Raw genomic sequence first — 72,089 nt, 5'->3', positions numbered from 1 at the left:
AAATTATTTTCAATAAAATGCTCAAGTCAAATAATTAGAAATAATATACTTAATTTCTTAATTTTCCAAAATAGCAGTATTAATATTTAAAATATTACTTATCCAATCTAAATCATATAAAATCCTTATTATTTTATAACTATCAACTTTATAATTCAAATATAGAAAATAATCCAATAATTGTAAAATTGGATAATAATCATAACTCGTCTCAAATTCAATAAATCAAAACTTGCTTTAATTTTCTTTAATGGAGAAATTTCCGAAATTAAAGCTACAGAGATACTAAATTTGAAATTAGCTAATGATAGCCATTTTTCAAAGGTTTTGGGTCTTACATCCAGCCCTCTTTTACCACCTTTAATTAAGTTAGACTTCAGATTTTATTTAAGGAATTACCAAAGCAAATATTCAATTACATTTTACCATAAACCGCTTTCACCAATCTTTGCGTTTTTACCGAATTTGGCTAGGTAAACTCTTGTTCTTTCTCCTTTTCTTTTTCTTTTCAAAAGAAAAAGTAACCATTATGAATCATTACTCTCCTCTATGTATAGAGAACTTCTCTTGAAGCACCCATGGAGCACGCCTAGGGAGTTAAGGAGTTTCGAGCTCACAGTGGCTAAACTCTAACGTTTTGCGATACTTTAGGCCCAAAAATGAAACTCACCACCACCAGCTGTGTTTCTGCCCTTGTATCCATGTTTTCTAGTGTGAGAAAGGTTTATTAACTGAATTACATAAGAGGTAAGGGTTAGGATTAGTTAGAGTATGGTTGTGCTTGTTTTTGGTGCTTATATGAGCTGTTTTATGGTTAATTTATGCTTGTTTTAAATTTCTGGAAATTTTGTGAGTTACTACTATTTTGGCTTGATAAATATGTGTAAAATACTGTTATATTGCCTCTGGATTTTGTGTGAAAACATCCGGAAACATGGAAGCGCCTGGGGTTTAAGTTTCAAGTTTTAAACGTCACAAAAAGTGAAGAAAAACATAAAAGCTGCACCTCTTAAATTTCAGTCACTAAGAGCACGAAAATCATGATAGAAAAGAGTTAAAAAGTAGTCACAAAAATAGTTTTAATCCTATAGAACAAAGGAGGAAAGGTAAAAAGGGTGTTATGGTCATTTTTGGGTAAAAACAGAGTCAAAAATATAATTTAAATAAAAAATAAGTAAAATTCTGAATTTAGTGTTATTAAGGGTAAAATATTAATTATATAAATTAGTTGGATCAAGATTATAATTATAAAAAAATTTCAGGCCTAAATAAAAGCTTTAGTAAAAGTTAGAAGTAAAACGGTAAAAAGTAGTAACTAGAATAAGTAAATAAAATTAATAAAGGATAAATTTGGTTTTAGGTCCCTTAGGGTGAAAATTTACATTTAATAAAATTATTAGGAATAATTTTAATCATAGGCAACTAATAGGATTAATCTGGTAAAATTTTGATGCAAAATAAGGTTAAATAGTAGAAACTAGAGTACTTAGGGGCATATTAGTAATTTCAGGTATAAAGTCAAATTAAAAATAAATAATTAACTTAATCAAGGGAAAAAGGTATATTAGAAAAAAATATGAAGATACAATGGTAAAATAATAACATTAGGGATGAAAGCATCATTAAAAACCTAATAAAAACGGTAAAAAGAAAAGTTAAATGAAAGGGCAAAATGGTAAAATGTGACAAGGCTGAGACATTTTAAGAAAGATTCGGGTACAAGTTTTTATAAAAGAAGGGAGGAGAAGTCCCTTAGAAAGAAATTTTGTTGAGATGTGCCGCAGAAGAAGAAACTGTAAACCCCAAGGTGCTAAGAAGTACTTGGCAGAGCGGACTTCCATCCCGCCTGGCCAAAGACTATATGAACGTGGGGACGCCCGCCATATGGACTGCTACTCACTGGGAGCACCTTGTATTTTTGGGCCATTCTTTATTAGTGCTGCGATTGTAGTTCGGGCACTAGTGCGCGACCGACCCAGTGGAGTAGCCATATCCGGACTTGGGCCGGGTAACGTCGGGCTGCAGGTAGCCAACCGACGCATGAGCTCATGACCTGCATAGGACCAGACATGCATCATACTTGGTTGCTGCATTTCCTTGCTTGTGTTTTCTTACTTGTGTATGTGACTGTTATACTGTAATTATATCTGTTTGTATCATTAATTACTGTGGTAACCCTGTGAACGACTAGACTTAGGCTGCGGATCCCCTTAGGTTTTTCGTATAGTACCCTACTAGGAACCCTAGGTTCTCACCCTCTTTTCCCCATGTCCGTAGATGGGGACCGGCGTGATCTTCTTTGAGTACCCATCGTATGGCAGATACGTGGACCCCATGATGGAGAGCGCGGTATTTTGGGGTAGTCCGCGTACACGCACCTACTATCTTCCCGATCGTCCTTTCTCTCACCCTCTGCTCAGCCAGGAGTTTGACCCTGACATGCCTTATGATACACTGCTATCCGAGCTTTACCCCAACAGAGGCCAGTATCCTTTTTCGCCTTACCCTCTGAATATGGCAGAGCCAATACCGCAGTCTCCGATTATTGACATACCTGAGTATCCACCATGGTTCAACCCCGAAGAGGATCAAATAGTTCCTGACGTACCTATGCCCGATGCTCCACCACCATCCCCTGTAGCTGAGCCAGGATTCCACAGACCAGGGGTTCCTAAAAGCTCTGGTTCTGCACCTACCTTCAACCGAGTTTAGCTCAGAGGCGTGGATTGACCAGATGATGGCGGATCTGTACTCTAGTTCTTTTGAGACCGGGGAAGAGGACTCTACAGAAGATGCGAGCAGCAGTAACATCATCGGCGCGTCAGAGTGATTCCCTCGCTTTAGCATATTGTGATAGCAGTTTTTGGAGATAAAGTAACAGGAACATCAGTAGTAGTAGTAGTAGTAGTAATTGGTACGGAAGTTGTAACATGGGAAAACCACAGAAAACACAACTAGCCTCTATTGATTGAGAGGGTTGAAGACTCCTTTTCTTTTTTTTTTATGCAATTATGAATTCCACGGAACTTTATCGATTCCAATGGAAATCCTAGATATGGAATATTTTGAGCTCACAGTATTGGAGCGAAAGGGTATTTTGCCTAGTAGAGGCTTTCTTAGCGAAAAAGTATATTCATGGATGGGGAAAGAAAGAGTCTTCACCTCCAATTCTTAATTAAGACTAAAGATACAACTGTGGTAGCAGTCTTAATAATAGTGGTCATTGCCCTCGCTGTTGAATAGTCTTTTTAGAGGGCTAGGTCTTTTATTTATTTAATAATGTAGAACGGATCCCAGTCTAGGGTGGCTCTTGTGAGCCGGGGCCTGTAAGCATTACAGATGGAGTATGTACATAATATAGTAGTAATTAAGTATGATTGTGTTTTGTGATGAACTAAGCCTCCGGGCATTTTCATGTATGATATGTGTATGCTATGCTATGCTTTTTTGTTTTTTGTATTAACTACTTAATTTACAATTATTCTGACATGCGCGACTAGCTACACGATTCTCGACTAGCGCTACAGGCTCATATGTATACACCTAATATATGGTCTAAAGTATCTAAAGTCAGCTAAATAGTAGCACCTGGCTGCTAGCCTTGGTCATGACAGGCTAGAAGTTGGGTCGTTACAGAAGCCATCAACATCTTGAGATTCAAGGAAGGGAAAAATGTGTAACCATCCATACATTTCAAGAAAGGGACCTCATATTGTGTATGGAATCAAATGAGGTAAGGGTGTTAAAGAGTTCTGGAACATTCCTGGCATTGAGGTTGTGAACATTGAGAGAATGAATTTGTTGAAATTAACACTTTCTTAGGAGGTTTGTGATATAAACTAGGTCTACTTTTGAGAAAGATCATGTGAATATATGTATGGTGTGAAGCAGGCATCTATATATCTATTCTTTCTATCCATAATATCTTTTTTTTCTTTATTTGCTATAACTGTCAGTCATAGAATACACAAATCTCTTTGGTTTTTTTTTTGGGAGTGAAGAAGAAAATAGTGTTGACAGAAGATTTTGAAATTCAAAATTTGAAAAAAAAAAGGGGGAGGGGGCAATCATTTAAAGGTTGAAGATAACTAGTACGGGTAATTTGAAATTTTTGTTAATTTTTTAAAAAGTCAACTAAAATTTAATGTGTGAAATGTTAATTTTGTTCTTTTGTTGATAATTTTGTCAATGTTCTAAAATTTTGTAGGTAAAAATAATAGTTTTTTTTAACATTCATAATTGCACATTTATCACATCTAAAATTACATAATTATTTTAGCAATAATAATGAATATTAAATAAAATAACTTTAAGTTATTTAAATTAATTTTTTATTTACGCATTATGCTCATCACTTAAAGAAAAGATTTATGTTAATTTTTTTTTTTTTTTGCACTAGACCAAGATGAAAGCTCAATGACTCATTCTTCGGGTTCTATAGAGGCACACAAGATGGGTGACCATTGAGCTCATTCTTCAGGTTCTACAGAGGCACACAAGATGGGTGACCCTCCTAAACAAGCAGATTTTATTTTCATCTTTTATGGAGAATTAAGGCTGGTTCTACTATGGGAAAAGAATAATGTGGTCCTCTAAGGACCTAGGAGGTTTTATAAAATGTAAAAGTTGTAGGGGTTGATTTATAAATATTAAATTAGTTCAAAAGCTGTGTTTTAGAAAAGTGTTTAGAAATAGATTTGTTATTGATTTAGATTACCATTCTAAACACTGGAAACGGGCAAAACGACGTCGTGTGAAGAGCCATATCTGATCGAACAAGAAAAAGAGCAGCTATAGAGAGAAATTGCTTCGATTGAGCTACAAGGAAGGAGTATCTTTGGCCACTTGATCTGACGGACTAGGGTCGAATCTCAGCATACTCATATCAATATCTCTCTGTTGCGCCTTCTATCCACCAGATCCAGTGATTCAGATCCACAAGGTTAGTGCAGTTTTTTGCTGTATGAATGTTTGAGCTAGGAATTGGGGAAGCCTATAACGACAACCACTAATCTTTAATGAGTGCTATATATTTCACCATGCTAATTTTCTTTCTTTCGTTGGAGCAAACAGATGTGTCTGGGTTGTTTTCCACAATTTTAGTAGTTTGTAAAGTCAATTTTGTGTTGAAATGTGATACTGTGTTAAGGTGTTGTGCATTTCTTTGGTTCAGGGAGGCTTACTCTTCCGAAGCAGTACAAGCTGAGATATTTTGAGCATACTTTTTAATATTGGTAAGTGGTAACTAAGAGCTTTGTTACACTCTTCTGCTTCTGTAAGGAAAATTAAGGGAAAAAAATAAAGAAGGGTCTATGCCAAATATTGGCTTGGGAAAAAAAATTTTATTTATTGATATACTTATTATTATTTGCAGGTTTTTTTAAGATGAATTGAATTGTTCAGAATTTAATATTAGGCTAGGATTTGGTGAGATTGAACAAATAAGGAAATAGATGAAATGATTAAACTTGAGTAAAATGGTGTTGTTCAAATTCAAACAATGAAATAGGGAAAATAATTTCAAATTCCTAGCTCCTATGGAATTTGAAACACATAGCCTTGATTCGCTGCTTTTTTGTTCCTGTGGATCTTTTATTTGTGTTTATGCTTTTTTTTGTATGTTCTCACTATTTTCCTTATCTATCCAGTTGTGTGAATTTGATAAGCCCCAATTAAATTTTGTTAAGAATATTTTAAACTTAAGTTCAATTTCTAAGTACTTTCGTTGAGATGAATACTACTTCTCATACTTGAATTTCATACATTTTGTATTACTTTATGATATAATCTATTATCATAAATTCACAATCACGAGTATAAATTCACTTTCATTACTGAGGGGGACTTTTTTGTTACAAATCTTTCGGTTTATTTTACGAAATGGGAGAATAGGAATTGAGGGATGACAAGAAAAAATTGCAAGTAAGTTAATGATGAAAGAGGGAAGAAGAAACGGATTGTGCTTTCTGTTATAAGCGAAAATTCCTCCAGGCGTATATATTTTATTTGCATAAAGAGAATTGGTTAAATACCCTTCTGAGAAACTTTATTCTAACTTAATTTTGTATTTTTGTTTGTCAAAGTTTTGAAAATAATACTTTCAAGGATGTTTCAGGTTCATAATGATGATGAGGTAAGGGCATTTTTCATGCTACTCTCCAACTCAAGCAATTGTTACTTATATTTTATCAATACCCATCTTTCATTGCTCTCTAATTTTTATAAATTCATTTTCAATTCTTCTTTTTATGATGTTGGAATCCCTTCAAAGTTGGCAGCTTTTCCTTTTTGCATTTTGCTCACCAACTGTTTGTAATTTTGTTTTTGTTAGCATGTTCAGATAGTGAAGGAGACATGGGGGGTTCATGTGGGAGAGATGCAATGCAATATACCCGTTACACTTGGGCTCTGGGGATAAAGTGTTGAGGCAACCCATTTGGTTCATAAGAAGTCTTCATGGCACAAACTTATTGTTGCTTCCATTGGTCCCCATGAAAATTTTTTCAATCATGGTAATCTCATACAAAAGTTATAAAAACTCTCAACTATACAAGTTTAGGTTCAAAATCGATCAAATTTACGATTCTACAAATAAAATTTTACAAGTTTGAGTTTTATTATTGAAGTTTAGGTATGAAACATGTATAATTTGGTCCTAGCATCATTAGTAGAATAACTAGCTATAAGTAGAAAAAATTTAATTAGTATTTAGAAGAGTTATGATGGAATATGATGAGAAATGAAATATAAGTTTCACTTTCTTAAATTCTCTTTCAAATGCTTGAAATTTGCATTGGCTTTTTATTTACCCTATTTTAGGTAAAACTTGTGAGTATGCGGTTGGCATTCAACAAAATCATGAGTTTCTAAAGGTGCAAAATTTATGAATGCAGACTACACATATTCTATGCCTTGAATTTCTTCATTTTTTTTTCTTTTTCATATTTCCTTTTGAAATCAATTAAGATAATTGTGACTGCCCTTGCATATGTCATTTTATTGAAAGATTTGCCTTTACAGGTTGTAAGTTTTTAAAGAAGTATGCAAATTCTCCAATAACAAGAAATACATATATGTCTTTAAAGTAATTACTCCCTTCATATATTAGGCTTAAATGTGTAATCTGTAATGATTTGCTTTTATTTCTTTCGTGTTGCTTATGTGAAGGTTGTCAGTTACTTCTTTGATTAGAATACATAGTTTCTTAAGTTTTATTGAACATAAAAATAGTTCATAAAGAACATATATTTTTAGTTATGCACTCATTGTGGATGTTAACATTTCTTTTTATTGGCATTACCATATTTATTGACTTGGGCCTGATTGAGGTACAGTTGGACAGCAAAGAAGCTGTTTGAGCTGCACTAAGTGAACCTGGTAAAGTAAATAGAAAGACACATTTAAGCTTTCTTGTATCCACATTGAATTAGGACACATGCATGAAAAAAAAAGAGAATAAAGAAAAAAAAATAAAATTGTAGCTGTTATATTGTTTTGCCTATGTCATTCTTATAGAAAAAAAAAGGCAAGCAAAGAAAATCCCCTTATGTTCCTTTTATTTCTAATTTTGAATTTGTATCAAAATGAAACTTTTTACCTATTTTATTCTTAGTTGATAAGTGATATTTGTTTTGTAGATAGTGTTAAGTAACATAACCACTTGTTATTTGTGATGATGGCTCCAACGCCTTCCCCATTTCTTCTATAAGAAAAAAATAGAATTGATAAGAAATAAGATTGTTTAGATCAATTTATGATGTCTTGTCTTTGTTTTTTTATCCTTGGGTTTTTCGTTTCTGATTTAATAATATCGAACAACCTAGAAGATAGTTGTTAGCGGTTTGGGATTTGGCGAGTAACAATGGAGGGGACCGAGGAGGTTTCATCTAATTTTCAAGAGAATGTCACTCCAGGGGTAAGCATATCATCGTAATCTTGATGGAATTTTAAGTAAGGGTATTTTTTAGGACAACCTCGTGGCATCAACTATGTATTGCTATGGTAATGGATTATTTCAGGTGAAAGAGGACCCGATAGGTAATGAGACATTTGTTGCAGAAACGGAATCTGTTCCGATTGGTGCTAGTCAGGCAGACGACCAAAGAGATGTCATCGTTCTCGACGGAATAGGTTCATTTGGTGCAATTGATTTTGATGCGTTGTGAGTTGAGGAGATTATGATGATAGAGTTTGTGGATTTGAAAAATGCTTATGACTTCTATAACGAGTTCGGTCGAATTAAGGGATTTTCCTTAAGGCGGTCGAAGGTAGGGCGCTGCAAGAAGGCAGGATCTGAAGGAGACATTATATGGCAAATTTTTGTGTGCTCACGACAAGGTGAACGAGATGCAAAGCATGTTCATAGAATTGATAGGAAGATGGATCCTAGACCAGTAACGCGATGCGGGTGTAATGCGCGAATAAAAGTTCATGTTGACTCAAGGAACGGGCGATGGTACGTTGAGTTCCTCTCCGATGAACATAACCATGACATGTTGTAGGCAAGGTTTAGGGGAATGATGCGGTCTCACCGGGCACTAAAAATGGGGGATTTACACCAGATTAATACGATGAGAAGCTCTAGCCTTCGAGCTCCGACAATATTTTGAGCTTTTGCAAACCAAAGTGGTGGATTCGAGATGGTTGGGTTCGAGGTGAAAGACATCTATAATGCAATTGAGAAGCAAAGAAGAGCTGGAACCAGTGACACGGATAATGCACTAACGTATTTACAAATGTTAAAGAATCATGATCCCTGTATGTTTTGGAAGTATTCGTTGGATGAACAGCGGAGGCTTGATGAGCGGATAATTTATACCCTTTTGGCATTGTTTTTACATAGTTTTTAGTATGATTTAATTATTTTTTATTATATTTTTATTAGTTTTTATTCAAAAATCACGTTTCTGGACTTTACTATGAGTTTGTGTATTTTTCTGTGATTTCAGGTATTTTCTGGCTGAAATTGAGGGACCTGAGCAAAAATCTGATTCAGAGGCTGAAAAAGGACTGCAGATGCTGTTGGATTCTGACCTCCCTGCACTCGAAGTGGATTTTCTGGAGCTACAGAAGCCCAATTGGCACGCTCTCAATTGTGCTGAAAAATAGACATCCTGGGCTTTCTAGAAATATATAATAGTACATACTTTACCTGAGATTTGATAGCCCAAACTAGCGTTCAAAGTCATCCTAAAACATCTTGGCGTAAAACGCCCAAACTGGCACCAGAATTGGAGTTAAACGCCCAAACTGGCACCAAAGCTGGCGTTTAACTCCAAGAACAGCCTATGCACGAAAAAGCTTCATTGCTCAGCCCAAGCACACACCGAGTGGGCCTTGGAAGTGGATTTCTGCACTATCTGCACTTAGTTACTCATTTTCTATAACCCTAGGCTACTAGCTTAGTATAAAAACTACTTTTAGAGATTTATTTTATATCTTTATCTTTTAGTAGTCTTTTGGTAAATCTTAGACTATTGTACACGTTTGGAGGCTAGCCTCATGGCCATGCCTAGACTTTTCACTTATGTATTTTCTACGGTAGAGTTTCTACACCCCATAGATTAAGGTGTGGAGCTCTGCTGTTCTTCATGAATTAATAAAAGTACTATTGTTTTTCTATTCAACTCACGCCTACTTCTTATCTAAGATATTCACTCTTACTTCAACCTGATGAATGTGATGACCCATGACACACATCATCATTCTCACTTATGAATGCGTGCCTGACAACCACTTTCGTTCTATCTGTAATAGCTTGAGTGTGTATCTCTTGGCCTCCTGGTTCACGACGCATGATTGCCTCTCCTGACAACAGAGAATTTCATTGTGTGAGATCAGAGTCTTTGTGGTATAGGCTAGAACCATTGGCAGCATTCCTGAGATTCAGAAAGTCTAAACCTTGTCTGTGGTATTCCGAGTAGGATCTGGGAAGGGATGACTGTGACGAGCTTCAAACCTTCAAATGTAGGGCACAAGTGATAGTGTGCAAAAGGACAATGGTCCTATTCCGACGCTAGCAGGAACCGACAGATGATTAGCCGTGCGGTGACAGCTCATATGGATTTGTTTTCATCCGAGAGGATCATACAGCTTGCCATAGAAGGAGGTAACGCATGGTTGGAAGAAGGCAATAGGAAAGCAGAGGTTCTGAAGCAACAAAGCATCTCCAGACGCTTATATGAAATTCCCACCAATGAATTACATAAGTAACTCTATCTTATTTTATATTGTATTTATATTTTTATTATCAAAACCTCATAACCATTTAAATCTGCCTGACTGAGATTTACAAGGATGACCATAACTTGCTTCAAGCCGACTGTAACACCCTACCATACAGGGTCTTATGCTTAAGTTATAATTCCAAGATGGCAAGGTATTACGACCTCTAGAATTAAAATTTAGTACGTATTGTAGTATGAATGATTGATTATAACTAGGAGCCTTTGTAGAAAAAGGGGTAAACAAAAACCGTAACTTGAAAGCGCAACACTCCGATCGATAACGTAACGAACAGGGATAAGCTAACACGAGATAATATATATACAAAAGAGTGTCAAAAACGGGAATATCAAAACTCAAATCCGGATGCGAAGATAATCGGTCCGAGCATAGCAATATATACATATAATAAAATAAGGAAACCCCAAAGGAAATCCAAAGGAACACAAAAACAGAGAACCTAGTCTCCAAAATCCCCTCTAAGAGGAGTCATCAGAGTTGGTATTATTCAATAGAGATAAAAGTATCTAAGAGAAATCATAAATTCAAAACAGAGTCCTGAGAACAAGGATCTTCACTAATCCAGAAGTCTCCAGCATGCCTCAACAAGAAGCCTCGCGTCCTGCATCTGAAAACTACAAAATCCGCATGGGTGAGAACCAAAGGTCCCCAGCATGGTAACAGTTCCCCATATATAACATGTAATAATAGAGGAAAGCCGAAGGCAATCCTAGGACTTCCTCCAGATAATATCAAAGCTTATAAACAAGCTAAACCATAAGTGGCAACTGACTAAAGATCCTTCAGTCTAACTAATACTTCCCTTTCCAATTCCTTCAGACCTCCCAACCACCAGCAGGAGTACAATGTAGCAAACACAGCTAAATCAAACAAGAGATATACAAATAGGAATAGATAAGGCATTTAGACAATTAGCAAGTAATATGCAGTCAAATAGGCAATCTCAAACAATTCATATAGTATGCATATGATTAATGCCTGTCCCTAGTGGCTGATGATATCATCTGTCGGTTATAGAGCCAACCCGACAAGTCCTGGTAGCTAACCATTGGACTGTCCGTCTGTCGTGTCTCCCCAACTCGAGTTATACTCAACAAATCGTGATCATAATCATGATCCATATCCATCACCCTCACTGGTGAATATTTATGGGGGTGAGCTCATCCGGGGCTTTCACAGTGCCCGGCCACCCTGACGACATAGGGTCAAAAGAGCTTCGAGTCTCAACCTGGAGCACGTGGTGGCTAGTAACTGCTTCCTCCCAGGGAAACCCTCATCTCCGATAGTGGAAGTGCAAACATTCACAATTCATTCAACAACATATATGCATTTATACTTAGCCATAATCATGGCTCCGCCGTAACATGGCAATGATCCAGCCATCCGGCTCACGGTTAAATCCAAAACCAGCCGATTCATTAACAATTACGGCCCTTTGGCCCATGGCATAACAAGCACTTCCACCGCCATCCTCTGCATCTCACATAATCATCTTTGATCCTCATTGATCATTCATTTTTCTCTTGCTTCACTCGCAAGTTACCACATTCACTAGCTCCTTGTCTCATTGCTAGGCATATCATAATGATTTAAGACATAAGTGGTGAGATCGGAGGCTTAGAAGTATGAAATTTGGCCTTTAAAACTCAAAAATCAACTTTGGGATGAAAATAGGGCCACGCATACGCGCACTCCACGCGCACGCGTGGATGGCCACAAAACTCATCGATGTGTAAGCGACATACGCACGGACGCGCGGATTGAAAAATAGCCAAACGACGCGCAAGCATCAGCCATGCGTACGCGTGGGTGCTCTTGCGCCCCAGGCACAAAACTGGCACAACTCTGGCACAACTCTCGGGAAAATAGCTGGGCATTTGGTGCAGCGCATCGATGCGCCCGCGCACACCACGCCCATGCATGGATGGTGCTTTCTTGAATAATGGCGCGTACGCGCCAAGTGCACCTACGCGCGGAGGGTCATTCTGCTAAAACTTTTCTAAGTTAAAAGCTGCAGAATTCACAGATTCAACCCCCAATCTTCCGACGGACATAACTTTCTCATTTTAAATCGTTTTCTGCCCATTCTTCCAGTGGCGTGGACATTCCGGATCCAATTTCATTTCTAAACAAGTTTGGTACAAAATGGGAATCCGTATTCCAAGTTATGTCCCGTCAAAACATGCCCGAAAACCATGTTTTCATACAAAACCACAAGGTGTCATTTTCAAAACAAACCATTTTCAACTCTTTTCAAAATCAACCAAAACATGCCAATTTCGCCTTTTTCGAAATCAATCAAAATGTACCAAAATCAACATCAAGCCATCCTCAACTCACACATTGACACTTTACCAAAATTCCGCAAACCACCGTCCAACCATTTTAACACTTCTCAATCAAATGGCTACAGGGCAAACACAATATCATATCACACATCCTTCCTCATCCCAATTTCCGATAATACCATTTCCAAATCAAACATCATTATACATAATCATCATCATACTCACCATCAACATGGTACCACCCACCAATTCAACCTCAATCATTCATCAAGCATATATCACAACATGTAGTTTCTCATATATCACACAATCAAGGCATCAATATTCATAATCACATATATGATCACATCATATATCTCAACCATTCAACAACATCATCAATTCAATGCCTATTTTAGGGCCTCTAGCCTAAGTATTTCCTACCACATTACATATTAGATACGAGAAACCGAAACCATACCTTAGCCGATTTCCCAAGCTCAATCGGAGCACTTCCAAACCACTTGTCCACAAGTCCTCTAGGTCTCAACACCTCCAAGAACAGATTTTTACCACCAAAAATCCCTTTTCAAGCTTTCCAAGGTCTCAATCAAGCCCCAATATTCACATATACACAACCTAAGCCACAATCATCATACCCATACACAACATCTCAATATCCAAACATTATAGAACAATAAATTACACTAGGGTTGAGAATCTTACCACACCCAAGGTCCAAGGAGACAAGATTAACCTTCTCCTTCAAGAGAGTTGGGTCCTATAACATCAAAGAGCCCAAAATCTCAACATTTTTGCTCATGAAACTCGAAATCAAGGCTGGAAATTCGAAGAGAAAACGTAGCTTACCTCAAAATTGATTGTATGGGTTTTGTGGAGCTCTTCGCGATGAACGCGTGGCCGCAAACGGTGCGGCGATCGGAGCTCTAGATCAAAAGTTATGGTGGTTTGAATATCAAGTGAGAGATAGAAGTTTGAGAGAGTGTTCTTCCCCTCCCTTACTCCATTTCAGCGTGTGTGTGTAACAAATGAGGAGAGAGAGTGCTGAAAACTAGGGTTTTGGCTTAGTTTAGTTGGGCCAAGGGCTCACTTTGGGTCCGGTTGGCCCAGTTTGGTCCGTTCGGTCCAATCTTGGTCCGATTTCTATAAAATTGGTACCGAAATTCTCGTCTCAATCTCCTCTATCATATTAAGCCGTAAAAATCACATTTTTGGATTTCTAGAATAAATTCTCATTTATGGGTTAATTAGCTGTTAATTAACCGGGTTTCACACCGACAATCTCCATGGGATCGACCCTTACTCACGTAAGGTTTATTACTTGGACGACCCAGTGCACTTGCTGGTTAGTTGTGTGGAGTTGTGAAAAAGAGTTGAGATTTAGATCGTGCGTGCCAAGTTTTTGGCGCCATTGTTAGAGATCACAATTTCGTGCACTAAGTTTTTGGCGCTGTTGCTGGGGATTGTTCGAGTTTGGACAACTGACGGTTCATCTTGTTGCTCAGATTATGTAATTTTATTTTATTTTTAAGCTTTTTATTTTTGAAAAAAATTCAAATATATATATATATATTTGTTCTTTAGAATTTTTGAGAATGAATTCTAGAGTTTCAGATGATATGTAAAACCTGGCTGGCTGCTAAGCCATGTCTAATTCTTTTTGGATTGAGACTTCCACTTATCATTGCAAGAGCCTTTGGATTTCCATCTAATTGGCTATTGTATGTCTGATTTGTATGCTGAAGCTTGGCTGGCCATTTGGCCATGTCTAATCTTTTGGACCGGAGCTTTCACATAAAGCTTGGCTGGCTATTTAGCCATGTCTAAATTTTTGGACCGAAGCTTTAGACTAACATTGCATGATTCCTGGAATTCCTATTAAAAATTTTGAATTTATTTATTCTCTCTTTTTCCAAATAATTTTCGAAAAATACAAAAAAAAATTAATAAAATCATAAAAAACCAAAAATTTTGTGTTTCTTGTTTGAGTCTAATGTCAAATTTTAAGTTTGGTGTCAATTGCATCTTTTTAATTTTTCTTTAAATTTTCGAAGAACACATGCATGGAATTGTTCTTCATTGATCTTCAAGTTGTTCTTGATGATTGTCTTTGTTTGATCTTTATATTTTCTTGTTTTGCATCTTTTCTTGTTTTTCATATGCATTCTTGAATTATTAGTGTCTATAGATTAAAAATTTCTAAGTTTAGTGTCTTGCATATTTTTTTTTCTTAAAAAATTTCAAAAACATGTTCTTGGTGTTCATCATGATCTTCAAAGTGTTCTTGGTGTTCATCTTGACATTCAAAGTGTATGTTCTTGCATGTATTAGTTGTTTTGATTTTAATTTCTTATGTCTTGTGTCTGTTTGATGTTTTTCTCTTTCTTCATTAATTTTAAAAATCAAAAAAATATCTTTCCCTTTATTTTGCTCATAATTTTCAAAATTTTGAATTGATTTGGTCAAAAACTTTTAATGTTTAGTTGTTTCTTGTTAGTCAAGTCAAAATTTAAAATTAAAAATTATATCTTTTTCAAAAATTAAATCTTTTTCATTTTTTTTATTTTCAAAAATTTTCAAAATCAATTTTCAAAATCTTTTTCTTAATTTTGTTTCATATTTTTGAAAATTAATACTAACATTTAATATTTTGATTCAAAAATTTTCAAGTTGTTACTTGCCTATTAAGAAAGGATCAATCTTTAAATTCTAAAATCATATCTTTTAGTTTCTTTTTAGTCAAGTAATCAACTTTAATTTTAAAAAATCAAATCTTTTTAATTTCCTTTTCAAATCTTTTTCAAAATAAGATTTCAATCATATATTTTTCAAAATCAATTTCAAAATCTTTTCTAACTTCTTATCTTTTCAAAATTGATTTTCAAATCTTTTGTATTTAACCACTTAACTTTTTGTTTGATTTTAAAGGTTTACTATTTCAATCATATCTTTTTCAAAACCACCTAACTACTTTTCTCTCTCCAATTTTCGAAAATCACTAACCACCTTTTCAAAAATCTTTTTAATTAATTAATTTATTTAGTTTTCAAATTTTATTTTATTTCTTCCCTTAATTTTTGAATACTAACTAATAATTAAAATAAAAATAAAAATATTTTCCTTTTATTTTAATTTAAAATTCGAATTCTCTCTCTCTCTCTCTCATCTCTTTCTATTTATTTATTTATTTACTAACACCTCTCTTCTTAAAAATTCAAACACTCTCTCCCACTCTGTGTTCGAATTCTTCATCTTCTCCCTTCTTCATTCTACTCTTCTATTCTTCTACTCACATAAAGGAATCTCTATACTGTGACATAGAGGATTCCTATTCTTTTCTGTTCTCTTCTTTTTCATATGAGCAGGAGCAAGGATAAGAACATTCTTGTTGAAGCTAATCCGGAACCTGAAAGGACTCTAAAGAGGAAGCTAAGAGAAGCTAAAGCACAACACTCTGGAGAGGACTTGACAAAATTTTTTGAAAAAGAAGAAGATATGGCCGAACCCAATAACAATGGTGGAGATGCAAGGAAGATGCTTGGTGACTTTATTGCACCCTCTTCTGACTTCTGTGGAAGGAGCATCTCAATTCCTAAAATTGGAGCAAACAACTTTGAGCTTAAGCCTCAATTAGTTTCTCTAATGCAGCAGAATTGCAAGTTTTATGGACTTCCATTGGAAGATCCTCATCAGTTTTTAGCTGAATTCTTGTAAATCTGTGACACTGTTAAGACCAATGGGTTAATCTTAAGGTCTACAGACTTATGCTTTTCCCCTTTCTGTAAGAGACAGAGCTAGGACATGGTTGGACTCACAACCTAAAGATAGCCTGAACTCTTGGGAAAAGTTGGTCAATGCTTTCTTGGCCAAATTCTTTCCACCTCAAAAGTTGAGCAAGCTTATAGTGGAAGTCCAAACCTTCAGACAGAAGGAAGGTGAATCCCTCTATGAAGCTAGGGAAAGATACAAGCAATTGATCAGAAGGTGTCCTTCTGACATGTTTTCAGAATGGAGCATAATATGTATATTCTATGATGGTCTGTCTGAATTGTCCAAGATGTCATTGGACCACTCTGCTAGAGGATCTCTTCATCTAAAGAAGACGCCTACAGAAGCCCAGGAACTCATTGAAATGGTTACAAATAATCAGTTCATGTACACTTCTGAAAGGAATCCTGTGAATAATGGGACAACTCAGAAGAAAGAAGTTCTTGAGATTGATACTCTTAATGCAATATTGGCTCAGAACAAAATATTGACTCAACAAGTCAATATGATTTCTCAGAGTCTATCTAGAATGCAAGCTGCAACAGGCAGTACTAAGGAAGCTTATTCTGAAGAAGAAGCCTATGACCCTGAGACTCCTGCAATGGAAGAGGTGAATCACATGGGAGAATCCTATGGAAACACCTATAATCTTTCATGGAGGAATCATCCTAATCTCTCATGGAAGGATCAACAGAAGCCTAATCAAGGCTTCAATAATAATAATGGTGGAAGAAACAGGTTTGGCAATAGCAAACCTTTTCCATCATCTTCTCAGCAACAGACAGAGAATTCTAAGCAGAGCCACTCTAACTTAGCAACTGTAGTCTCTGATCTATCTAAGACCACTCTCAGTTTCATGACTGAAGCAAGGTCCTCCATTAGAAATTTGGAGGCACAAGTGGGTCAGCTGAGTAAAAGAGTTACTGAAATCCCTCCTAGTACTCTCCCTAGCAATACAGAAGAGAATCCAAAAATAGAGTGCAAGGCCATCCACACATCCAATATGGCCGAACCTAGTGAGGAAGAAAAGGTAGTGATTTCCAGTGAGGAAGACCTCAATGGACGTCCACTGGCCTCCAAGGAGTTCCCTAATGAGGAACCAAAGGAATCTGAGGCTCATATAAAGACCATAGAGATTCCACTGAACTTACTGTTGCCATTCATGAGCTTTGATGAGTATTCTTTCTCTGAAGAGGATGAAGATATTGCTGAAAAGCAAGTTGCTCAATATCTAGGAGAAATCATGAAGCTGAATGTCAAGCTATTTGGTAATGAGACTTGGGAGGATGAACCTCCATTGCTCATCAATGAACTAAATGATCTGGTTCAACTGAAATTACCTCAGAAGAAATAAGATCCTGGAAAGTTCTTAATACCTTGTACCATAGGCACCATAACCTTTGAGAAGGCTCTGTGTGACCTGGGGTCAGGGATAAACGTCATGCCCTTCTCTGTAATGGAGAAACTAAGGATCTTTGAGGTGCAAGCTGTAAGAATCTCACTAGAGATGGCAGACAGTTCAAGAAAATAGGCTTATGGACTTGTAGAGGATGTCTTAGTGAAGGTTGAAGGCTTTTACATCCCTCCTGACTTCATAATCCTAGACACTGGGAAGGAAGAGGATGAATTCATTATCCTTGGAAGACCCTTCCTAGCCACAGCAAGAGTTGTGATTGATGTGGACAGAGGAGAGTTAGTCCTTCAATTGAATGAGGACTACCTTGTGTTTAAGGCTCAAAGATCATCTTCTGTAACCATGGAGATGAAGCATGAAAAGCTTCTCTCAATATAGAGTCAAACAGAGCCCCCACACTCAACTCCTAAGTTTGGTGTTGGGAGGCCATCATTAAGCTCCGAGTCTCTGTGAAGCTCTCTAAGAGCTTCACTGTCAAGCTATTGACATTAAAGAAGCGCTTGTTGGGAGGCAACCCAATGTTATTTAATTATATTTATTTATTTTCCATTGTTATTTTATGTTTTCTTTTGGTTGATGATCATGTGAAGTCACAAAAACAAATGAAAAATCAAAAACATAATGAAAAACAGCATCAAAAATAGCACACCCTGGAGGACAAGCTTACTGGCGTTTAAATGCCAGTAAGGATAGTAGAATGGGCATTTAACGCCTAGCCTGGCAGCATTCTGGGCGTTAAACGCTAGAATGGGCAGCAGACTGGCGTTTAACGCCAGGAAAGGTAGCAGAGCTGGTGTTAAACGCCAGATTTGGCACAGAATGGGCGTTTGAACGCCAAAATGGTGCAGGAACTCAAATTCCTTGACACCTCAGGATCTGTGGATCCCACAGGATGCCCACTTACCCCACCTCTTCTTCTCTCCTCTTCACACCTTTCCATAACACTCTTCCCCAAAATAACCTCCACCAATCACCTTCATTTCCCTCCCAAAGCCAACCCTATTACAAGAATTCCCTCTCCACTCCACTCCTATATAAGCCTCTCATCACTCTTCCATTTTCACACATCATAACCACCTAAAACCCCCTTAACCGAACCATTCACACCTCCATCTCCTCCATTTCTTCTTCCTCTACTCCCTTCTTTCTTCTTTTTGCTCGAAGACAAGCAAACATTCTAAGTTTGGTGTGGAAAAAGCTCTGCTTTTTGTTTTTCTATAACCATTAATAGCACCTAAGGCCAGAAAACCCTCTAGAAAGAGGAAAGGAAGGCAGTTACTTCTAACTCCAAGTCATGGGAGATGGAGAGATTCATCTCAAAAGCCCATCACTAAGAAAAGGATAGAGCAAAAAAGAGAGCCCACTCATGGACCTCAACAAGAGCATAAAGAAAGTCCTCATCATGAAATCCCTGAGATGCCTTAAGGGATGCATTTTCCTCCATAAAACTGTTGGGAACAAATCAACACCTCCCTAGGAGAATTGAGTTCCAACATGGGACAACTAAGGATGGAGCACCAAGAGCATTCCATCCTCCTCCATGAAATTAGAGAAGACCAAAGAGCCATGAGGGAGGAACAACAAAGGCAAGGAAGAGACATAGAGGAGCTCAAGCACTCCATAAGATCTTCGAGAGGAAGAACTAGCTGCCATCACTAAGGTGGACCCGTTCTTTAATTTCCTTGTTCTTATTTTTCTGTTTTTCGAAATATATGCTTTATGTTTTATTTATGTTTGTGTCTTATTACATGATCATTAGTGTTTAGTGTCTATGTCTTAAAGCTATGAATATCCCATGAATCCATCACCTTTCTTAAATGAAAAATGTTTTTAATTGCAAAGGAACTAGAAGTACATGGATTTCGAATTATATCTTGAAATTAGTTTAATTATTTTGATGTGGTGGCAATACTTTTTGTTTTCTGAATGAATGCTTGAACAATGCATATTTTTGAATTTGTTGTTTATGAATGTTAAAACTGTTGGCTCTTGAAAGAATAGTGGAAAAAGGAGAAATGTTATTGATAATCTGAAAATCATAAAATTGATTCTTGAAGCAAGAAAAAGCAGTGAACACAAAGCTTGTAAAAAAAAGAAGAAAAAAAATAAGCAAGCAGAAAAAGCCAATAGCCCTTTAAACCAAAAGGCAAGGGTAAAAATGATCCAAGGCTTTGAGCATTAATGGATAAGAGGGCCCACAGGAATAAAATCCTAGCCTAAGCGGCTAAACTAAGCTGTCCCTAACCATGTGCTTGTGGCGTGAAGGTGTCAAGTGAAAGCTTGAGATTGAGCGGTTAAAGTCATGGTCCAAAGCAAAAAGAGTGTGCTTAAGAGCTCTGGACACCTCTAACTGGGGACTCTAGCAAAGCGGAGTCACAATCTGAAAAGGTTCACCCAGTTATGTGTCTGTGGCATTTATGTATCCGGTGGTAATACCGGAAAACAAAATGCTTAGGGTCACGGCCAAGACTCATAAAGTAGCTATGTTCAAGAATCAACATACTGAACTAAGAGAGTCAATAACACTATCTAAATTCTGAGTTCCTATAGATGCCAATCATTCTAAACTTCAAAGGATAAAGTGAGATGCCAAAACTGTTCAGAAGCAAAAAGGCTACAAGTCCCGCTCATTTAATTGAAACTAATTTTCATTGATAAGTTTGGAATTCATTGTATTTTCTCTTCTTTTTATCCTATTGTGTTTTTAGTTGCTTGGGAACAAGCAACAATTTAAGTTTGGTGTTGTGATGAGCGGATAATTTATACCCTTTTTGGCATTGTTTTTACATAGTTTTTAGTATGATTTAATTACTTTTTATTATATTTTTATTAGTTTTTATTCAAAAATTACATTTCTGGACTTTACTAAGAGTTTGTGTATTTTTCTGTGATTTCAGGTATTTTCTGGCTGAAATTGAGGGACCTGAGAGAAAAATCTGATTCAGAGGCTAAAAAAGGACTGCAGATGTTGTTGGATTCTGACCTCCCTGCACTCGAAATGGATTTTCTAGAGCTGCAGAAGCCCAATTTGCGCGTTCTTAATTGCGTTGGAAAGTAGACATCCTAGGCTTTTCAGCAATATATAATAGTCTATACATTACCCGAGATTTGATGACCCAAAATGGCGTTCAAAATCAGCCTAAAACATCTTGGCGTAAAACGCCCAAACTGGCACCAGAATTGGAGTTAAACGCCCAAACTGGCACCAAAGCTGGCGTTTAACTCCAGGAACAGCCTATGCACGAAAAAACTTCATTTCTCAGCCCAAGCACACACCAAGTGGGCTCCGGAAGTAGATTTCTGCACTATCTGCACTTAGTTACTCATTTTCTGTAACCCTAGGCTACTAGCTTAGTATAAAAACTACTTTTAGAGATTTATTTTATATCTTTTTATCTTTTAGTAGTCTTTTGGTAAATCTTAGACTATTGTACATGTTTGGAGGCTGGCCTCACGGCCATGCCTAGACTTTTCACTTATGTATTTTCTACGGTGGAGTTTCTACACCCCAGAGATTAAGGTGTGGAGCTCTACTGTTCTTCATAAATTAATACAAGTACTATTTTTTTTCTATTCAACTCACGCCTACTTCTTATCTAAGATATTCACTCGCACTTTAACCTGATGAATGTGATGACTCGTGACACTCATCATCATTCTCACTTATGAACGCGTGCCTGACAACCACTTTCGTTCTATCTGCAATAGCTTGTGTGTATCTCTTGGCCTCCTGGTTCACGACGCATGATTGCCTCTCCTGACAACAGAGTATTTCATTCCATGAGATCAGAGTCTTCGTGGTATAGGCTAGAAACATTGGCAGCATTCCTGAGATCCAGAAAGTCTAAACCTTCTCTGTGGTATTCTGAGTAGGATCTGGGAAGGGATGACTGTGACGAGCTTCAAACTTGTGAATGTGGGGCACAAGTGACAGTGTGCAAAAGAACAATGGTCCTATTCCGACGCTAGCGGGAACCAACAGATGATTAGCCATGCGGTGATAGCGCATATGGATTTGTTTTCATCCGAGAAGATCATACAGCTTGCCATGGAAAGAGGTAACGCATGGTTGGAAGAAGGCAATAGGAAAGCAGAGGTTTTAAAGCAACAAAGCATCTCCAGACGCTTATCTGAAATTCTCACCAATGAATTACATAAGTAACTCTATCTTATTTTATATTGTATTTATGTTTTAATTATCAAAACCTCATAACCATTTAAATCTGCTTGACTGAGATTTACAAGGATGACCATAACTTGCTTCAAGCTGACAATCTCCGTGGGATCGATCCTTACTAACGTGAGGTTTATTACTTGGACGACCTAGTGCACTTGCTGGTTAGTTGTGCGGAGTTGTGAAAAAGAGTTGAGATTTAGATCGTGCGTACCAAGTTTTTGGCGCCATTGTTAGAGATCACAATTTCGTGCACCAAGGCTCCACAATATATTTTGGTGTGATGGCGCAAGTCAATATGATTTCAGTGTTTTCGGCGATGTTATAGGGTTTGATGCGACGTATGGGAGGAACAAGTACAAATGTCCCCTTGTGATATTCTCTGGCGTGGATCACCACATGCGCACTATTGTGTTTGGATGCACAGTTCTCTCGAAGGAAGGGGAGGAAAGCTATGTGTGGTTGCTTCGGGCATTTCTGAAGGCCATGAAAGGAAAGGCTCCTAAGTCTGTTATTACCGACGGTGATCAAGCCATGAAGAGTGCAATCAAAGCTGTATTTCCAGAATCACATCATAGGTTGTGCAACTGGCACTTGCTACGCAATGCGACCGCTCGAGTAGGTATTCCACGGTTTATAACCAAGTTTCGTCTTTGTTTAATGGGGATTTGGAGGTCGATGACTTTGAAGATATATGGAATGAGACAGTTGAAGAATTTGGGTTGCAACAAAATTCATGGGTCAAGGATATGTACGAGAAGAAACATATGTGGTCGAATGCCCATATTAGGGGTAAGTTCTTTGCTGGGCTCAAGACAACATCAAGGTGTGAGGCACTGAATATGCAGATAGGAAAGTTTATACACAATGGCTACAACTTGAGGGAATTTATTGAGCATTTCCAATAGTATTTAGAGTTCATGAGTAGGAGAGTAGTGGTTGCTGATTACAAATCTGCTTATGGAGATCCGGTTGTGAAAACAAGATTGGAGGAGTTAGAGTGGTTTGCAGCAACAGTATACACACGAAAGGTCTTTGTCTTATTTCGGGAGGTGTTATTACTAACTAGCAATGTCAGAGTAGTTTCTTCGAAGAAGACAAGCACGTGTACATTGTTTGAGGTGGCCATGTATCGCCAAGGTAGATCATGGAATATTTCTTGGGGCGAGATGGATGATGAATTCAGATGCTCTTACCTGCGTATGGAATCCATTGGAATCCCCTGTGTGCACATAGTTGGTGTGCTTATTAGACTTAACATGGTTGTTATTCCAGATAGTCTTGTACTGGGTCGTTAGACAAAGAAGGCAAAACAACCACCGATAAATAACCATGTTTTTAGTGGAGAGATTCCTGATGCAGCCTATATGAGTATGCATGCGGCAATGCTCGATGACTGTAGAGAACTAGTGAAGCTTTCTTGTAGTTACTTTGAGGATTACTTCGAGGTGAAGACCAAAATGGCTAATGAACGAGACGCGTTAAGAGAAAAGATCTGGAAACACTACAAGAAAAAGCAATATTTGTAACAAAAAAAATTGTTACAAAAAATCGAAATTTTGAAACAAAAGTTTTTTGTAACAAAAAAAGGGGCCGTTGCAGTATGTCCTGTTACAAAAAGTTTTTGTAACAAAAAATGGAACTGTTACAATTCAAAATAATATTTTGTAACAAATTTTTCTGATACAAAAAACCAAAGGCCGTTACAAAAGTGGTAACAAATTTTAATATTCAAGGTATTTTTGGTAACAATCTATTTTTTCCTATCATAAAATTTTGTTACAAAATGTAACATGATTTTGTAACATTTTTTTTCTTTAGTTACAAAAGCAAATTAATTATTTTGTAACATTTTTTTTAATACAAATTGCATGCATAATTTACTAAATTATTTTTTAAATTAACTAATATATTAACTATTTTAATAAGCAAGTCTACGTCTATATAATATGCAAAAACATACATAATTCAAACAAGATCCTTTTAGCTAAAATTGTTTTAAAACAAAATAATATTAGTTTGTACATTGATTAGTTCTACAAGTTATATGTCTTGCATAAGTTCAACAAAAATTTAAAAGTTCTAACATAGATTAGTGTCTCTATGAATCAAAATATTCTTGAGCCCTCAAGGTAGCATGTGGTCACCATTTCAGAACTCCTGTAAATAAGAAAAACCGAAACAAAAAATTAGAAACAAGATATAACACTAATTATAATTTTTTCCATTAAGTTTTATCCAAAATGTTTAGAAAAATTTTGGCAGAACCTCCCCTAAAACTTGGATATTTCCACCGTCTACGGTTCCAACAAAAATAACCAATTCACAACTTATGTCTCATCCAATACACAACCAAATTTATCGAATCAAATAATAGGACATTTATCATTTATCAACTATGACACAAGTAAAATATAACAAATAGATCCATATACAATTAAGCTATACTAATAATATATGAATCATCTAAGAATATGTATTAAAACAATAAACAATTTTTGGAGTACCTTTAATTGTCTAGTTTCTTTCATCGTCAAAACACGCTATGAAAGAGTACGACTTGTTGAGCTTTCACTCTAGCTAATTCTTCCTTTTGTTGTGTTTGTTGCTCTTCAAGTTTTTCTTTGAGCACATCTATTACACAAGCAAAATTCAACTAAAAAATTTAATAAATAAATTCAGTTCATTGTATCTACTAAACAAGTTAATGTATCCTCTAATTTGGGTGACGACTTTGTAAACCATTGATCATGGTTGCATGCTGACTATGAATAGAGAGTTTCTTGTCAGTAGAATGAACACGCTTTGCTTGATCATTTCCTGCTGCATGTTAAATGGTTTGATAAGTAGAATTGAAGTAAGTTTTCCAATAAGTCATCAAATTCATATAAGTAGTGGAAGCCCATACCTTCCTTGTTTAACAGATTTAGTCCCCTTTCATGCAAAATTTTAAGAGGAAATGCATATGCAGCCATCAAAACATCTACATCATTCTCAGTGGCAGTACATGTCACCCTTCATGTCTTCTGAAGACTGCCAATAATGACCAAAAAATAAATAATGAATGAAATACTGGTAAAGAATCCATCCTAAGGTAAAACAAAGATTCAAGGCCCCACCTAAGGATGGAGTTTGATATATACAACATCAATTTTCCTTCTTGTTGAGGATGGAGTTTGATATATACAACATCAATTTTCCTTCTTTCAAATCAAGGAGAAAAAGAAAAAGGAAAACAAAACACCTCACAATGAATCAAGTCCATGCAATAAAATATCATAATTCACTTGAGTTATGTTCACTAATTGACAACATATATATTTAAATATAATGAAAAAGATAAAAAAGAGAAGATATATACTGAGATAGAGTTGGTGAAGCATAGTGGGTAAGATGCAGCACAATTTTTGTATGTTCATAATAACTTTGCCACATTAATTAGCTTAATAAGCAACACCTCAAAGCTTAGTGTTGCTGCTACAGCATCATCCATCAGCTTTTGCATTGAATAAGAATGCAGCTTTTGGTGTCAAAAGATAGAATCCTATTCTATTCTATCCCCATTATGTATCTGAGTCCAAAATGATCTCAAAAGTTCAAAGCCTATTCCTGATTTCAGGGCCACATCAAGATCAACACTCTATATCCCTCTTTCCATATAAGTCATGGTCACACATTACTTCACCATCAATTAAATACACTAAGCTACATTATATAAATCAAGCATTGTATAAGGGAAGCTGTTATCTCATCAGGCATGGATTCCATAACAATTCATACACAACATTTTTTGTCTTCGTGTCTTTGAATTATCAAGGAATTGAACCATTGACGTGTAAATAATTGGTTTCAAGAGAACCATATCAATTTGGCCTCAATTATCTAACTAAAATTACCAAATGAATCGAATAATGTCTTAGTAATGAACAACCACTCCCAAGTAAAAATGGAGCAACAAAATGAAGAGTATCATAACAAAATTCAGAATTCTCATTAATTATTCATCAAACAATTTCCAAATCCACATAATCAATCAATATCACTAATCAACAATTCCAAACACATTTCATAGGCACAATTCAACATCCATATCATCAATTAATCACTCACAACAATTAACAAAACCGGAGGCGAGGTTACAACGAGGCAGCAGCGATAGCATTAATTCCCACAGAAACAGCAACAGCTCCGATGCCTCTTATAGCAGCTACGTCATTATAAATTGCAATTATAGCGGCTGAAATAGTTTCAAGAAACCTAAGACAAGGACATATACAAAAATTGAATCAGAACAAGCGTGGCAAAGACAGAAACGTGTAAATGGACTAGAATCAAAGAAAAAATCAGACCAAAACTATTAGCGATAGCTCTAGTACTGGCTCCTGGCGGCGGCAGAGGGCTTTAGTGATGGCTGAGCAATAGGCAGAAATAAATGGAGACATGGCGAGTTGTATGGAACCCGATTAGCGACCCCGGCAGCCCTCTTTGGCAGCAGCAACAATCATAATTTCGGTAACTAACAAAGAACGGAATGGAAACAAGATAGTAGAAATAGGATAACAGTAGAGTAAAAGTGGAAGTAGAACAAGTTAAAGGAGCGGAGGACCTAAACCAAAATAAAGGCAGCAAAGACACCTCCATCAGTGATTTCAACGTGGAGCTCAGTGGTGGTCACGGCAGCTTCCGACGATCCCAGCGATGGCAATGGCAGTGGTGGTGGCCTCCGACATCCTCCTTCGCGTCTCTCTCTATCTCGTTCCACTTCTCGACAGTGAAAACGCAGGGCAACAGTGAAGGCGCAAACAGCACCCCTCCTCCTCTTCTTCATGGCTGGGACGAGGTCTACAGCGGCAACGGCGGTGCTGGAGGCTTCAGTGGTGACCAAAACGGCCCTCTCCTCCTCTTCTCGTTACGTCTCCTTCCTCTGTCCCTATTCCCCCTTCTCTGTTCCCCCCCCCCTTTTAATATCCTTCTATTCCCCCTTCAAGCTTCCCTTTTCTGAGTGTGTGTGACTAATTTAGGGCACAAATTAGGAAATTGTGATATTAGGATTTAAATGAGGAATTGTGACTATTTTTTAGGATTTAGAGCTTTTTTTCCCCTGTTTCTGTTTGTCTTTCTCTTACTTTCTTTCGTTTCTTTTCACTGGCCAAGAGTTTTGAAAAAGGGTAGGGCTGCCGGCTAGGTTTAGGGTGGTGGAGTGAGTATGACTTGTATTAGGGTTAAGGTTTGGATAGTTTAAGTATTTTTAATAAAATTAAAGGTATTTAAAAATTAATTTTAATTTAATAATAATTATATAAAAATATTATTTAACTATAAATTTTTAAAGAATTTTTAAATAAATACACTAATTTTAAGAAATAGAGAAAATTAAATTAATTATTCTCAAAATACTATTTTATTATTAATTTATAAATTATTTTTAAATAAATACTAATTAAGATAAAATTAGAGATAATTAAGTTAGTTTTTTATTCATAAAAATTAAAGTATTGAATTCAAAAATCTCAAATATTTCAATCAAATTATATAAAACTTTTATATTTTTTAAATTACTAAAACTTTAAATTATAAATAAGAAAATGCCCCGTTTAATATAAAAATTTCTAAAAATTTATTTTGAATATGATTTATTATTTAATTTTTAAAATATTTTTAAACTCAAAGTATTATTAATTTGACTTAAATATTTTTAGTAAAATAAATTTTTAAATATAAAATCTTAAATAAATATAATAAATCATAAATAACTCATTATGTTAATTTTCAAAAATTTGAAGTCTTACATTTAATATGTTGAAACAAAATTTTTAATTAGTTACAAAAAAATCTTTGAATTTTGTGACAAATGAATAACTTGTTACAAAAATATTGTATTTTGTGACAAATTAATTTTTGTTACAAAATATTTTAAATTTTTGCAACAATATAATCTTTTGTTATAAAACATTATAACATTTTGAAACAAAACAACAATTCGATACAAAAACCAACATAATTTGTAACAAAAGGAATTACATTGTTACAAAATATTGAAATGTTTTGTAACAAATTTTTTTGTTGTTACAAAATATTCTTATGTTGTAACAATAACTAATTATTGTTACGAAAAAACCATAATTTGTAACAATTTTAAATTTGATACAAATTTTTTGTTACAAATGCACCATTTTCTTGTAGTGAAAAGGTTGGCCACCACTGCTGAGGGTGGCGGCGATGATGCGTCCATACACGATCCTCCGAGAGCCAGACATAAAGGGTATGGTCGTCACGTTATGACGACTCGTGGGAGGTACCGGCGTGTCCAACGCTGCAGAAAGTGTGGAAAGGCTGGCCATAACGCTCGTAGATGCGTCGACGGGAATAGTGACGACACCACGCATGAATTAGATGCTTTGGGATCATCCCACAACATGGACAAATGATGCGAAGGCGGAAGTCGGCCGATTAAGAATCAATATAGGAAATACGTTGCGAGTATAGCTCTTAACCAGCAAAAATCCGCCTCATCAATTTAGAAAGGTTGTCACAAAAGTTTAGAATAAAAATACTGGGAGTATGAGTCCCAGGTCGTCTCCCAACGAATTGGTAAAAAGGGTGCTAACTTATTAATCAGGAGTTTTCTAGGTAATTTTGAGTTTGGGCAATAGGCAAATAAATAATTGTAAATTAAAGTAGTGAAAATTAAAAGAGATTTATAATATTCTAATTAAAAAGCTTTGACTGGGGGAATGATTAATTAGAAGTTCTATCCTTGTTGGGATTCTCTCAAGTGTAGTATAAAGAGGTTGTTGTTTTCACTTAGTTAACTCTTACTAAATAAAAGAAAGTCAAGCGATTGAGCTAACTCTTATTCGTAAATCCTAGTCCTCTCCCTTGGGAAGATCTAACGTTAGTAAATATAAAATTAGCCAACAACTTCCAATTTAAATAATCACTTGAGCATTCCAACTCAAGTGTCTCCTCTTACTCAACCCCCATGTCAAGTTGGGAATCTACTCCATTGACATGAGAATTACTTGCATAGAATTAAAAAGGGAATAAAAGAAAGACATGATAGACAATAACTGCAATTTAATTAAAAATAAAAGTAATCCTTTGCATTAACACTCTATGAAAATAATCCAATTGTAGCTCTAAACAAGAATTAAGAATATGGAATAAATAAAAGAGTAAGGAAACAAACTAGAATAGTATCTTCAATGGAGGTGATGACTCTTCAATATCCAAAGCAAAAGCAATAAACTATGAAACTATGAATGTAAAGAAAACCTAGAAGAAGAGTAATTTATCTCTAGATTCAGATCTAAAACTAAAACTACGCTAATGAGAATGTGTATTGAGTCTCTGCACGTTCCGTGGCTCTAGTCTGTGTTTCTGGGTCAGAAACTGGATCAAAACTCGGCCTGAAATCTCCCCCAACATTTTCTGCAGATCGCGCATGTCATGCGTACGCGTCAGTCACGTGTGCGCGTCGCTGGTCGTTTTGGTGTGTCACGCGTACGCGTCAGGCACGCGCACGCGTCTTCGTACAAACTCCAATCCACGCGTATGCGTCAAGCACGCGCACACGTCACTACAAATTTCTCCATATCGCGCGCTCGCATGAGCCATGCGTGCGCGTCGATGCTCGCTGGTTATCTCCTTAGTTTCTTGTGTTCCTTCTATTTTTGCAAGCTTCCTCTCCATTCTCTAAGTCATTCCTACCCTATAAGGCCTAAAACACTTAACACATGGATCACGGCATCGAATGGTATAAAAGAGAATTTAAATATACAAATTAAAGATCTCTAGGAAGCAAGTTTTCAACCATAGAACAAAACAAGAAAGGGATTGTAAAATCATGCAAATCATATGAATAAGTGGGTAAAGACTTGATAAAAACCACTCAAATGAGCACAAGATAAACCATAAAATAGTGGTTTATCAACGAATCACAAGAAGCTGAGGCTTCACAATCGATGGGATACGATGGTCTGAGCTTCTAAATGAGTTTGAAGAGGTATTAACTTATGTTACATTATTGTTTCATTGTTGATTGAATTTCATTCCATGCTTTGAGTTTGCTAATTCCACAATTATACACAACAAAGCCTAATGATAGCCGAAAGAGACAAGTTCTACAAGTTCTACAGCTTTATATTTTTATTGAAAAAATTAGATGAAGGAATTGTTTCGTTCCTATCATCATTGAAATTGAAAATTCACTAATGTATCAAGTCAAAGCCTGATATCTTAGAAAAGGTTGAATAATAAAAGGTTCTTTTTTACCATTTTTTTTATTTACTTTTGTTTAAATAATAATATTTACTTGGATACTCAATAGTAGGCAACAATTTTTTATTTGTTCCTGCTCAAGCATAATGTTCTAAGTGAGAATTAGTTCTTGACAGTTGCATGTTATGACTCTTCTATACTATGATACAAAGTTATATGTTGCATGAGATGTATTTCGGATATACTAAAGACCTTAGGTTTTACAGCAATTGTATTCACAATCTGTCATTATCTTTTGAACTCTTCTTTCCCTGACTTGGCATATGTCTCATTTGGTTATTCTCAGGCTTTGGTCACATATATATGTGCTAAAACTCTTTACTATACATGTATAACTGCTAAAGTAATTGAGTTCTACCAATTCTTATACAGACTTATGTAGAAAGAGATAGAATTGTTACTAATCCTCTGTGCAAGCCCTTTAGTATTTGCAGGTTTATTTAATAATTTTGTTTGTAGTTATATGTGTAGGAGTACAGATAGGGTTGGGGCGTTTAAGGATGTCTAGTTCAATATTAGATAGAGTAGATAGTTCAAAAGAAGGTTGACTTCCATGTGACTTTCTTACTTATGTGAGTTCTCTTCAGCTTATTCGTTGAATTGCTTAGAAAGTCTTTTCCTAACCTTGGTATGATGTCTTGAATTGAAGAAAAGATCATGTTGTTGGATTGAAGTTGATTTTCTTGTTTCCCCAATTTTGCTGTGCATTTGCAGAATTACTGCCAAAGGACTATAGCAACCACGCAACCCCTCATCAAACAGCTGTCCATGGTACATACATCACTACAGGAGAATTTTAGGACTAGCTCTAGAGTAGTGTAATTTTTCCTATATGATGTACCCACTATGAAGAACAAACTGTACAACTTCACTTTGTTAATGTTGATGGTAATTTGTGTGCATCATTTTAACATGATCAAAACTTGGCTCTGATAACATAGAAGGCTTCCAATGTGTTTTTCGACATTTAAATGATATACATTGGGCTTTTTTTGTTAATGAGCTTAGGTCAAACGAAGCTTTTTTTTAGTTTAACTATCAAGTAGTCAAGTGGGCCTATTTGTTAAAATATTTCATTATAAGGAATGCCCAACAATTAAGTAGAATTTTCTTTTGCTACGCCTAGGAACTTGCACAATTTCTACTGTCCAAAAAAGAAAAGTAACTTAAAACAATTTTTTGGAGAAAATAACAAGGAAAAACTCCTTTTAAGATTGTTCCTTTTTTTCCAGGTGCAAGAAAAAAAAAGATTATTCTTTTTTCTGATGAGGGAAATTAATCAAATTATTAAAATGACCAAAGCATAATAAACCACAATTCTAGCAGTACCCCACACATAATTGAAGGATGTCCAAAGCATTCATTAGTTTCTATGAAGTAGTCATGCCCCACACACCCTACATAGAGAGAAGACAACATAATAAACCACTATTCTAGCGTTCTTGTGTGCATAAGTTGAAACAGTTGTGTTAATTGAAAAATTAGATAAGCCAAAAGACTAGATCCATTATATCATGCATGTCTCATAATGTTCACACAAACTAGCATAACATGTGGATATTAATATATAGCAATAGTAGCTGTTGATAATAGCCCTCACAACAGCAGTGACATTCATACCTAACAAGGAAGACATTCTAAAACCTACATGTGCACTTGCATGCTAATGATCCCTTGACATAGTTAAGCCAATTTAGATGACCATCATGGCTGTTGAAACTATATTTGGGTAATAAAAAAATGGACATCTAAGTTGGCACTAATATTGTTCACGGACCATGCCAGCATAGAGTGCACTAATAACATTAAATCTTCTACTAATACGTTACAGTAACAAGAATATTAAACATTCATAATACTAAGATATAAGTAGGTTCCTAAGGCAAGCATACAACAACCACAGGTCCTCATGGTCTCTTGCAGTCCTTCGAGAATTCCAGTCAACCAGGGACCGCTTAAAAAATTTAGCTCGCATTTCATTGAAGTGCTCCGTACCCAACGCAAGAGCAGTGTCCATCCTTATCTTGTCAGCTATAGAGTCAATGTTGTTCTAAAAAAGTGAGTGACAAATAAAAGATAATGTAACAGTTATGTATGCCATCTCTAGTAGGATTAGATATTGTGGAGACAAAAAAAATTAAGGGAAGAAAACCTTTCGCTGCCCAACAGGGTTTGGAGTAAATAGCTGCTCCATTTGGAGCCAGAGAAGCATCCACAATTTGTCATAGTAGCTGCATGGATAATCATATTATAGAGCGCATCATGATTCAATGATGATAATATTAACAAAAAGCTAGCAATTGTCAGAATACCCTACCAATTATTCATATTTGAAACCTGAAGGACAAAACTTGGGTGCCATTCAGCTAGAGGTGGTCTGCTGCCTAAAACATTCAGGTCAGAGTACAAGACTTTCATGACCTTATCTAGTGCCCTTGCCTATAGATAAACCATAGAAGAGGAACTCACAAGATATTGGAAGACAAATTAAGGATCAATTTATATAATGTGTGAAGCATGATTATTCATAGAAAGATAACAACACTACTAAGTAGACAAAGGTGCATGTTAATGTTGAACTATACTTTTTGGTACAATAAGAAAATATTGACATAGTTTCATTAGCATATGCTTGTGTTTGGCAAACATTCAATGCACTATTGCATTATAAATCAGGTTGAGCAAAACCCACCGCATTCCAAGTTCACACCATTTTTTATTCTAATGAAATAAACTTAATTTTCTTATTTATCCTTTTTTTTATCTTGTACAGTATGAAAAGTCCAACTTTCCAATGGGAGAAAACTACAATGTGGGAGAAACCACTCCAAAATAATGGAAATGGAGCATAATAGGAGTGATTTACTGGTACGGTGTTTATTTATGTGGTTAATAATTTGAAAATAAGTATTTTCCACTTATGTATAATAAAAGGAAATAAAAATTTTTAATTTAACAACAAAATGTAACATAATTAATAATAATATATTTGAGGTATTTTGTATAGTGAACACATTATAGTCTAATAAGCTTGGAATTATATTATCATTTTCTATTAAAGAAAAAAAGAAAAATAGGGTGGTTAGTATTACAATCATATAAATCAACATATCAACCATGCAACCGAGTAACTCATATGGGGTCATACTTACCACATCCGAAGCCGCATGAACCCTCCCTATATGGGTTTCAAGTGTTGGAAAACTATCAAACAGCCATATCTTTCCGTTTGGGATGTCCACTGTCATAAGATAGTAGTGCTTTTCTTTTGAGGGTTTCAGCAACTTTCATTTGAACATAAATCTGAAAAATATACATGACAATCATGTGAGAACGTATCAGCATGGTGCAAACATAAAAATCAATGAAAGGGACATACGGTAAACTTACATATTTCAGTGCAATTGGTTTGGGGAAGTAATCATCGGCATAATACGTGATAACATGCTCATCGTCGATCTCCGGGTCTAGTATGAAGTCCTACAAGGAAGGAGCAAAACAAAGTTTATTTATTTTCATCCAAAATGTGAATGTTAGGTAAGTTTTGAACTGAATAATAACATACTGAGAAAATGACTGGGAGGGACCAGACGGTGCATTCATGAAGTTGAGCTTGTGTCCATGCAGTTTTATAGGATATGAGCTCCATGACAAAGTCCGATGGATCATTCCCTGGAAAAAGGCAAGAGAATGCTTCACGGTCCATACTATGAGATCCTCTCTTGAAAAGAATCTCATTCGAACTCAATGAGGTACCAAATAAATAGGCTGCTGCCTGAGCCTCCTCAAGGCTATACCACATTGCCCTCGTAATCTTGAAGTTCAAACGGATGAACTGTTAAGACATGGAACAGGTTGTTAGGGTTTAGCTAATGGGGGAAGATAAGCACCTAATAGTTAATAGACAATGCTTCTTACCTGCGGAAAGGTAACCCCGACAGTAGTGCAGCTCAACTTCAGTGGTGGTTCTCGCGTTGGCTTGCGCATCTTACCATTCCTCTTCATATCCTCTGGAGAGCGTTGAGCAATCTTTGCAATCTTTGAAGGTTTTGGTGTTCCAAGCACGGAAGGTGCACGGCATCCAACATTCTTACCAAGCCCACCCTAGATAAGTTGAAAACAAAAGGAGCCTCTACATTAACAATGACAAATGAGTTTAAAATAGGCTCATGGGAAATGAGGTAAACATAATTACCATGACTTTACCCCTCATTTCCAAAGGGATGTATGAAGAGTGGACTGGGGCAGCTGCTGTGGCACCTGAAGAGGAACCTCCAGTACCGGACGTGCTGAACATACGGTTCTGATCTTAATGAATAATAGAGCCCAACATAATGGTGTCATCATTCCAGTTGCCAAGTATCCCGGAGTGCAGCAAGGGTTCCATAGAGGGTATGGGGTCACCCACAGGTTGGTCAGCTGGTTTTTCGGGGATATAGACCTCCTTCTCATTTGTTGCAACCGAAATGGTAATGTTCTTGCCACCGACGACGTCATCATCATCAACAACAATGACATCAGAGGCGGCATTGTGAGAGTTGCTTGGTTGTCGATCTTTCTGGCCGAAAGTTTTTAGCGCTTGGTCAACCAAACTTAGGGCTCCTTTCAGGTCGTCGGTAATAGCACCGACCTGCTTGGCGCCTTGCTCGTAAGTCTATTTATGAGGAATAGATTATGGTTTTGGTAAGTTAGTAATGTCAATTTCGGAAGCAAAATATGATTATGTAACTCAGGGATTTTGTCAAACACATTTACCTGAAGAACATTGAACATATTCTTGGCAAGACCCCCCATGGTTTCATTCAGGACCTTCAACACAGCACAAATATCATTGTCCTGAGAAAACAACACATATTTCACACATTAATATCATATGACTAAAAAATTATAGTGTAAAATAAATGAGAATGAGTAGCAAAGAGCAATGTACCGCAGGAGGAGGTGACCTATCTTGGTCTTCTCCCACAGCCTTCACTGGCTCATCAGCATCCATGATAGGAGGGAACCAGTTCTTGGGTAGTGAATAGTAAAGCAACAGAAGCACTTTCTGAATGGTGTGAATTGTAAGGCACAATCTTACTTAAAAGGATAGTGAAGGGTTGTCTTGGAAAGTGAATGAATAGAGGTAATGAGTGAAATTTTTTTAGGCCATGTCATAGGGTGGTGTTATGGGAAAAGAAGAAGCATAATATCTAGCTTAATCTCCCCTCTGTGGTCTGTAGCAGGAAATCTGACGGTTAAACCATCTTGCATCCTTGAGAATAGAAGAATCTCAGTATAACCTTCAGGTCTCCTATTCTCCTAACCTCTGCCAACACCCTACTTGACCTATGTGAATGAGACATCTTTCGGTATCTTCTCTTCTCTTTTCCTAACCTGCCAACACCATACTTAACCTAAGTGAGTAAGACATGATGGTGTCATTAATCATCCACAACACTCAAACATCAAACAATATGTTAGCATCGAATCCTCCTATTTGACATGTGTATAAAGTTGTTATAATTTAATATACTTAATGGGATAAAAAAGATGTAATTGATCATGTACTTAATGGGATAAAAAAGAACATGTAATTGATAATGTCAAATACAATTATGAATCCTTGAAAAATGTAATAAAATGGGTAATGTGGTTATTTAAATAAACTTCTTGGACCAAAAATTTCTAATATATTGTTTAATTCCTTTTTTTTATAGACCATCAAACCATGTCTTTTGTTGAAATAATTCATAAAATTAAATCTTTAATTTTTATTAAGCTGGGTTATATTTTTTTTCATATTATAATTTTAAATTAATAATTACAACAAAAAAATTTTGAAAAATTTGGACTCACGTCAGAGGAACAGAAAAGACTTCGGGTAGTAAACTCTAATATTTGTGTTGTCAAGTAATGCAGTTGGGCGTTATAAGCTCTTGCTATCTATTTTTTAAAATGGTGGGAGAATAATTCTAGTTAGAATTACCATAGTTATGTCGCTCATATTCACGCATTCTTCAAATTTTGATTGAACTCATCATTCCTAAAGAGGATGCATTATTCTCCCAATATGTAACTAGAAACCGAGTACCGCCCGCTAATATGACGAATATATTAAATCCAATTTACTAAATCCAGTAGACGTTCATAATAATTGTTAACTTGCTAGTCATAATAATGATTTAAGTTTAACTTGCAGCACTAATAACATCTTACACAACTTTTTTCAACTTAAATACAACTGCCACTCATACCACAGTAGACACAATAAGTACCACTTCTAATTCTACTTAATTAGATAATGAAAGAACAAGGATACGGCAAGAAAGAACAACAAAGACACAAATTAGTTCTTGCAAAAAGTAGTTTATGCAACCTACCCCTTGCATGTAACGGAAATGCCATCAATCCTTTTGATCCTTCATCTTGAACACAGTAGAGAGCTTTTCAATAATTTCTCCAATCTGAATGAACAACTCCCACTTTTCCGTCTCAAGCCAAGACACACGAGTTTACAGTGACCCCACCACCTCCACTAGCTTACGAATTGTAACACTCTGCATAAAATCAAAAAATGAATCCCTTAAGCCTAATAATATGTAATACACATAAATCTCATAGTCGATTTAAGTACAATGTTACCGTTCCTGAACTGGTGCTGAAACTACGGCTGGTTGGCTGGCGAAGGGTGCGAGCTGGAACCGTGTTCGGACTCGAGACCACCTGGTAGGAATGGTGCCCTCGTCGTCATCTCCAAACGCGGGGGGTGGTTCACATCCAACCCTGCAACATCTCCACCTCCAAAGGAAGACTCGGCCGACATTCCTCCATGGTAGGCGATCCACGCGTTCAGTCCAGCCTCGTAGCTATGGTACCAGCGGTGCAAATTTCCCGAAAACCCGTGACCTGCTGCCCTGTCGCCTCCCACGTTGGATAGATTCTGGGGATTCGCCCCCTGAAAACCACGTAACAGTTGCCATTGGTGCGGAATACCATTATCGATAACCTAGCTTCACTGCACTCTTGAGTCCCACAACCCCTTGGTTACAGCGGCGAAGACATTGAAGAATGGAGGGTTAGATTTTGTGTGGGGTTAGATCTAACCCTAAATCCCTCCTATGAATCTCACGTGACATGATTTGACTAAAAAATATTACATAATATAAAAAATAACCAAAACAGTAAAAAGTGATAAATAAAATAATTAATAAAATAATATAACAAATACTTAATAATATAAAAGTTTTTTAATATGTTTTATTTTTCCTATTAAAAATAATAAATTAAGTAAAAAATAATCATAATTAAGTAAAAAGTTAAAGCCAAAATAGTAATAAAAATAAAATTATTGAGAGTACTTAAAAAGAGTACTATAATGTATGTTATTTTTAATTTAATAAATAAATATTAATTTTAATATAATAATAAAAAATTATAACATACTAAAATAGAGTACTATAAAAAATATTATTTAAAAAATATAATAAAAATTTAAAAATTACGCAATAGTAAACTTTTGTTAACCATTTTAAAAAATAATTTAATTTAAACGGATTACATTCATTTATTTTTAAGAAAGGGATTGTGAAAGAGAGAGGGTAAGAAGCAGCAGAGAAGGAAGGAAGAGGAAAATTTTCAAGACAGAAAAAATATAAAAGATTAAAGAAAAGGAAAATGGTTTGAAAATTGAGTGTCCCTACTGGTTAAAAATGAAGATGGGTTGAGGAAATTTTGGGGGGCTTAATTCAAAAAAATGAAAATGACATTTTGTTTTTTCGAATGGTGGGAATAGCGCCTTTATGTTTTCCGTCCCTTTTTTTACTAACTCTCCCACGCGCCAATATTATGCTTAGCTTAATTGGATTTTTTTAAATAAATAATTTATTTATTTTAATTATCAAAATAAATAATGTGTAGCTTATTTATTAATTTAAATGGATAATATATTTTTTTTATTATTTAAAATAGACTGTTTAACTTTTTTATTGTGTTAAATTGTTTATTTTTTTATTATTTGAAATGTTCTATTTTTAAAAGTTTGGTCCAGTTTAAATTATTATTATTTTTTATTATTTTCAATAATTATATTTAATTATTTATAAATACATATATCTCGTTTACACTGTAAACGATATAATTTTTTATTTATCTTGTTTACACTGAAAATGAGACATACAAAAATAAAAAAAAAATACAGATATCTCTTTTACACTATAAACTAGATATATACAAAATTATCTTATTTATAGCGTAAACGAAATAAATAAATTTGATGTAAATTAATAAATATGCTACAAATTATTTATTTTGATAATTAAAATAATTAAATTATTTATTTAGAAAGAATCCCACCTTAACCCTATCTTTCAATTCCAAATTTTTATTTTCCAAAACAATTCCTTTAGTTAATAAAAAAAATTTATCCAACAACAAATTAATAAGTATTATTAAATTACACCATATATTAATTAATCATCATTAATTAATAATAATTTAAATTTTATTTTATAAAGATTTAAAATTTATGCAAAACTTATGCCAGTATAATAGTATAATTGTGCATTCCTAACTAGTGAAATAGACAAGGAGCCGAATGAGGTAAAAAGTTTTGGATCGAGTGAGGTTTAATAACATTTTATTAATTGAATATAACCCTTAGGGTTGGTAATCTATATTCTACCCGCGGATATCCAACCCGAACCAACCCATTCGAGTAGAGTTGTCTAACCCTTGCACCTTAAACCCTAAATTCTACACTACAAATTCTAAATCCTAAACCCTTGCACCACAAATCCTAAACTCTAAATCCTAAATCTCAAACTCTAAAATCCTAAGACATAAAATCCTAAACACTAATCCCTAGACGCAATATTCAACCATAAATCCTAAACTATTAACTATAAACCTTAAACATTAAATACTAATTATAATATAAAAATATTTTAATATTTATAATAACATTGACATCTAATATTTTAAAATTTATTTATTTTTCTCATGATAATAAAATTATAACATACTAAGTAAATTCTTTAAAACGATTGTATTTTATATATCTTATTCACCAATATATATATATATATATATATATATATATATATATATATATATAAACTTTTTTTAAATACATAAATCATAAACGTTTAAATTCTAAATTGTAAACTATACATTTTAATAACTACATATGTGATGAGTAATACAAATAATAAACACAATTTTTAGTAACTACATATATCATGAGTAATACAAATAATAAAAATGTAGTATTATTATTTAATTGATCTAATTATTATTCGTAACATTCTATTAATTAGATAAATATAGTCCAGTATTTAAATTTTTAATATATTTAAAAATGAAAATATTTAAATTTATTTTCTAAAAAATATCAGATGAATACATTATTTTTGTAATCAAGTCTAAATGTCTAATCAATTAATTTTTTTTATCAATTTTTAAGGTTATGTTTGTCTACAGGCACATGACACTAAAATAGGGACACGAAGACATAAAATTATATTTGACAAATGAGATATGAATAGAAATATTGTATCGAGAAACACTGCATTAGTGTATTGTGTGTCCACTCTGACAGGAGGACACAGAGACACGAACAAGAGACACAATTTATTTTTTATTTTTTTATTATTCTTGTTAATTTTTCATAATTATATTTTTTATTATTAAATTTTTCTTTCCAAATTTATTAATTAAAAAATGATAATAACTTAGACTTTTATAAATTGTGCTAGTTTATTATCAAATAAAATATAATAATATTAATTTTGTGTCTATCTTTTATGTCTTATTTTTAAAATCTTGTCTTATTCTATTTTCAAAACTAAATGCAACTAAGCCATTAGACCAATTTAATTAAACTTAATTACCGAAATACCTTTGTTATATAATATCACAGTTAGATTAATATAGTAATCAAAGACAATTGAACTACATATATATTATTTACAATCTAATTTTAGCCATTTTAAAATTAAAAAAATAATATATTAATCTTTTTAAAATTATATTCAAGGAATTGTTATATGTTTTGGCTGAAATCAATGATTTGAAGAAACAATGTATATAATCAAGGATTATTATTATTGTTATTATTATTATTAGTATTATTATAGTAGACACTTTTGCTTGTGAGTTTTTTTTTTTTTTTATAATTTGTTTTATAAGTTTTTTTTCATAAAAGAGTAAGTAGTAACGTAACAATTTTTGTTAACTAGTGTCAAATATAGTTTAAAATATTGGTTCTTTATACACATGTCCATTAAAGCCCCAAGTTATAAAAAGCCCATAAACTTAACCCTTTCCTAATTGCATCTAAATAAAAATACTTTCATTAATGATTGAGACTTTTTTAAAATTATTGTAAACTTTGGGCAAGAATATAAATACACATATTAACCTGTACGATTGATCAATTATTTTGGAGTGCACACTCTAAACAAAGTTTCCTCATCCATGTGACATGCAATATCAGAACTGTAAGATTTAAATCCGTGATAATCACAAACTGCAAAGCTCCTTTCTTATCTTCTAGTATTGGATGTTGACAACTTGCATATCTTCTGCAAAATATTTTATTTATAAAGATCCGCTAAGGATAGATCATAATACATATTTTGTTTGGCTAAGGATAGATCATAATACATATGATGTTTGAAAAAAAAAAGTGTTAACTTGTCGTCTGGTTTGGCCGACTTCTTTAATCTTCCGTTCTATCTTGTTACTTCATCTCCTCAATGGTCATTTGAGAAAGAGTTAATGTTTAAATTGGTTACTTACGAATTTTAATACAACAAAAGATTAATTTATTAATTTATTTAATAGGGACAATTTTTGAAGATTTTTAAGAAATAAAAATTGTTAAAAAAACAAAGTATTTAGGTCTAATTTGAATAAATAATTTAATTAAATTTTTTTGAAAACAAAACTTAAATCATAAATACTTGTATTAAAAATAATTTATAAATAAGTTATTTTGTGTTTGGTATTTTTAGTAGTAAAAGCACTTATTTTAAAAAAAAGTGATAAAAAAATTTTTATTATAAAAAAATTCATTTTTTTTAACTTCTCTATAAGTATTTAAGGACTTATTTGAGTGAACTTCTAAAAAAGATCTTTTTTCAAGTTATCTTTTTTAAAAATATCTTGTGAAAAAATAAAAGTAATTTTATGTTTGGATATCTCATATAAAAAAATCTTTTTATCTATCAATTATATTTGGATATAACAATATAAAAGTACTTATTTATTTATTTATTATATAAAAAATATTTTTTAAAGAAAAAGATATAAAATGTATCTTGTCAAAAAATTTTTTTATTTTTTTATTACTTTTACTTTTACTATTAAAAAATTTACTAAATACACAAAAAATTAAAAAAATATTTTTTTTATTAAAAAAGAATTTTTTTTATCAAAATAATGACATCCAAATAAACACTAAATAATTTTTTAAAAAATTACAATTTAATTTTAAAAATGATACTAAACATTAATAATATAATTTTTTATAAATTAAAAATAAAAAAAATTACTCATAAAACTATCAAAATTGGCTCTAATATAAAATTACTGGAAATTAATTCGAAAGTTTATTATCAAAATTATGATAATTTTTTATATAATTATTTATATATTATGTTAAGATCAGACTCACTTTTAAATTTTGAATTTTGGCAAGGCCCCATTAGTGCTGATTTTTTTTTATATGAAAAAAATATTAGTATTTTTTTAGAAATTGGATTATTTGGTGTAATTACACTTGGGTAGATTTTGTAGATGAGAAGTTAACATGTGGAGGGTATGCTGGACACGTGGCAGCATCCTGGCCAATACATAGGAGCGTGTTGGACACGTGGCAACATATTAACCAACACGTGGGGAGCATGTTAAAACACGTGGATGGCATGTTGAATGATTTTCACAATACTGTAATACACTTTAAATATCAATATTCAACCAAAACACCATCTTCATTTCCATATTAAAAATAATTTCTGCCCGTTACTTTCCACCCTCAAATATCATGACTTGGTAAATTCATGGAGTGTATATATGCTGCAACGAAGAGTAGATTCTGCATAATAGTCTTAGGTGAAGGCAGGCTATCGGCCGGGCCTATGCCTATCTACAACTACAAAAAATAATAAATGAATCTATTATTAATATTGTTATCAATTTTATTTATATTTTTTTTCTAATTTAAGACGCAACCACAAAGCTTCAAAATCAGCAGCACCTACATCATAGACTCATAGTATCACAATGATGAATTGAATCGAGACTTATTAGTTATTATCTGTGAAAATTATGAAAAAGTGAAAGAGTTGAAAGCAATTGAAAGAAAGAGAGAGAAGAGATTAATTTCTGAGATGAGTAATATTGATCTAAAATTGTTGCAGAGTGATTCTTTGTTTACACTAAAAGTTCTATATTTATAGTGATAGCATGCCCTATGTAACTTCACTAGTGTCTATATTCTCTACACCCCCTCAAACTAAGGGTGGGATTTGGTTGCATCCTTAGTTTGTCCATGAACACAGTAAATAAGGGAACTGGTAATGGTTTTGTCAAAATATCAGCGACTTGAGCATGGAAGGTATGTGAACAATGTTTAGCAATCCTCTTTGAACATGATCACGAACGAAATGAAGATCAATTTCGAAGTGCTTGCTTCTGCTATGCATAACTGGGTTTGCAGCAAGAAGAACAACGCCTAAATTGTCACAAAACAAAGTGGGAGCAACTGGAGAAGTAACACGAATTTCTCATAGAAGCTTTTGAACCCAAACTAACTCAGCTGCTGTGTCTGCCAAGCAACGGTACTCTGCCTCAGTAGATGAACGACTTACAGCTTTTTACTTTCGGCTGCTCCAAAAGATTAGATTGCACCCAAGGTAAATACAGTAGCCACTTGTTGAACGTCGATCATCAAGGTTCGTGGCCCAATTGGCATCTGAAAAGGCAAGAAGACGAAGATCAGAGGATTTAGAAAATTGAATACCATAATTAATCTTACCTGAGAGATAACGCAAAATGCGTTTGACTGCCTTCCAATGATGAATCATGGGTGAATGCATGAATTGGATAATTTTGTTGACTGAATATGCAATTTCAGGATGAATGAGAGTTGCATATTGAAGGCTTCCTACTATTGATCGATAGAGACTAGGATTATCAAATGAATTTGAACCCTGCAGTGTTAGTTTTTCAGAAGAAAGCATAGGTGTGGGCATTGAATGTGACTTATCCATGGATGCCTTTTTAAGAAGATCACAAATATAGGTAGTTTGTGAGATATGTAAGTCTCCTGAAGGCAAAAAATTAAATTGCATGCCTAAAAAATAATGCAGTATCCCTAAGTCCTTTAAAGAGAATATTTGATTCAATTGAGAGATAATAGACTCTATTTTAGATTTATCATTACCTGTAATGACTATGTCATCAAGATAAGCAAGAAGAAAAAAAGTAGAAGAAGTTGTAAAACGAACAAATAAGGAAGGATCAGATGAAGTATTTCGAAAATCAAACATGGATAGAATACTACACAGTTTAGAAAACCAGGCCCTGGGAGCCTGCTTGAGACCATAAATGGCCTTATCAAGTTTACATACTAAGTCAGAATCAGAATTGAAGAGACCAGGAGGTGGTGCCATGTACACGTTCTCAGTTAGATCTCCATTGAGAAATGCGTTGTTGAAATCAAATTGTCTAAGAGACCAACCTTTAGATAAAGCCAAAGATAAAAATAACTCTAATCGTTGTTGGCCTAATGACCGGGCTAAAGATTTGAGAATAATCGATGCTCTCAATTTGATGGCATCCTTTGGCCACAAGGCGAGCCTTATATTTTTTAATAGAGTTATCAGGTCCAAGCTTAATGGCAAACACCCATTTAGACCCAATAATGGTGGAATTGGGTGGTGGATGGACTAAATGCCAAATTTTGTTTTTCATGAGAGGAGTGCATAGCTTGAGAAACTATCCTGGGAACATTATTAACCAAGTCAAGATGATTAGAATGTGCAATAAGAGCCTTAGGCTTAGAGATACCAAACTTGGAACGAGTTACCATAGCATGAGTATTGTGAGAAGATGAAGATTCTATGATAGGTAACCTTGGAGGCTCAATTTCAGAACCAGAAATTGATACTGGTGCAGAATCTGTAGTAACTGTCTCAGAAGGTAATTGATTAATAGTTGATGAGGCGTTGTTAGTTAAAGGAGGGGAATTTGTATTAAAGGTAGGAAGTATAGTTGAAGTAGGTGGAGCTAAACTTTGGGTACAAAGTAACTGCGATGTAGGAGAATTTGAAATAGGAATCTGAGGTAACATCTCATGCTCATAAAAAGAGGTTAGTGATGAATTAGAGACAACATTCTTATGAAAAAATGAGGGAAAAGGAAAAATATTCTCATAAAAAATAACATTACGTGCAATAACAACTATACCATCTTGTTTTAAATATTTAAACCCTTTTGAGAAAGTAGCATAACCAAGAAAAATGCATTGTTCAGACCTATAGTCTAATTTATGTTTATTAAAGGGTCTTAAGTTTGGATAACAAGCACACCCAAAAACCTTCAAAATAGAATAATCAAGGGGCTTGAAATGAAGAACCTCAAATGGTGATTTCATATTAAGTATCCTGGTGGGCAATCGATTGATAAGAAAAGTAGTAGTCAAGAAGGCATCCTCTCAATATTCCATTGACAAATGTGCAGCAGCAAGTAGGGTAAGTCCCATTTCACAAATATGTCTATGATTCCTCTCTAAAACACCTTGTTGCTGGTGAGTATGAGGGCATGACAATCTATGAATGATGCCATTATTATTGAGAAAGGTTTTGAATTCATTTGATAAGAATTCTTTAGCATTATCCGTTTGAATAGATTTAAGAATTTGACCTGTCTGAGTTTCCATCATAGATTTGTATTGTTGTAAGATAGTAAGCAATTGAGACTTGGTAGTTAATAAGTAAATACATGTGTATCTAGTGAAGGCATCTACAATACTCAAGTAATAACGAAAACTAGAATGAGATATAGAAGGAGCAGGCCCCTAACATCCAAGAAAACCAATTGTAAGGGTGCAGTATAAGTGGTTTCAGAATAGGAAAAATGTAAAGTATGCATTTTTCCTTTACAACATGCTTCACAAACAAAAGATGCTGAATCAACTGTATTAGAAAATGGAAGATTACGCTTTTTAAGAATAGATTCAACAATAATTGGAGATGGATGGCCTAGGCGTTTATGCCACAACTCCAAATTTGTCCTACAAGTGGCTAAAAAGGCATGAAAGTTTGAATTGTCATAACATGATTTTGGAATACAAAATTGATCAAACACATATAGCCCATGTTTAAGTTGTCCCTGAACGAGCACCTGCTTGGTATCCTGTGATTTAACCACACAATGAAACAGATGAAATTCAAAGAAGACATTATTGTCCAGACAGAATCTTGAAACACTAATTAAGTTTTTAGCTATTTGAGGAATATGCAAAAGATTCTTTAAAATGAAAACATGATTGTTGGATGAATTCTGAATATATGAATAACCAGATTTAGAGATAGGCAAACCTGAACCATTGGCTATGTATAATTGATCAGGTCCTGTGTAATCTAAGGGTGAAATCAAACTGGATGCGTCATTAGTGAGGTGGTGAGAGGCACCAGAATCAGGATACCAGGACATATCTGAATTTTGAGAAGAAGATGCAAGAAATGATTATAGTTGATGAAATGAAGCTGGTAGAGGAGGTGGTTGATTGATTGATGGGGAGGAGTTTGACGAATTTGTAGTAGAAACTCCCTGGTAATTATGATCAAATCAAAAAAAGCATTGAAGGGCGGTGTGTCCAATTCTACTACAAACTTGAAAAATCTGCCTATTATTGAGTTGCCAAGAGCTTCTGCCTCCACAAGAGAATCTGCCACCTCTAGCACCCCTTCTACCTCCATAGGGACGATTAGAGTTTCTTGGATTTGGAAAATTTGTTTGAGAAAGATTTGCTTGAACCATTGTTAAAGAATTTTGTTTGAATTTTTCAATGGTGTCTTCATGAGATACGAGGAGATTTGCAACCTCTCCCAAGCTAAACAATTCAGGTTTAGTTTGGATGAGGCTGATGCAGCTAGAAAACTCTTCTAGCAAGCCTTCACAAATAGTCTCAATATAATCTTCATGGCTAAGCTGAAAACCAATTGCTATTAACGAGTCTGCAATTTTCTTGATTTTTGATAAATACTCAGATATGGTAAGGTTCTTTTTCTTAGTGATCTTCAATTGATTATTCAATTGCTTGATCTTTGTTTTAGTTGATTCTGCAGAATAGTCTTGAAGTTTCTGCCAAATCTCCAATGCTGGTTTACAATGAACAATTCGATTCTTGAAGGAAGAATCGATAGATGCTAAGAACCAAGAACACAGATCATAGTCTTGTTGCATCCATTCTGAATATATTGAAGAAATCTTGCCAGCAGTCTTTGTTTCTTCAGATTCAAATTTAGCAGGCACCTTCCCTTCAATTATGTGATCTTCCAGATTCTGTCCTTTGATTGTGAAGAGTGCTTGTTGCTGCCATGTAACAAAATTTGTTTCTTCAAGCTTATCCAAGATAGGAGCAAAAAAATTTTTTTGATTTGCTGAATTCACAGGTAAAGCCATGGATCAAACTAATCCTCTGGATACCATGTGAAAATTATGAAAAAGTGAAAGAGTTGAAAGCAATTGAAAGAAAGAGAGAGCAGAGATTAATTTATGAGATGAGTAATATTGATCTAAAATTATTGCAGAGTGATTCTTTGTTTACACTAAAGGTTCTATATTTATAGTGATAGCATGCCCTATGTAACTTCACTAGTGTTTATATTCTCTACATTAACAGAACCATAAACAAACAAGAAGGGTCATAAAATTTGGGTGCATCTAAAACAAGTTCAATAATTTTGTGCATATTAAATGTGTTATTTTTTATAAATTATTAAATTTTATTAAATAAAAATGATGAGCGGATAATTTATACGCTTTTCGGCATTGTTTTTAGTATGTTTTTAGTAGGATCTAGTTACTTTTAGGGATGTTTTCATTAGTTTTTATGTTAAATTCACATTTATGGACTTTACTATGAGTTTGTGTGTTTTTCTGTGATTTCAGGTATTTTCTGGCTGAAATTGAGGGACTTGAGCAAAAATCAGATTCAGAGGTTGAAGGACTGCTGATGCTGTTGGATTCTGACCTCCCTGCACTCAAAATGGATTTTCTGGAGTTACAGAACTCAAAATGGCGCGCTTCCAATTGTGTTGGAAAGTAGACATCCCGGGCTTTCCAGAAATATATAATAGTCCATACTTTGGCCAATAATAGACGACGCAAACTGGCGTTCAACGCCAGCTCTCTGCCTAATTCTGGCGTCCAGCGCCAGAAAAGGATCCAAAACCAGAGTTGAACGCCAGAAATGGATCAAAACCTGGCGTTCAACTCCATAAATGGCCTCTGCACGTGGAAAGTTAAAGCTCAGCCCAAGCACACACCAAGTGGGCCCCGGAAGTGAATTTATGCATCAATTACTTACTCATGTAAACCCTAGTGACTAGTTTATTATAAATAGGACCTTTTACTATTGTATTAGATATCCTGGATTGTAATTTGATCCTGTGATCACGTTTTGGGGGCTGGCCATCTCGGCCATGCCTGGACCTTCACTTATGTATTCTCAACGGTAGAGTTTCTACACTCCATAGATAAAGGTGTGGAGCTCCGCTGTTCCTCAAAGATTAATGCAAAGTACTACTGTTTTCTATTCAATTCATCTTGTTTCGCTTCTAAGATATTCGTTCGTACTTCAATCTGAATGTGATGAATGTGACAATCATCATCATTCCCTATGAACGCGTGCCTGACAACCACTTCCGTTCTACCTTAGACTGAATGAGTATCTCTTAGATCTCCTAAACAGAATCTTCGTGGTGTAAGCTAGAATGATGGCGGCATTCAAGAGAATCCGGAAGGTCTAAACCTTGTCTGTGGTATTTCGAGTAGGATTCAATGAATGAATGACTGTGACGAGCTCCAAACTCGCGATTGCGAGGCGTTAGTGACAGACGCAAAAGGATAGTAAATCCTATTCCAGCATGATCGAGAACCGACAGATGAATAGCCGTGCCGTGATAGGGTGCGTTGACCATTTTCACTGAGAGGATAAGATGAAGCCATTGACAAGGGTGATGCCTCCAGACGATTAGCCGTGCCGTGACAGGGCATTGGATCATTTTCCCAAGAGATGACCGAAAGTAGCCATTGACAGTGGTGATGTATCACATAAAGCCAGCCATGGAAAGGAGTAAGACTGATTGGATGAAGATAGCAGGAAAGCAGAGGTTCAGAGGAACGAAAGCATCTCCATTCGCTTATCTGAAATTCTCACCAATGAATTACATAAGTATTTCTATCCCTATTCTATTAATTATTATTCGAAAACACCATTATCAATTTATATCTGCCTAACTGAGATTTGCAAGGTGACCATAGCTTGCTTCATACCAACAATCTCCGTGGGATTCGACCCTTACTCACGTAAGGTATTACTTGGACGACCCAGTGTACTTGCTGGTTAGTTACACGGAGTTGTGAACCATGGTCTTGGCATCATGTTTTTGGCGCCATTTCCAGGGAAAGAAAGAGCAATAAATTTTACATAATTAAAGTGTAATCACGATTCCGCGTATCAAGTTTTTGGCGCCGTTGCCGGGGATTGTTCGAGCCTGGACATCACAATTTCGTGCACCAAGTTTTTGGCGCCGTTGCCGGGGATTGTTCGAGTTTGGACAACTAACGGTTCATCTTGTTGCTCAGATTAGGTAAATTTTCTTTTTGTTTTCTTTTCAAAAATTTTTCAAAAATCTTTCAAAAATTTTCTCACCTGTTTTCGAAAAAAAAATTTATATATTTTTATTCAAAATTTTTAAGAATGAATTCTAGTGTTTCATGAAGCATGTGAAGCCTGGCTGGCTGTAAAGCCATGTCTAAATTCATTTGGACTGAGGCTAGCAATTTGTTATTAAGAGCAAGCTAGTTGTTGCTAATCCACCTGCTGCTGTTCCTGATTTACATGCTGAAGCTTGGCTGGCCATTGGCCATGTCTAGTGTTTTGGACCAGAGCTTTCATTGAAAGCTTGGCTGGCTAGTGAGCCATGTCTAATTCCTGGACTGAAGCTTTAGACTAAGAATGCAAGATTCCTGGAATTCATGTTAAAAATTTTTGGAATCCTTATTTTTTCTTTTTCATATAATTTTCAAAAAAATCCAAAAAAATTAGAAAATCATAAAAATCAAAAATATTTTTTGTGCTTCTTGTTTGAGTCATGAGTCATGTTATAAGTTTGGTGTCATTTGCATGTGCATCTTGCATTTTTCGAAAATTTCATGCATTCATGGTGTTCTTCATGATCTTCAAGTTGTTCTTGGTAAGTCTTCTTGTTTGATCTTTGCATTTGCATGTTTTGTGTCTTTTCTTATTTTTCATATGCATTCTGGAATTCTTAGTGTCTAAGCATTAAAGAATTCTAAGTTTGGTGTCTTGCATGTTTTCCTTGCATTAAAAATTTTTCAAAAATATGTTCTTGGTGTTCATCATGATCTTCATAGTGTTCTTGGTGTTCATCTTGACATTCATAGCATTCTTGCATGCACCACATGTTTTGATCTAAAATTCTCATGCATTGCATCATTTTTTTTGTTTTTCTCTCTCATAAAAAAAAATTCAAAAATAAAAAAAATATCTTCTCATCTTATCTTTTTCAAAATCTTTTTCAAAAATCAAATCTTTTTCAAAAAAAAAAATCAAATCTTTTTCAAATTTCTTAGTTATTTTCGAAAATTTCAACAATATTTTTCAAAAACATTTTTCTTATTTTTATATCAAATTTTCGAAAATAACAATAACAATTAATGTTTTGATTCAAAAATTTCAAGTTTGTTACTTACTTGTTAAGAAAGATTCAAACTTTGAGTTCTAGAATCATATCTTGTGATTTCTTGTGAATCAAGTCATTAATTGTGATTTTAAAAATCAAATCTTTTTCAAAAACTAATTTCAATCATATCTTTTCAAAAATATCTTCTTATCTTATCTTTTTCAAAAATATCTTTTCAAAATATCTTTTCTAACTTCCTAACTTCTTATCTTTTCAAAATTTGTTTCAACTAACTAACTAACTTTTTGTTTGTTTCTTAACTTTTTCAAAACTACCTAACCAACTCTCTCTCTCTCTAATTTTCGAAAATATCTTCCCTCTTTTTCAAAAATTTCTTTTTTATTAACTAATTATTTTTATTTTTGATTTTAAAATTTTTCGAAAAAAAAAATACTAACATTTTTCAAAAACTATTTTCAAAAATCACTAACTCTTTTTCAAAAATTATTTTTGAAAATTCCTTCTCTCTCATCTCCTTCTATTTATTTATTCATTTACTAACATCTCATCTCACATCTCTGCCCTCCTCACAGTTGTGTTTCTTTCTTTACATCACATTCTTTGTCTCCCTCTTTTCTTCCACTCACAAAGGGATCCCTATACTGTGGTATAAAGGATCTATATTATTATTATTTTTTTTGTGCCCTCTTCTTTGTCATATGAGCAGGAGCAAGGACAAGAACATTCTCGTTGAAGCAGATCCAGAACCTAAAAGGACTCTGAAGAGAAAATTAAGAGAAGCTAAATTACAACAATCCAGAGATAACCTTTCAGAAATTTTCGAACAGGAAGAGGAGATGGCAGCCGAAAATAATAATAATGCAAGGAGGATGCTTGGTGACTTTACTGCACCTAATTCCAATTTACATGGAAGAAGCATCTCCATTCCTGCCATTGGAGCAAACAACTTTGAGCTGAAACCTCAATTAGTTTCTCTGATGCAGCAGAATTGCAAGTTTCATGGACTTCCATCTGAAGATCCTTTTCAGTTCTTAACTGAATTCTTGCAGATATGTGATACTGTTAAGACTAATGGAGTAGATCCTGAAGTCTACAGGCTCATGCTTTTCCCATTTGCTGTAAGAGACAGAGCTAGAATATGGTTGGACTCTCAACCTAAGGATAGCCTGAACTCTTGGGATAAGCTGGTCAAGGCTTTCCTAGCCAAGTTCTTTCCTCCTCAAAAGCTGAGCAAGCTTAGAGTGGATGTTCAAACCTTCAGACAAAAAGAAGGTGAATCCTTCTATGAAGCTTAGGAGAGATACAAAGGACTGACCAAAAAGTGTCCTTCTGACATGCTTTCAGAATGGACCATCCTGGATATATTCTATGATGGTCTGTCTGAGTTATCTAAGATGTCATTGGACACTTCTGCAGGTGGATCCATTCACCTGAAGAAAACGCCTGCAGAAGCTCAAGAACTCATTGACATGGTTGCAAATAACCAGTTCATGTACACTTCTGAAAGGAATCCTATGAATAATGGGACGCCTATGAAGAAGAGAGTTCTTGAAGTTGATACTCTGAATGCCATATTGGCTCAGAATAAAATATTGACTCAGCAAGTCAATATGATTTCTCAGAGTCTGAATGGAATGCAAGCTGCATCCAACAGTACTCAAGAGGGTTCTTATGAAGAAGAAGCTTATGATCCTGAGAACCCTGCAATAGCAGAGGTGAATTACTTAGGTGAACCTTATGGAAACACCTATAACTCATCATGGAGAAATCATCCAAATTTCTCATGGAAGGATCAAAAGCCTCAACAAGGCTTTAATAATGGTGGAAGAAACAGGTTTAACAATAATAAACCTTTTCCATCATCCACTCAGCAACAGACAGAGAACTCTGAACAAAATACTTCTAATTTAGCAAATTTAGTCTCTGATCTATCTAAGGCCACTGTAAGTTTCATGAATGAAACAAGATCTTCCATTAGAAATTTGGAAGCACAAGTGGGCCAGCTGAGTAAAAGGATCACTGAAATCCCTCCAAGTACTCTCCCAAGCAATACATAAGAGAATCCAAAAGGAGAGTGCAAGGCCATTGACATAAGCACCATGGACGAACCTGTAAGGGAAGGAGAGGACGTGAATCCCAAGGAGGAAGACCTCCTGGGACGTCCAGTGGTCAATAAGGAGCTTCCCTCTGAGGAACCAAAGGACTCTGAGGCTCATCTAGAGACCATAGAGATTCCATTGAACCTCTTTATGCCCTTCATGAGCTCTGATGAGTACTCTTCTTCTGAAGAGAATGAGGATGTTACTGAAGAGCAATCTGCCAAGTTTCTTGGTGCAATCATGAAGCTGAATGCCAAATTATTTGGCATTGATACTTGGAAAGTTGAACCTCCCTTGTTCATCAATGAACTAAGTAATCTGGATCAACTGACATTGCCTCAGAAGAGACAGGATCCTGGAAAGTTCATAATACCTTGTACCATAGGCACCATGATCTTTAAGGCTCTGTGTGACCTTGGTTCAGGAATAAACCTCATGCCCCTCTCTATAATAGAGAAACTGGGAATCTATGGGGTGCAAGATGCTAAAATCTCATTAGAGATGGCAGACAATTCAAGAAAACAGGCTTATGGACAAGTAGAGGACGTGTTAGTAAAGGTTGAAGGCCTTTACATCCCTGCTGATTTCATAGTCCTGGATACTGGAAAGGAAGAGGATGAATCCATCATCCTAGGAAGACCTTTCCTAGCCACAGCAAGAGCTGTGATTGATGTGGACAGAGGAGAACTAGTCCTTCAATGGAATGAGGACTCCCTTGTGTTTAAAACTCAAGGATCTCCCTCTGCAACCATGGAGAGGAAGCAGAAGAAGCTTCTCTCAAAGCAGAGTCAAACAAAGCCCCCACAGTCAAACTCTAAGTTTGGTGTTGGGAGGCCACAACCAAACTCTAAGTTTGGTGTTGAACTCCCATATCCAATCTCTAAGTTTGGTGTTGGAGAGTCTCAACAATGCTCTAAACATCTGTGAGGCTCCATGAGAGCCCACTGTCAAGCTATTGACATTAAAGAAGCGCTTGTTGGGAGGCAACCCAATTTTTATCTAACTATATTTTTCTTAGTTATATGTCTTTATAGGTTCATGATCATGTGGAGTCACAAAATAAATATAAAAATTGAAAGCGGAATCAAAAACAGCAGAAGAAAAATCACACCCTGGAGGAAGCATCTGCCTGGCGTTCAACGCCAGAACAGAGCATGGTTCTGGTGCTGAACGCCCAAAATGGGCAGCATCCTAGCGCTGAACGCCCAGAACAAGCATGGTTCTGGCGTTCAACGCCAAAAATGGCCAACAAATGGGCGTTGAACGCCCAAAATGGGCACCAACCTGGCGCTGAACGCCCAGAGTTGTGTGCAAGGGCATTTTACATGCCTAATGGGTGCAGGGATGTAAATCCTTGACACCTCCGGATCTGTGGACACCACAGGATCACCTCAAGATCTGTGGACACCACAAGATCATCTCAGGATTTGTGAATCCCACAGGATCCCCACCCACCTCACCCCATCTCTCTCCATTTATGGTCATCCCTTCTGTTTTTCATTCACCACTCACATCCATACACGCATCCCTCCATCTCCTCCATATCTTCTTCTTCTTCTTCCTCTATTCTTTCTTCTTTTGCTCGAGGGCGAGCAACATTCTAAGTTTGGTGTGGTAAAAGCATAAGCTTTTTGTTTTTCCATAACCATTAGAGGCACCTAAGGCCAGAGAAACCTCAAAAAGGAAAGGGAAGGCAAGTGCTTTCACCTCTGAGCCATGGGAGATGGAAAGATTCATCTCTAAAGCCCATCACTAAGAAAAAGATGGAGCAAGCAAGAGAGCCCATTCATGGAGCTCAAGAGGCGTATGAAGCTCATTACCATGAGATCCCTGAGATACCTCAGGGGATACACTTCCCTCCACAAAACTATTGGGAGCAAATCAACACCTCCCTAGGAGAATTAAGTTCCAACATGGGACAACTAAGGGTGAAACATCAAGAGCACTCCATCATCTTTCATGAAATAAGAGAAGATCAAAAAGCAATGAAGGAGGAGCAACAAAGACAAGGAAGAGACATAGAAGAGCTCAAGGACATCATTGGTTCCTCAAGAAGGAAACGCCACCATCACTAAGGTGGATTTATTCCTTGTTCTTATTTCTTCTGTTTTTCGTTTTTATATGTTATGTGCTTATCCATGTTTGTGTCTTCATTACATGATCATTAGTAGTTAGTAACTATGCCTTAAAGATATGAATGTCCTATGAATCCATCACCTCCCTTAAATGAAAAATGTTTTAATTCAAAAGAACAAGAAGTACATGAGTTTCGAATTTTTCCTTGAACTTAGTTTAATTATATTGATGTGGTGACAATGCTTCTTATTTTCTGAATGAATGCTTGCACAGTGCATATGTCTTTTGAAGTTGTTGTTTAAGAATGTTAAATATGTTGGCTCTTGAAAGAATGATGACTAGGAGACATGTTATTTGATAATCTTAAAAATCATAAAAATGATTCTTGAAGCAAGAAAAAGCAGCAAAGAACAAAGCTTGCAGAAAAAAAAAATAGGCGAAAAAAAAATTATAGAAAGAAAAAGAAAAAGCAAGCAGAAAAAGCCAAAAGCTCTTAAAACCAAGAGGCAAGAGCAAAAAGCCAATAACCCTTAACACCAAAAGGCAAGGGTAAATAAAAAGGATCCCAAGGCTTTGAGCATCAGTGGATAGGAGGGCCTAACGGAATAAAATCCTGGTCTAAGCGGCTAAACCAAGCTGTCCCTAACCATGTGCTTGTGGCGTGTAGGTGTCAAGTGAAAACTTGAGACTGAGCGGTTAAAGTCAAGGTCCAAAGAAAAAAAAAGAGTGTGCTTAAGAACCCTGGACACCTCTAATTGGGGACTTTAGCAAAGCTGAGTCACAATCTGAAAAAGTTCACCCAATTAAGTGTCTGTGGCATTTATGTGTCCGGTGGTAATACTGGAAAACAAAGTGCTTAGGGCCACGGCCAAGACTCATAAAGAAGCTGTGTTCAAGAATCATCATACTGAACAAGGAGAATCAATAACACTATCTGAACTCTGAGTTCCTATCGATGCCAATCATTCTGAACCTCAATGGATAGAGTGAGATGCCAAAACTATTCAAGAGACAAAAAGCTATAAGTCCCGCTCATTTGATTGGAGCTATGTTTCATTGATAGTTTGGAATTTATAGTATATTCTCTTCTTTTTATCCTATTTGATTTTCAGTTGCTTGGGGACAAGCAACAATTTAAGTTTGGTGTTGTGATGAGCGGATAATTTATACGCTTTTTGGCATTGTTTTTAGTATGTTTTTAGTAGGATCTAGTTACTTTTAGGGATGTTTTCATTAGTTTTTATGTTAAATTCACATTTCTGGACTTTACTATGAGTTTGTGTGTTTTTCTGTGATTTCAGGTATTTTCTGGCTGAAATTGAGGGACTTGAGCAAAAATCAGATTCAGAGGTTGAAGAAGGACTGCTGATGCTGTTGGATTTTGACCTCCCTGCACTCAAAATGGATTTTCTGGAGTTATAGAACTCAAAATGGCGCGCTTCCAATTGTGTTGGAAAGTAGACATCCCGGGATTTCCAGCAATATATAATAGTCCATACTTTGGCCAAGAATAGACGATGCAAACTGGCGTTCAACGCCAGCTCTCTGCCCAATTCTGGCGTCCAGCGCCAGAAAAGGATCCAAAACCAGAGTTGAACGCCAGAAATGGATCAAAACCTGGCGTTCAACTCCACAAATGGCCTCTGCACGTGGAAAGTTAAAGCTCAGCCCAAGCACACACCAAGTGGGCCCCGGAAGTGAATTTATGCATCAATTACTTACTCATGTAAACCCTAGTGACTAGTTTATTATAAATAGGACCTTTTACTATTGTATTAGATATCCTGGATTGTAATTTGATCCTGTGATCACGTTTTGGGGGCTGGCCATCTCGGCCATGCCTGGACCTTCACTTATGTATTCTCAACGGTAGACTTTCTACACTCCATAGATAAAGGTGTGGAGCTCCGCTGTTCCTCAAAGATTAATGCAAAGTACTACTGTTTTCTATTCAATTCATCTTGTTTCGCTTCTAAGATATTCGTTCGTACTTCAATCTGAATGTGATGAACGTGACAATCATCATCATTCCCTATGAACGCGTGCCTGACAACCACTTCCGTTCTACCTTAGACTGAATGAGTATCTCTTAGATCTCCTAAACAGAATCTTCGTGGTGTAAGCTAGAATGATGGCGGCATTCAAGAGAATCCGGAAGGTCTAAACCTTGTCTGTGGTATTCCGAGTAGGATTCAATGAATGAATGACTGTGACGAGCTCCAAACTCGCGATTGCGGGGCGTTAGTGACAGACGCAAAAGGATAGTAAATCCTATTCCAGCATGATCGAAAACCGACAGATGAATAGCCGTGCCGTGATAGGGTGCGTTGACCATTTTCACTGAGAGGATAAGATGAAGCCATTAACAAGGGTGATGCCTCCAGACGATTAGCCGTGCCGTGACAGGGCATTGGATCATTTTCCCGAGAGATGACCGAAAGTAGCCATTGACAGTGGTGATGTATCACATAAAGCCAGCCATGGAAAGGAGTAAGACTGATTGGATGAATATAGCAGGAAAGCAGAGGTTCAGAGGAACGAAAGCATCTCCATTCGCTTATCTGAAATTCTCACCAATGAATTACATAAGTATTTCTATCCCTATTCTATTAATTATTATTCGAAAACACCATTATCAATTTATATCTGCCTAACTGAGATTTGCAAGGTGACCATAGCTTGCTTCATACCAACAATCTCCGTGGGATTCGACCCTTACTCACGTAAGGTATTACTTGGACGACCCAGTGCACTTGCTGGTTAGTTACACGGAGTTGTGAACCATGGTCTTGGCATCATGTTTTTGGCGCCATTTCCAGGGAAAGAAAGAGCAATAAATTTTACATAATTAAAGTGTAATCACGATTCCGCGTATCAAAAAACAAAAAATATTATTAAAAAATATTAATAAATTTTATAAATATAAAACATATTAATACATACATATATAAATATATTTTAATAGATAATATTTAAAAAAATAATAAGTGTAATCTTTTATTTTAAATTAAATAAATATAAAATACATACAAAAATATTTCTATTTATTAAGATTAATTATTACATAATTTTATTTTTTAATTACAAAATATAAAACAATTAAATTATTTTATATTACATATTAATCTAAACTAACTTACATAATCCATTAGTATAAACATCAAAATAAACTAAAGAGTATTCAGTCTAAATACCAGTGAATCAGTGTTTAACTGATTATAGAATAATTAAATTTAAAACTCACTTAATTATTTTAAATATTAATATGTTATCTTCTAATTTTAAATTAAAAACTAGGACATGTATTTGTGTCCTACATAGAATATAATAAAAATACAAAAAATATTTTTTTAATTTTTAAATAAAAATATGTATAGTAATTTTTGTTAAAAAAAATATAAAATAGTAAAATCAATGAATAATAATTTTATTTATTTTTAAAATATAACAATTACTTACTAATAGTAATTAATATATTAACAAATTATAATTAATTTGATTTAATAAAATTATTTATTTCTACTTGCACATTTTTAAAAGTTAGACTGCTTTTTAAAGCTATTTTATATTTATCAAAATTTAAAAATCTAACATAAATTTATATAATGATAAAGTTTAAATTTATTCTTATATTTGTGCATATTATGATTTATTTAAATTTTAAAAATTTTTGTTTCTTATGTTTATTAGAAACTTTTTAATTTATTTTTAGTTTAATTTACTAAATTTAGGTGAAATAACTTTTAAAAATATATATTTTAAAAATTAAATTTGATAAATTATTTTTAATAATTAAAAATTTTAACAAATTAATAATTAAAAAATTCTAATAATATTTTATTGTAATTCTTATATATACAAGTATGAAAATAATTATTGAATTTGAAAAAATAATATAATTATTAAATTATATATTTTATAATAGATCAAATCAATATGAAATAAAAATAGTAAAAATCAACTAATATTAATGTTAGGGGTGATAAAACGGGCCGAAGCCGTCGAGTCAATCCACCAAAACGATCAAAAAAAGCTGGTTGAGGTGAGATTTTGAACCTGCCAATCCGAAAAAGCCAGCCAAACCTGCACCGAAGAACCTGCGGCCTTTGGCGGGACAGGGCAAACTGGTTTGACGGGCTTTAAATGCTTTTTTTTTAGAATATTTTGATAATTTTACCAACAACATAAATACGTAAAGAAAGGGGATTAGGATTTCAGTTTTTATCCTTCACAGTCAAACACATACGCTCTGTAACACCCTAATTACCCTAAACCTTGCCTCATGCCGTAAAGCAAAGGTTAATTAGGGGTCACGATAATTCTAAGGCTTATACATAAATATATATAGAAGGAATAATAATTCTTGAAGCCCGATGAAGAATACAGCTCAAAAAAACAGAGTTTGAAAAACGTGAAACGTTCACACGAAGCTACACTAAACGAGGCACAAGATAAACGTACATATTTCAACACATATATAGAGATATCAACAGATAATAGCTATAAGGATCTAGCCGTCGCTCGCGGAGTTTAAGCCCCCCCCCCCACACACACACACACATACAGAATTTAAACAGATAAAACAGCTTATACAAACTTTCTCTCAAAGTGAGCATCTAGGCAAAATAAATACAAAAGTGAGAGAGTTTAAACAAAATACTCAAAAGACTTCAAAACAAGATAGAGATCCTCCGCTCTGTCACCACCAAAGCAACTCACCAAGGTGGGTTACGACCTGCATCTGAAAAACAATAGCAGAATATGGTATGAGAACCGGAGGTTCTCAGTATAGTAACAGTGCCCAATGATGTAAGATATAAGACTCCGGGACGCCAGAGGCAATCCTAGAACTTCATATTCATCACAAGATTCATCTTAAAGCATAACTAAAACATTAAAACATAACTTGAAACCATAATATTAAAGAGGTATTCTAACTTAGTGGGTTTCTAATCTAACAACTCTCCGCTGTCCCGCAGCCTTCACCAGCCTATCCTCCATGCGATCCCATCGCCACTGCCTTCCAAACCTCCTCAATCCCAGTAGAATACACAATTAATACAATACAAGTAAAACACAAGTATAAGCATATATGTCAAGTAATTCAAATAGGCAATTAGGCATGTTATACAATTAGGCAAGCAAATTCAAGTCGGCAAAGAAAACAAACAGATAGAATATGCATATGATGAATGTCTGTCCTACTGGCTGTGATATCACATTGTCGGTTCAACTGACAACCCGACACATCTCCATTGAGATGTCGCCCTTCGGAATCATAATGGGAACCCCCGAGATATGGTGCTCGGAATACCGTCCAGGATTTTGTGCCTGCACACTCTAGTGATCCGAAGGGATGCGAGCGGGATACTTGATAAACCCATATTTTTTGATATATTTTGTGCTTAATTTGAGTGATTTATTCAATCCTTCACCCACTTATTCATATTAATTGCATGGTTTTACTTTCCCTTCCTTATTATGTGATGTATGTGAAAAACATGTTTCCTATGCTTTAAAATTAATTATTTTAATTACCTTTATTTCCATTCGATGCCGTGATTAGTGTGTTGAGTAGTTTCAGATCTTCTAAGGCAGGAATGACTTAAAGGATGGAAAGGAAACATACAAAAATGGAAGGAAAGCACAAAACAGAGTTTTTGAAGAAACTGGCAGCCACGCGATCGCATGGGCGATGCAACCGCATGCCAGCGCGAAAAGGCATTGACGCGGCCGCATGACTGACGCGACCGCGCGCCTTGAGCGAAACACATATGACGCGGTTGCATGACTGACGCGACCGCGTGACAAGGAAATCTCCGAATGACGCGACCGTGTGACAGAGGCCACGCACCAGAAATTGCAGAAAACGCTCATAGCGAATTCTAAAGCCCTTTTGGGTCCAAATCCAAGTCCAAAAGGCATAGACCAGAGATTATGAAGTGGGGGAATGCATCCATTCAAGAAGAGTCTCCGCTTTAGTTAGTTTTCATGATTTAGATTTAGTTTTGAGAGGGAGATTCTCTCCTCTCTCTTTAGGATTAGGATTTAGATTTAGGATTTTAAGCGCTTTCAGGATTATCTCTCTTTATCAGGTTCAATATTCCTTTTTCTTATTTTCCCAATTTTATTTATGAATTCTTCTATGTTACAGATTACTCTTTGAATTAATGTTATTTGACGTATTTCAGTTTATTATTGCTTTCTTTTATTTACATTATTGCTATTCCCATCTGAAGACATTTTTATTCCAGTAGGTTTACTTTTCTCCTTTTGGTCTTGGTTAAGAAATCAGTAACTCAGGAGTTGTGAAACTCAAACATGATTGATAATTGTTATCTTTGTTAATTAAATTGAACTTCAATAATCCCAATCTTTTCTTAGGAAATAAATAGGATCTGAAGATCAAACCAATTAATCCCTTGACCTTCCTTTGCCTTAGTAAAGGTTAACAAAGTGGAATTAAGATTCAATTTTCATCATCATTGATAAGGATAGCTAGGATAGGACCTCTAATTTCTCGTACCTTGCCAAAAGTTTATTTACAGTCATCTATTTATTTTACTTGCCTTTTAAATTACTTGTTCTTCATTTACTTTAATTGCTAATTAAACCATTCGCTCCTCATTCTCAAAATCCCAATTTACAACCTCCATAACCAATAATAAGAACATACTTCCCTGCAGTTCCTTGAGAAGATGACCCGAGGTTTGAATACTTCGGTTATCAATTTATTTAGGGGTTTGTTACTTGTGACAACCAAAATGTTTGTACGAAGGGATTTCTGTTGGTTTAGAGACTGTATCTACAACGCGACTGTTTTTATAAAATTTTTTACTGGCAAAAATCCTAATGTCAAAATGGCGCCGTTGCCGGGGAGCTGCAATCGCGTGCCTTATTATTGGTTATTGTAAATATTTTTCTTTTACTTGTTTATTTGTCTTTATTTTCCCCTTTTTATTTCTATTAGCTACTATGAATTCTCACCCCTTTCGCTTTGAGTTTGGTTCTAATGTTATTGAAAGGAATGGAAGTTATAACAGGAACATGCATCAAGGTCAGAACAATCAAAGATGGATGGAGCCAAGAGGATCTGATCAACCCTTTAGGCAACAACACCCTCCAAGATATCATGGACAAAGACCATTCTACAATGCATACCAAGCCAATAGACATGGTGGACAACCTTGTAATTACCCACAAGCCCCACCATGTGCTTATAGACCATCCTCTCAACATAACTTCGAACCACCACACTCACAAGCTCCTTTTCACCATTCACTACCGTATGATCCTCATCTACCCCGATTCCAGTCCAATTACTCCCAAACATCACCACTTCCCCATGTACCATATCCAAATCTATCACCCCGAGAATCAGAGGTTCGCCTCAAGGAAACAGTAGATCAACTTCAAACAACCCTTCATCAACTAGAGCAAGCAGTAAGTCTGTTATCTTCTAGACGTTCGAATATTCAAGGACCTCCCACAGCCCCATGTGGATAATCTAACGAAGAGCGTAGCATGAAGGAGATACTAGAAACTCCAGTGGACAAGACAGAGCATGGCTTCATCCTGGAACAAGTAGAGGAAGCTGTCATTATTAAAGAAGAAGAGTTGGTTGAAGACTTAGGAGACGCTGAACTTCCATGGGAATCCAGAGTTATGGAAAATTCTGTCAAGGACGTTACAATTGATGCTAAGGAGGACAGTGCCCAACCCCCACGTGATGAACTTGCATCCACGAGTGAATTCTCTGAGATCGAATAATCTTCCCTAAGTGAATACGAAGGTGATACGGAGGTAGATTTCTCTCAACCTCCAGTCTATGACTTAAGTGATGAGGAAGACATAGATGGCTTTGATCAGGACATGGATACATTTGAAGAATCTTGCAAAGAAGTGGAGAAATTCACAGAAGAGCACAAGGGAGTAGAACTCACAGAACCACTGGAACCACCTATCCCAAGGCCATTACCACCCAATACAAGTTTCAAGTGGGTACAATCCTTAACCTTTAACTGTGTTTTTCCACTTGAATATGGTTTGCTTGAAACAGATGGCCAGTTTAGAGCTCTCTGCGGCTTTAAGAGTAAGCGGGAAATGGCTCGTACTCAGAGCTGGTGCACAAGGTTTAATAAGGTTCCACGCTTCAACTCGAAGTGCACGGATTGGCATCATGATCAATCGGATGGATCTCGGAAAACGTTTGGTTATCCTGGTGAGAATCTAATTTCTAAACCGCCCAGATGGAAAAGTATAGATCAAGACGAAGGCGGATTTAAAAGCAAAGCTTGGGATCCTGGAATCTATACTGACATTCGTCACCCCGGGAGCCTGACAATCTGTTTGAAGCTGCTCAGAAGCTTTACATGCCTAGTTTGGGACCCCAGAGGCTATTGGCATTCCAAGCGTTGGTAGAGATTTCTGGATGAATTTAAGCACAAGCCACCATAACAGGAAGCTCATTCAATGTCTAACTTAAGGACTTTAACTAAAAGTGCTAGGTGGGAGACAACCCACTATGGTATGATCATTTCTTTTTCAATTTTTTTTATTATTTAGTTTTATTTGTTTTCAAGTTTTATTTCATTTTATTATATTGAACCTGGAGTTTTACATCGCATTCATATTAATCATTGCATTCTGCATACTGCATAATTGCATACCTGCATTAAAAAAAAGGGTGTGCGACGCGACCGCATCATTCATGCGATCGCGTCAAGTTGCGAAAAACACTTCCCACGCGACCGCGTCATTTACGCGGCCGCGTGATCTGGAGATCAGCGTAAAGATCCAACATCCAGAAAGTTAGGCTGGAATCGTGCGGCCATTGTGCGTTTTGCACAAAATGCCAACGCGCCTGACGCGATCGCGTTACTTGCCCAACATCAATCCCACGCGATCGCGTGAGCGACGCGATCGCGTCGTACAGATTACACAACACCCCTAAAGGAGACAGAGAGTTGCGCTGAAACGACACTGGATTCGTGCGTTTAGCACAATTTCCAGCGACGCGATCGCATGCCTCAGGTGATCGCGTCATTCACTCTTTTAGCTATCCCATGCGATCGCGCCACTCACGCGATCGCGTCGACCCCCATTTCACTCCAGCCACGCGACCGCGTGCCCCACGCGATCGTGTGGATTCAAATTTATAACCCCCAGTCACGCGAACCCTACCATTCGCGCCCCCCCAAACCCTTCTCCTTCCTCTCTTCTTCTCCGATCACACCACCACCACCCAGCCACCATCACCGAACGACCGCCACCCCGCCGACTACCCAGACCTCGCCGCCACCCACCCCCTTTCTTTCCCCCCTCTTTCTTCTTCTTCCTTCTTCTTCCTTCCTCATCTCCCCTGCCCTCCTCAGCGATCACCACTACCACGCCGCCGTCACCGCCCAGCGCCACCCACGCCCCCCTTCCTTCCCCTAACCCCCTTCAACCATTACCCTTACCTTTCCCTCCCTGCCCCCGAACAGTAGCCACCGCCGCCGCGCCACCCTCCTCCGCCGCGCCAGACACCACCGCCACCATCCCCAGCCACCTCTCTACCCCACTCTCCTTAATTCGCCTACCAGGATGTCTGCTAGGCAAAGAAAGGGAAAAGTAAAGGCAACTACTGGCAAACGTAAAAGAGGAGAATCTGCTATGTCCATCATGGATATCATGCACGATGACTCCTGGCGGGAGAAAAACTTTACCCCGTAGGAGAAGGCCGACCAGCTACTCCTTGCTACTGATCCAGTAAAGTTTGCAAACCGATACTGTGAGCTGAAGTATCCGGTGTTTGCAACCTCCAGGAACCTGTACCTGGAGAGGACCCTGAAGATCCCGGAAGAACTCCAGCAATACACCTCTGATCAGATCAAACAAAGAGGCTGGTTCTTCTTGGAGAGAAACCTGACTGAGGTCAATGCATCTTGTGTAAGGGAATTCTACTGCAATTATTTCAAGACTTCCCTAGATGCAGTGAACCTTAGGAGGAAGCAGATTCTGGTCACTGAAGAGGCCATAGAGGATGTTCTGAAACTTCTGCCTAAATCTGATCAGTTGGATGGTTATCAAAGAGCTGAGGAGGACATGCGCTTCATGAAGTTTGATTGGGATGCAGTCAAGGCCAGGATAGCCCTTGACCCGACCGTTCCTTGGATTTTGGGTCAGAACACTACCATGCCAAAGGGAATCAAGCGGATTTACTTGAATGATGAGGCTCGGCTATGGCATCAGATACTTCGCAACTTCATTATGCCGAGTACTCACGAGACTGAGATACCAGCCACTATGATCACCCTCCTATGGTGTGTGATGGAGGGTAAGGACCTGTACCTGCCACGCTTTATCCGGTACTATATGGCCAGGGTCCACGTCCGAGGCACTCTTCCCTTTCCTTATCTGATGAAAAGCCACCTGCTACAGAATGCAAGAAGATTATCCCTCACAGCAGAAACTTTCTGGCTTTGGGCTACAGACCTCCTTTCCTCACTGCTACTACTGAGACAGCCACACCATCTGCCGGCCCCTCTTCCTCTACAGCTACCCCTGCCACCACCACTGCACCTCCACCTGCCCCAGAGCCCGTCTATCATCTAATGCACCGCCTGTTTCGACGGCTTGACCAGATGGAGCGTCGCAACAAGTGACGCTATGAGCACCTGAAGCTGATGATACAATCTGGCGACATCCCCTCCGAGCCTAACACACCATCCGAGGCATCTGAGGAGGAGGCGGATGATCACGAGGCAGCAACCCATCCACAGAGCGAGGCTGCGCAGGTAGGCACAGAGCAGGCCGCATCACATCAGGAGGCTCCACCTCAAATTCAGGCTGTAGACCCCGAGATCCATATCCAGTCAGCACCCCCTCTGCAGCAGGCAGATCTTCAGACCACCACCACAGAGACTCCAGCTACCCGTCCTTCCAGTGATGACACCCCTTCACACCCTGCTTGAGTGAGCATCAGGGACGATGCTTCATTTTAAGTGTGGGGAGGTCGCCATCTCTGGCATTTTTTTTGGTGAACCACTACAGACTCTTTTTATTTTATTTTGCTACTTTTCTGTATTTTTCTTTTTATTTTTATTTTTCTTTTCTCAGTACTTATATATTGCTATTTTTATGTATTTTTACTCTATTTCTGCATTTTGCATTTTCAGTTCATATTTTAGCCATTTAGTTTAGTAGCAATTCTAACTTATTAGTTATAGAAATTGTGGATTAATTAGTATAGTTTACCCTTTTTAGCATAAGATAGCTTAGTTTAAATTGAAAATATAAAAAGGAAGTAAACTAGGAACTTGAACATAATAAGAAACAATCCACACGACTTGTATATATAGCATTACATGTTAGTTAGTTAACAACATTTCATCAAGGAGAAACACTAGAACTTTAAAGCCACCTTAAGTTTTACATTGAGAATAATGGAAACTTTTAAATTTTACTTGCATGACATACATAATTGATATATGATTTCAGAGTTAGAGAACACACAGCCTGTGAGTTTTGAGCTTAATTGTACGGTTACATTCAAACCATAATTTTTATTCCTGTGTGTTCTGCCCTTTTTTTTTTCTGATGTTCTTTACTTTGTTTCAATCTATATGTCCGATTATAGAATAGAAATACATACCAAGAGAGTGATTGAGGCCATTGTTTAATTTTAGCTCACTTATCCCAAATTAGCCTACCCTTTACATCACCCTTGTTAGCCCCCTTGAGCCTTTAAATCCCCTCTTATTCTATAAGCCACAATACTAGCCTTAAGCAGAAAAATAAAATAAAAATCCCAAGTTGGATCCTTGGTTAGCTTAAGATAGAAAGTGTGTAATTGTTTAAGTATGGGAAACCTATTGGGAACATGGATGATAAAAACAAAAGGTAGAAAAGTTGAAAAGAATAAAATAATTCAAAATAAAAGTTTTGGGAAGCATGCTCATGTGAAATCAAAATAATTGAATTACCATGTGCATTAAAAAAAAGTGTTATTTTTCAGTGGTTGAATAAAGGGGACACAAAAGAATTCCCCAAATGTGAAATAAAGCAATGCACCTGGGATAAAAAAATAATAAACATTGAAACATGAGCATGTAACATCAAAAATGGGAAAATATAGGAAAATAGCTAAAGAAGCTTTGCTTTACAAAGTATGTATGTTAGGTGAGATCTTAGACTAATTAAGGATTCACTTATTAGCTCACTTAGCCTTATACATATACCCCTACCTTTACCTTGGCTCCATTACAACCTTAACTAAAGACCTCATGATTTTTGGTATGTCTGTATTCTATAATTGTTGATTGGTTAGATGAAGAACAAAGTTATAGAAAGTAAGAATAAAAAGAAGAATAGAGTGATTAACCCAATAAACACTGAGTGACTAGAGAGTAAACACAAAATCTAGTGAGGGTTCAATAGCTCATTAACATATATCTCTGCTGAAATTATTAATTGTCTTGTAAGTTTATAAAATTTTTTTCTCTCCCATTTCAATTGTAAATGCACTTTATCAACTATCTAAGGTTTGGCTATATATACATATATATGACTCCTTGAGAATGTGAATTAATTCAACTACATGCAAGCTTTATATACAAGTGCATAAAAATTAGAATTGCATGATGCATCTAAGTAGTTGCATTTAGATTAGATTGCATTGCATGGCATTCCACCACTTTAACCTAACATTACTCTTGGACTTAGCATGAGGACATGCTATTGTTTAAGTGTGGAGAGGTTGATAAACCCATATTTTATGATATATTTTGTACTTAATCTGAGTGATTTATTCAATCCTTCACCCACTTATTCATATTAATTGCATGGTTTTACTTTCCCTTCCTTATTATGTGATGTATGTGAAAAACATGTTTCCTATGCTTTAAAATTAATTATTTTAATTACCTTTATTTCCATTCGATGTCGTGATTAGTGTGTTGAGTAGTTTCAGATCTTCTAAGGCAGGAATGACTTAAAGGATGGAAAGGAAACATACAAAAATGGAAGGAAAGCACAAAATAGAGTTTTTGAAGAAATTGGCAGCCATGCGATCGCATGGGCGACGCGGCCGCATGCCAGCGCGAAAAGGCATTGACGCGGCCGCATGACTGACGCGACCGCGCGCCTCGAGTGAAACACATATGACGCAGTTGCATGACAGACGCGACCGCGTGACAAGAAAAACTCCGAATGACGTGACCACGTGACCCACGCGGACGCGTGATAGAGGCCACGCACCAGAAATTGCAGAAAACGCTTATAGTGAATTCTGAAGCCCTTTTTGGTCCAAATCCAAGTCCAGAAAGCATAGACCAGAGGTTATGAAGTGGGGGAATGCATCCATTCAAGGAGAGTCTCCACTTTAGTTAGTTTTCATGATTTAGATTTAGTTTTGGGAGGGAGATTCTCTCCTCTCTCTTTAGGATTAGGATTTAGATTTAGGATTTTAAGCGCTTTCAGGATTATCTCTCTTTATCAGGTTCAATATTCCTTTTTCTTATTTAATCAATTTTATTTATGAATTCTTCTATGTTACAGATTACTCTTTGAATTAATGTTATTTGAGGTATTTCATTTTATTATTGCTTTCTTTTATTTACATTATTGCTATTCCCATCTGAAGACATTTTTATTCCAGTAGGTTTACTTTTCTCCTTTTGGTCTTGGTTAAGAAATCAGTAACTCAGGAGTTGTGAAACTCAAACATGATTGATAATTGTTATCTTTGTTAATTAAATTGAACTTCAATAATCCCAAGCTTTTCTTAGGAAATAAATAGGATCTGAAGATCAAACCAATTAATCCCTTGACCTTCCTTTGCCTTAGTAAAGGTTAACAAAGAGGAATTAAGATTCAATTTTCATCATCATTGATAAGGATAGCTAGGATAAGACCTCTAATTTCTCATACCTTGCCAAAAGTTTATTTACAGTCATCTATTTATTTTACTTGCCTTTTAAATTACTTGTTCTTCATTTACTTTAATTGCTAATTAAACCATTCGCTCCTCATTCTCAAAACCCCAATTTACAACCTCCATAACCAATAATAAGAACATACTTCCCTGCAGTTCCTTGAGAAGACGACCCGAGGTTTGAATACTTCGGTTATCAATTTATTTAGGGGTTTGTTACATGTGACAACCAAAACGTTTGTACGAAGGGATTTCTGTTGGTTTAGAGACTGTATCTACAAGGCGACTGTTTTTATAAAATTCTTTACTGGCAAAAATCCTAACGTCAATACTCTTGTCACAGACCTCACATCTCAACGTAAGCGGGATTAACCACTGTCCTTAAGCCGCCGCCGTGACCTCAACAGGCCAGATTAACCACCGTCCCTGCCAGGCACATAACGTCTCATAATTCTCAGCATATAACAGTAATCCAGTGGTTTTCAGAAAAATCATTTTTCAGTATATCAATAATTCATCATTGCATTCCGAGTCCCAAACTCATCTCAACCACTATCAATTCATAATTTTCATTCCGAACTCATTAGTTCACCTCTTTCACAATTCATTCAGAACTCATCAGTTCACCACTTTCACAATTCCTTATCAATAATCAGTACCATATGCCGCCTTCCCACTCAATCAAAACCATTCTCAGTACTCCAGAAACCTAAGCCTCCGTTCATTAACTTTTTACTAGAATTACCGAATTGGATTCACCTAGGACCTTCTCTATGTTTTAACATAAAAAAAACAAGCTAAAAAGTCTTAGATAGGTATCACAGAAGTTTACAAGCTTGCCAGGAAGGTGAAACAATTAAAAAACAGGATTTTTATTGAAAAACATAGCAGTGTGCGTGCACACGCCCAGGAAGATTTTCAAGATGTGTGCATACGCATAGAGATGTGCATACGCACAGAGGTAAAATTTTCCAATTCTGTTTGCTCTCACAATGCGTGCGAACGCCCTCAACAGATTGCACCTTCCAACGTGTGCATGAGCACATCTTGCAATACTTCGTTAGGTGTGTGCGCGCACAGAGAGTGCTAGCGCTCCCAACTGCAGCCACATCCCCATGTGTGCGTGCGCATAGTTTAAAAAATACACAGGGTATGCGGGTGCACAGGGCTGTGCATGCGCACACAAACCAGAAATCATAAAAATTCTTCAACATCACAGAATTCAAATTTCGACATCAAACTTTGAATGATCATAACTTTCCTTACAAAAATCCATTTTCTACAAACTTTATATCAATTTAAAGCTCTCAAATCCATCTTTAATTTTAAATAAGTTTCATTCAATTTTATACTTTGAGGCTCAAGTTATGATTCATCAAAGTTCACAAAAATTCATTTTTACCAAAGTTCACTACTTTCTCAATTTCTTAAAATTCATAATCAAAATCACATCAAAACCATAGCAAACTCCAATTTACCCCATAAATTACTTCTTTGCACCACAAATTCACCATTCATACAAATTCCCACTCACATTACATAATCCTCAACCTCAATTATCAAATGTATCACACTAAAACCCTTTTCTCAACTAACACAATCATCCATCGTCATTATATCACAAATAATCATAATTATTAACCTCATTCAACCCCAATCTCAAGCTTTAATATTATTTTATCAACATCCACACCACAATTCTTAAAGTAGCCAAAATCATCACATTATCATACATCATCATTCAACAAGTCAACAACCAATATAATCCAAACCTATCCTATGGGTCACTAGCCTAAGTGTCCAAAAATATTATATATTACATAGAAGAAACTAAAACCATACCATGGTCGATTCCCAATATGCAGTAAAACCCAATTTGAGTGCATCCAGGCTTCCAAACATAACCAAGCCACCAATTCAACTCCAAAGCTCCATGTAAATGCTAATAATCACAACTTCAAGCTATATATACACATAATTTATAACTAATTAACCTAGGGTTAATCATAATCACAGTTTCACAATGGTTAAGAGTAAACTTATCTTACCCACAGTTGATTAGGAAAAAATCCAATAATAATCAAGTGCTAGAGTGTACCTAATTAATCAAAATCACAAGAACCACTCATTCACCATAACCAAAACCGAATCTGTTATGGAAGGAAGAACTGGGAAAGAAATTAGAAGTTCCTTACCATTTGTTTGGATGAAATCGAAGAGCTCAATGAGAGCTTCGCATAGCCGCTGACGGCACACGAATCGGAGCACCGTAGCTCAAGTTACAAGAGGAAGAATATGAATGTAATGCTTCTTGTAACCCTCACCTCTCTTCTCTCACTCAATGTTGCTACTGCTTGTTGTGTTTGAAAGTGGCTGAAATAGCCATTTAATGCACTTATATAATGTTGGACTTGGGCCAACTTGGACCTGGTCCAATCCGTTAGCATTTTTGGCTCGTTTAATCTAATTTCAGGTCAAACCTTTAAAATTAGTGCCTGGTTTCCAACTTTAATTATTTTTATAAATCTTTCTACTGTTTTTACTTACTCTCGCATAGTACCGAACAGATTTAAGCCGGTACTGCCGGTTAATTTACCGGTACACATTTTTATGTAAATTTCCGCAGAAAATTACATTTTCCAACTCAGAAAAATCTATTGAGTCCAAATATCATATTTATTTTTTTCTAATTAATATTCTAAATTTTTGAACCTAATTTAAGCAATTAAATTATTATTATTTAAAGTTAAATAATCGGTTAATTAATTCATGGTTCTTGCATTCTCCCCACCAAATAAGAAATTTTGCCCTCAAAATTTGGCTTACCCATCATCATCCTTAAATGTTACCTCAACTTAAACCTACCTCTCACCATTCATCGTTTTGTTCCTCCACGTCAGCTCAATTTCCTGATCACATCTTTTATTCTTATTTATAACTCCATATTTTGATTGAATTCAAGCCTATATCGTACTTATCCTTTCTACTCTTAGATTTCCTTAATTTAAGCTCAATACAATCATTAGCATTTCCATAGAGGTAGTTCCTCCTTGCTCCACATTTTCAACATGAGCACAAATGCCGCAGGCTCTAGATCATAAGTCGAAGAATTCACTTCGTACGGCCTCAACTGTCGCGATGTATAAACCACTACGTTCTGATGTTACATCGGAACGCACTCCAAGATTTTCCTATGAAACGCACCAGTAGATCTATAATGGTCCAAGGGTTTTAAGCAGTGCAAATACTAGTGTTGTAGTTAATCTTTCTTTTAAGTTTTGAAGAATTTCCTTCCAAAATCTGACATTCGTACCAATGGGCACCTTTGTGTATTGACTCAATCCTCGGTAATGACACTTGCAAAATCGAAGCTTCACAACTCTTCGTAATGTCGCACGCTTACAAGTTTCGTTCTTCGTGGTCATAATTCGTGTCCTAAGGAACTAACAAATCAATGGTTGCATCAAACGATTGCATGCGATGTCGAAATAAGCTCATGTTATTTGAAGGGATACCAAGCTCACAAGAAAGCAAACAATTTTGAATGGTATCAGTATAAAATTGAAAAGATGCATTGTTTTGGGATCAGATAATAGGGTTGTAGGAATTTAGAAAATGCGCCAGAAAGAGAATTAGAGTGCACCTCAAAATGGAATTACAATTTGAGAGTCTTTAGAGGATACAATAAAGCAGATTGAATCAAAATACGTCTATACTGATTTCAAGAGGATATTACAAGCCCTTAAATAAAGGCGATTTACCTCAACAGTACACATTCAGGCTCACATCAAGGAAAACAAGGTTCGCGCAAGGATATGTGCAAACAAGGAATAGGATTTAGTAATGTTCAATTTATTCATCAAAAAGGGATTCCGAAATAAAGAGCTCTA

General features: G+C 35.8%; 2 protein-coding genes and 1 non-coding gene across 3 annotated transcripts; 2 read left to right on the top strand and 1 right to left on the bottom strand.

Annotated features, from left to right (window-relative positions):
* Positions 1–8,180: 8,180 nt before the first annotated feature.
* LOC140180618 (protein FAR1-RELATED SEQUENCE 5-like) lies at positions 8,181–8,501 on the top strand. Its single transcript, XM_072221871.1, has one exon. It carries the CDS (start codon positions 8,181–8,183, stop codon positions 8,499–8,501), a length of 321 nt encoding a protein of 106 aa, XP_072077972.1.
* Positions 8,502–8,639: 138 nt separating this feature from the next.
* On the top strand, positions 8,640–23,187 carry LOC112763382 (protein FAR1-RELATED SEQUENCE 5-like). The gene is made up of 4 exons (XM_025809068.1): positions 8,640–8,725; positions 22,198–22,444; positions 22,564–22,715; positions 22,818–23,187. Exons 1-4 carry the CDS (start codon positions 8,640–8,642, stop codon positions 23,185–23,187), a joined length of 855 nt encoding a protein of 284 aa, XP_025664853.1.
* Positions 23,188–51,341: 28,154 nt separating this feature from the next.
* On the bottom strand, positions 51,342–51,449 carry LOC112768706 (small nucleolar RNA R71). Its single transcript, XR_003186104.1, has one exon. It is a non-coding gene; the product is annotated as a small nucleolar RNA R71 (small nucleolar RNA).
* Positions 51,450–72,089: the final 20,640 nt, after the last annotated feature.

Source organism: Arachis hypogaea, chromosome 17, assembly GCF_003086295.3.
Source record: "Arachis hypogaea cultivar Tifrunner chromosome 17, arahy.Tifrunner.gnm2.J5K5, whole genome shotgun sequence".
Classification (NCBI taxonomy): Eukaryota; Viridiplantae; Streptophyta; class Magnoliopsida; order Fabales; family Fabaceae; genus Arachis; species Arachis hypogaea.
Note: the sequence above shows the minus strand (reverse complement) of the source record. Positions and strands in the feature narration are given on the sequence as shown.

Coding starts and splice junctions, on each gene's coding strand:
- LOC140180618 (XM_072221871.1), top strand. CDS start 8,181: ATGATAGAGTTTGTGGATTTGAAAAATGCTTATGACTTCTATAACGAG.
- LOC112763382 (XM_025809068.1), top strand. CDS start 8,640: ATGGTTGGGTTCGAGGTGAAAGACATCTATAATGCAATTGAGAAGCAA. Junction 8,726..22,197: donor GACACGGATAATGCACTAAC/GTATTTACAAAT, acceptor ATATGATTTCAG/TGTTTTCGGCGATGTTATAG. Junction 22,716..22,817: donor GGGCTCAAGACAACATCAAG/GTGTGAGGCACT, acceptor GTTCATGAGTAG/GAGAGTAGTGGTTGCTGATT.